General features: G+C 44.3%; 3 protein-coding genes across 3 annotated transcripts; all 3 read left to right on the top strand.

The window, feature by feature from the left end:
* Positions 1-11,600: 11,600 nt before the first annotated feature.
* On the top strand, positions 11,601-14,339 carry HOXA3 (homeobox A3). Its single transcript, XM_028119334.2, has 2 exons — positions 11,601-12,123; positions 13,540-14,339. Exons 1-2 carry the CDS (start codon positions 11,601-11,603, stop codon positions 14,337-14,339), a joined length of 1,323 nt encoding a protein of 440 aa, XP_027975135.1.
* Positions 14,340-19,879: 5,540 nt separating this feature from the next.
* On the top strand, positions 19,880-21,655 carry HOXA2 (homeobox A2). Its single transcript, XM_028119339.2, has 2 exons — positions 19,880-20,270; positions 20,916-21,655. The coding sequence occupies exons 1-2, from the start codon at positions 19,880-19,882 to the stop codon at positions 21,653-21,655; spliced, it is 1,131 nt and encodes a 376-aa protein (XP_027975140.1).
* Positions 21,656-26,372: 4,717 nt separating this feature from the next.
* Positions 26,373-27,904, top strand: HOXA1 (homeobox A1). Its single transcript, XM_028119348.2, has 2 exons — positions 26,373-27,015; positions 27,549-27,904. Exons 1-2 carry the CDS (start codon positions 26,373-26,375, stop codon positions 27,902-27,904), a joined length of 999 nt encoding a protein of 332 aa, XP_027975149.2.
* The last annotated feature ends 40,751 nt before the right edge of the window (positions 27,905-68,655 follow it).

Raw genomic sequence — 68,655 nt, 5'->3', positions numbered from 1 at the left:
GGGGGCCACCCCGGCGCCCGCGCCGGCCGCACTTCCAACTCCGGTTCTCCAACTCCCTTCCTTCGCAGCCACCGTTTACCCTCCGCTGTTTATTTGTCCGCAGAGCGCCAGGACACCGGAAAAGGCGATTCCCTGAGTGCCAGGGGTCGGAGACAATCACCGGAGCAGTCTTCAACATCTTTCGAGGTAAGCGCGGCGCTAACTCCTCACTCACTCCGCCGGGCTTTGCACGGGCCTTTGGAGGGAGTTTAGTCCTTCAGGGAGCTGCAGCCCTCTGAAAGAGGTTCTGGTCAATATTTAACTTCGGAGGCATTTTGGAGCTGGGTTCCCTTCAGCTGCACTCCCCGCGAATGCGGGGCTTCGGGCAGACAAAGAGTCGGCCGGCCGCGAAAGCCACCCCGAAAGCCGCCTGGCGTTGTGCAGGAGGGGAGATTGCCCAACCAAAGATGTGTGTGCGTGGGGGTGGGGGATGTCAACGGGGTGTGTTTCTTTCTTCGGGTAAGCTCCAAACAGACCACTACACCGAGCAGCAGGGCAGAAGCAAGTACAGGCCACGGGCGCGGCGGCCTCTGCGTGGGCCGCTCATCTTGTCGACTGCGGCGCCTGCGGAGACTTGTGAGTTCGGGAATGGTCGTCAGGCACGGATCTACGTGGAGGAAACTTGTCTCGCCGCCTTGCAGTTTTTCCTATCCTTCTGCCTTTCCTTGGCAAGAGGGAAGTTACTGCCTTTCAAATGTGTAGACCGTCGCAGGCAACGGGTCTTCCCCGTTCCTTGAGCCAGGCTGATCCTCTGTTCTTCCAACGGGAAAAGCACGGGTCTTCCAGGTCTCTGCGTTTTCTTTTCCTACGGGAAACAAGAGAAAACTCTTTAAAATTCTTTTCAAGTTCTGGCTTAATTTGTTCTCTTAGTTTGGGAATGCAGGGAGGTAATTACTGTGGTTTATTACCTTGTAAAAGATCCATAAATTTCGTGCCTGTTTGGGGGAGGGGCTGCTGGAATAGCTTTCGGAAGCTTGGTAGGAAGGAATGGGTTTGCTTTGTTCTTTCAGGAGTTATTTATTTTAAAAAGTTTTCTGAGTTTTTGTTTTCTATTCCCTAGGCCTCTGTCTTCCCCAAAATTTGCTCCCCGAATAGATATCAGGTTGTTAATTAATTGCGACATGCTCTTCAGCAACACTCTAAGGCTTATATGGTGTTCTGGATACAATTAGTGTTTTATCAGATGGAAAGTAAACAGGGTAATAGTAAAGCTATGTTACTTTCTCAGCGACTGTATGACCATTTATATCAAGTATAGGTGGAGTATTTCAGGAATTTGCAACTCAGGGTGTAGGTACGATTTGCATCTCTGTACACAACAGAACCATTGCATGTATACATAGTTGCAGGACTTTTAGACCATGTGTATAAAATGATATACACATCCATATGTAGCCAGAGAATTTGGAGCCCATTTGTACTGCAGTTGCACCCACAGGAAATATCTCATGTTAAATAATGATCTATAATCTCCACAAAAAAAAAAAAAGGTGGGCTAAGTGGGCCTTACCTGATGCTAAGTAGCAAAACCACTACAGTTAACTAAAGGGAGAAAAATGTTAAGTGTATTTTTGACAGAAATCAGATTGCAGTGTTTGAATACAGATATATCTAATCTGCCAACAGCCTTGCAAATATTGACTAAAGCTCTGTATCTTTGCTCACCTGCTCCTTCCAAGACAACTTTTCACCTATTTTGGCTCTGGTGAAATGGATCCAGGGCATGTGTACCCAGCACTGGTCAGGTTGGGGCCTGGAGGAGTAAGTGGAAAGGCACTGGTTCCCCAGCCTGGGCCTACATACTTGAGCATCTAAATTCTTGTTCTCTGGAAGGGAACTTTAAAAGGCCCATAGCCTTACTCAAGGAGAGTGGATTTCAGAGTGGTGAGGGAGGACTCTCAGCTGCTGGTTCCCTGGTGGCCTGCCCAGACCAAGGTCTCTCTTAGGGAAGCCGTTTTCACCTCAAAAAGTTAAATTTCCTTTGACTTCCTCGGATTTTTCCCTTCACATCCCACCGAATCACCCCACTCCAACCCAAGTCGTTAATGTTAATTGTTAAACAGCAGTTGGAGCATGAACTGAGCTGTTAATAGCGGCATGGAGGCTCCTGGCTAGAGCTGAGATGCCGCCTTGGCGTGGGGTTAAGGCATTTCTCTGAAGCAGTACCAAGTACTTCTCCCATTGATTTATGGCCTCAGAGTTTCGATTTGCTCCAGACTATTCTGAGAGTTCTGAAGGGGGCCTCTTCTCATCTTTGAGTTGAAGTCCCTGCAGAAACTTTGGTTGGGGGAGAGGGTAGTTTGCCAGCAATTTGGCAATACTTCCAGGTCCTTTTCTAGGCTATCAGGAGAGTTCAGTGTGAAATATTTGGCACTGGTGGGGTGGGAGGCTGTGCATAAGGGGAGCAGAGGATAATGTATTAGTGGTCTGAATCCTTGGGGGACTGTAGAGTGCTTTTTGGGTACCAGCTTTTGGTCCTATCTCCCACCCCCATACCTAAGAGAAGCAGGTTTTCACTTTGGGTTCTCACTTTCCAGCTTGTGGCTTAGGTCAGAGTTGGGACAGTTCACAGTGAGGTTCTCTCCCAGCTCTACCACAGACAGAACTTTGTTGGAATACTGCCACCAGCAAAGGCCAGGGCTCACTTCCAAGGGATTAGGTCTCCTCCTCTTTTATTGCCCTTCTGATTTGGATACCCCCTTGACCAGGCCCCCTTACTGAGGGCCTTACATTCTCACCAGGTCCCTGCAGGGGAGGAGGGGAGGGGCGGAATCATGCTCAGCCTCCTGCAGCTGCTATAAGTGAGTCCTCACACTTAGAGAGGCCTAGCCAGCTGAAGATCCACTCTAAAGAAAGAAAAGAATAAGGCATGAGGATCTCACCATTTCCAAGAGCACTCCCAAAGTTTGGAAACTAAGACCTGAAAAGAGGAACTTTTTAGGCAGCCCGTTAGAGGGTGAAGTGTTAAAATCAGTGGACAATGTCACCAAGCAGATCTCAGGAGTAGAACAGGGGGCTTATTTGTTTCAGCCAGATTCGTCCAGAGCAGAGTTGGTCCACTTCATTTTCTGCTGGCGGACAGACTTGTCTTAGGGGTAGGTGGACAGACCCATGTGCAAAGAAGGTCCCAGGTTATCTTGTAGGTTAATTCAAGTGATGCCAGTAAAGGTTGGTCGTATATATATATATTTCTTTTTTCTCTTGCAGAGACAAGTACATCATTTCCACTTATATTTTCCCTTGTTAGAAGCCTGTAATTTCATGTATCACTCCTGCTATGCACTCAGGAAATGCACAAGTGTAGGTTTAGCCAGGGCACTGAGTCCCTTCATATTTTGCAAAACCCTGACCCACCACTCTAGAGCTAAGCACCTCTTTCCTAGAGGGCTCCCACTGAACAAAATCAACTGGACTTGGAGGAGGTGCTTTAGCCTTTTGTCAGGTAATTTGGGGCCTTTTAGGTTTCTTCAGTGGTGTGGTGTATGGTGTGGGTGTTAGCAAACTCCATACAATGGCAGGCCATGAGGGAGTCCACCAACTAAGCCAGTCATTACTGGGTTTTCTTCTGGAAACAAGGCCTGGGCTTTGCCTTTTGATGCACTGGCTAGTGGGCCAGAGGAGACTAGAGTACTTGGGTGTGCAGGCTTCAGCTTGTCTGTGAGTGGAAGACTACAGAAAGTTACATGAACTCTAAGAATGGGGATAGCATTGCCGTTCCCTTCTGTTTGGATCATTTGTAAAGAAATGTAAGTGGAGATAAGTGGCCTAGTGTGGCACATGTTGAGGGGGGATGCCCCCATTGTCCTACTGCCCTAGATGGAAACTCTTCCCCACTGCTGGCCAAGGTTCTCCACTTCCCCTCCCCCAAAGCTGAATGTTCTCCTTGGAAACCTAGTCCCTTCAGTGATTCCCTATTTCAAATAAAAGGATTTAAGTTGACGTATGACCACGTGAGCACATAATACAGCGCATTATTGTGGCATTTGGAGCGGAGACCCGGGCGGGCTTCGCCTGTGATTACGTTTTCTAGATTCTCTACAGAGCGAGAGCTTTTTTCCCCCACCCCCACGCACCCACCTCCTCCTCCTTCCCCTTCTCCGGAGAGCGCTCTCCTAGCGGGTTGCAGTTTTCAGCGCTCATGGAGCAGTTCTGGGCGAGCTAGCCGATGGGACTCGAGGCCACACCAGGAGGATGGAATTTATTTTAAGGTATTTCCGCTGATTGTTCATATCTAGAGTGAGTTATGGCTGTGAGAGACAAAGGTCAGGCGAGGAGACCCTGGTTCACCGACAGGACCCTCAGCCCCTCTCTTCCTTTGTTTCTCTCGTAGAACCGAAACCATTTGAAAGATCCCCAGTAGCGCCTCAGACGGAGTTTAATTCCCTGGAAAGTGTTGGGGGGTGTAAAGGGAAGGGCACTTGGGGGCTACTAGGTAAGCCCGGTGGCCTTCAGCGCTTGGGCGGCTTTGTCCACTGCAGCGGGTTTGAGTCCCAGGAGCTGAGCCCCAGGCGGAGGGAAGGTCCCGAAGTGCTGGCTCAGGCCGAGGTGGCCCGCGCGGCGCTCGCTCGGCAAGACTGCCTGGTGGGGATGGGGGCTGGCTGGGTGGGAAGGGGAATCGCTCCCGGGTTGGTCGCGTTTGCGGGTGGCCGGGGATGGAGAGGTAGGGCTGACCTGGGCAGCCGGAGCAGCTGGGAGAGGGAAATCAATGAATGTGCAGATGCGCTGCCATTTTATTGATGATGCTTCGGGCCACTTTGTTCAGTGCTGGGTTGTAGGACGCGCTTTCCCACACTCGGGACCAAAGGTGCCAGACCCGGAGGACACGCCATTGTTTCCTCAGCACCCTCTCTACCCGGGTAGGGGTGAAGAAGGACAGCTCAGACTTAGGAGACGCTTAGGGTGGGGGTAAGCGTGCTGGACGCCCAGAAGCTCTGTTAGTCTAAATTTCAGAGAGAAGGAGGGGGCCAGACCTGGGTTTGGGCTTCATATTGTGCATGGCCTGGACACCCCATTGTAACACACCCAGCGGGCTTGCAGAGTTTTAAGGACTGGCTAGTGCACCCTGGGCTAGAGAGAATTCCAGAGGCAGAGTCTGCAGAAAGCAGAGGCAGACATGTCTTGGGCTTCAGACCTCAGAAACAGTGCTGTAGCCAGGATAGAGGCAGATGAGAGTTAAACTGTGCTTCCAGATTACTGGGAAAGCCCGCGGTAACTGCACTTTGGAGACCCAGCGCTCCTGGGAAGGATGAAAACTCCCTGAAAAGGTGAAGGAAACTCCGCTTTCCTCTGCTCTTGGAGATCTTGGAGTGGAGAAAAGGGGTGCCTACATGGAGTCAGGAATCAGATTTGCCCGTGACTTAAAAAAAAAAAAAACAACATTTCTTTCTGTACTTGGGGGGAAAAAAAATCAAATCAAGCTTCTACTTGAGTGGGATTTACATCCCCAGAACGGAAGGGCTGCTTCTATCCTCCCCCGCTGCCGGCCTCCGCGCTAACCGTGTTTAACTGAGGCCGTTTCAAGTGCTCTAAAACACCCCTTGGAAATAAAATGTAAGCTTTAATTGCTGTTCAATTACTTGTCAGCATTTCATATGATTTATGACCCAGTTCTGGCGCATTTTTGACCCAGTTAAAGACTCATAAATAATATAGTTTTGCTAGAAAGAATGAGAAAGGGAATAGAGGTTTGTTAAAAGCATCTTTTTATTGTCACTTCAGTGCCAGCAAGCAGAATAAATATCTAGGGATGGACTCTCAAACTGGTTCTGTATAAAAGTGTGCACAGTGCGAAGAAACCAATAGTCCAGTTTATAGAGCGCCAGTTGGGTTTTCCTTCGTGGAAAGAGCTGAAGGCATTCCGTTATAGCTAAACTATAGCTATTAAAAAAAGGTTTTTACCCTCAAAATGCCAGCCTCACCCTCACAGGCAAGTGTATTTCCTCATTAATTTTCCTCCCCATTCCTGGATTCCGATGCCTCTTTTTGCCTCACCTTTCTCCCTGGCTGCACAGACAGCCTCGGATCGACCCCAGGCCCTCCCAGGCGTGTTCTCAAGGAGGCCCCTGTCGAGGGTAGAGAGGCACAAACACACCTTCACTCTTCCAGATATTTTCATAGTGCCGAGAAAATGTTTCCTTCTAGTCCCCATGCGTAAGGCATCAGGGAGCACAGGGACTGGAGGAGGGTGGTTTGGGGGAGCCAAGGGGTCCTCTCCACAAAGAAAACCTCAGTGGTTTTGGCTGAGCAGGGTGAATGGCTGCGGGATCTGCTTAGAAAGGGCACCACCGAGGCAGCGATGGGTAATTTCTGGCAGTGGAAATCGACAGGCGGTATTTCTCTCTTAGAAAACAAGAACAAATAAAAAACCTTCAGCAATCATAGATTATTATTTTTAATCACCTCGCCTGCCATGCTCCAAAAGTCGGTCCTGTGGATTTCAGCAGAGAGGCCCAAACCCCGGAGGTCTACATGCCAGGGCGGCAGACCCTAGACTTGAGGTCAGAGCCCCATTTCTGCCTGCTGCAGCCAGCCACCCAGAAGCCACCTAATCTGGGACCGGCAGAGACCCTGTCCCGACCTCCGGCCCCAGCTTTCCCTTGGCTCCCAGGGCTCCTCGGGTCCAGTCCCGGCATTTTGCCCGGCCCCGGTCTTGGCGCTTCTGAAAAGGTACGCGCCCTGGATGCCCCGGCCCTCACCTCGGCGCCCTCGGCCCTCTTGGCCGAGGAGGTCCCCTCCCCTGGCAGGTTCTCACGGAAAGCTGGCCTTCCCTGCAGCTGGCTTAGCTGAGAAGGCGGTGAGAGTCGCGTCAGCAGTTTGGAGGAGAAAGTGCGGGTTGATTATTGACCCACGCCTTCTTTCTTCAAATGCCACATCCGACCCGGCCGGTTTGAAGAGAAAATGCAGCCGAGAGGATTTTTGCGGTGGCTCTCACCTCCTACGCTGCCCGGCTCCCCCTTTCAAGTTGCGCTGCTGCAGTATGCCATAAGGAGCAAGTGTTTGCTGTTTTGTGCTCTGTTTACAGCTTTGGGGCGCCGAGTCATAAATCTTGCCCAGCCATAAATGACAAAAACCATTGGTATGCATGAGGCCACCCTGGCCAGGAGTGCTTTTTGATTTCTCCCTTTTCCCTTGGCTTTGTTTTTGCTCTAAGGTGACACTTTGGCTCCCTGACAGTTTAAACATACTACTTATATTTTTAACACCTTCCTTTGAGAAGGACTGGCCGTTGACACCTTGGAATTGCATGAAAGCTCCATTTCTCTTTTTGCCACACACATACCCTTGCTGGGTTCACTTCTGAATCTGGAGAGTTGAGGGAGGCATTAGAAGGGAGGAAGAGCACCCTCCTTAAAGTTGTGGCAATACTACTGGGCACACTCGGGCCTTTCCTCTGCTTAGCGTCCCTGCAAACCACTAATAGCCGGGAAAACATAGACATTGTTGGTGTTGGGGTCAGAGTTTTATCTGTCGTTCCCTGTGAATGAGCTGCCTGTCCGTACTGGGAAGTGGGCACCGGAAAGCTGGAGACCCAGGTTTCTAGGCACTCTGGTGTGTACCTGAGCCCAGAGCATCCCATTTCACTGCCTGGACTTTGTCCATTTCCCCCAGGCTCCTTCCCTCCTGGCTGCCAGGATTGTAAGGGTTTCTGCCTAAAAATATAACCAAAGACAGCCCAGTTGGCTCTTGGGGAGGTCTCGTGAGAAAGGAAGCTCTACCTCTGCTCCCCAAAGATTGGCCTTGAGGTTCTCAGATTGGGGGTGACAGATGTGGTAAGGTGCCCAAAGTCTGGGGAACTCTCCTTCTGGTTCTCTTTCCCTTTGCACCCCAGCTGGAAGCGTCCAGGGCAGGGGTTACATGGTTTCTCAGATGGATTCCTAAGAAATAGAGCCCGGCTAGAGAGCCCCTTTGTGAGAGCCGTTTGTCCTCATTAACATAATTTTCCTGGACTTTAGTGACGCCGAGAAGCGAGGAGAGGGAGGGCGTTGGGGGTTGGGGGGAGGCTGCCCTCCTCCCGCCGCCGCCGCCGCCGCCGAGTTCCCCCTCTAGCTCCTGTCCCTCCCCTCGCCTCAGCCCCATCCCCCACGCCGCCCCGCGCTTCCCCAGCCGCCCCGGCCTCCCCTCCCGCCAGCCCCCAGCACCCCCCACCGCACCCCCCGACCAGACGCTGCTCCGCGTGTAATATTCATAAGAAACATACCCAAGTCGGTGCCACTAGCCCAGGCAGAGCCCTGCGCCGCGCTAGCGCCTATCTCCGGGCCGCGGCTGCTGCCCTCGGGAAGGGCAGGGGGCGGGGGTGTGGGGGAGGGGTGGGTGGGTGGGTGGGGTGGGTGGGAGGGGGGGTCCAAGCCACCCCAGTCCGCCCTGGGCGAGCCGTGCCGGAGCAGCGAAGCCACCGCGCTCTGCGCCGCGGCGTCCGGGCCTTGGGGTCTCCCTCCCGCCCGCCGTCTCGGCTGATGCTGAGGGTCGGTGCCCATCCTGCGCCTAGGGGACCCGGCCGGGCGGCCGGGAGCCGGGCCGGGGGCCGGGGGCCGGAGCCCGAGCCCGAGCCCGAGCCCGAGCCTGCGCTCGCGGCGCTCGTCAGAAGTTAAGGTAAGCAGGGCCACAACCGGCCGCTCTCAGCGCTGAATGGCGGAGTTTACGTCTCGGTGATTTATGGCTGCAGACTTAAATCTCGGTTCAAGAAGAGTTCACAAGCCGGAGCTTCCTTCCCGGCAGTGACTGATACCCTTACACTTCGAGTTCAGGCCGCTTTCCCATCCCCGCCCCCACCTCTTCCCTCTCCCCTAGCCCAGCCCCAACTTTTCTGGGTTTGGGGAGGGTGGGAGGGGTGGGTAAGGGGACACGGGGGCTCTTACCCGATATTCCCGCTTAAACTCGGGGTGAGGGCAGGCTGAGGAAGGGGCGGGAGTGGAAAGAGGGAGCGGTGTCTGAAGGAAGGAGGTTGAATTTGGGCAGATCTTCCAGAAAGACAATAGGGCTTGCTTTCTGCACTCAGTTTAGCCTCCTCAACTCTCTTTCAGCTCCTGCACCTGGGGGTTATTGTCCAGAAACAGATCTTTTCGGAGGAATCTCCTCCCATCCCCAAGCCCTTGGTTGGGGGGGTGGCGGGTGCAAAGCAAGTTTCCAGACTGGCAGATCTCCAACTTCTTTACTAGGTTGCAAACTTCGGGGGCTGGGGTGGGGGCGGGAGGGGGGAAATGTGTGGGCCCCACTGTGGTTGTCTGCTGACCTCAAACAATAGGAAGGACTTTGGTGGGATCTCCGAGGTGAATTCATATTTTAAGTTTATGGGGGCTGTTGTATGCTCTTTGGTTTTTCATGGTATTTTTGTTATTTGCAAGACAATGCACAACTTGATGAAAAGACTTAAGTAGCAGGCCAATATGGCTTGTGATAATGGATTAGCAAGTCGCTTGAAAGGTTGCACGTTCAAAATCACCTTAATTTTGTTGTATCTAATATCTTGCTGTTCAAGTGTCTGGAGTAATTTTCTTAACCTGGCATTTTATTTTACAATAGCCTAGTATCTTAAAAATGTATAATGGCAGACATTAACACTGCCAGATGTAATAGGACCTATTTTCAGTGAAAGAACAGGAAACTGAGACATTCAATTGCTATTCAGTTTTAAATTTTATTTTATTCTTCATTTATTTTCGATCATGGTATCTGTAGCTTCCTATCTATTTCCAAAATAGAAACAATACTCCAGGGCTCAAGATCACGCACAGTAACTTCGGATAAGGGAAGCTGTAATTTTTAATTGAGGTTCTGGAAAATTAACTGTGCTTGTTTTCCAGATGTTGGTCAGATTGTTGGTTTAATAATGAAATCCAAAGAAGCCCATTATTAAAAAAATTATAATCATCATTGGTGGATGGTGTTTTCTAGTTAACAAAGTGTCTGCTATTCCTAGAGAACGTGAATGACTCCAGGACTCAAATATACATAGTTGGGGCATGAACTAAACCATTTTCTTCATGAATTTATCATTGCATTTTTTTCTTAAATAGACTGTCATCCTGTGTGTGTGTGTGTGTGTGTGTGTGTGTGTGTATGAACTCACATGGAACTTTTCTCAGCTGAGAACCAGAGATTGACCATGCAAAGGTTGAAAACAAAAATAAAACATAGATTTCACTTCTGCAAACTGCTTTCTAAATAATAAATTTTAAAAAGGGGTTGAGAAGGCTTTCATTGCTTTTAAGATTTCCAGGGTTGACCTTTACTTGGTGTTTCTGAAGCAGGTAAATAGGCCAAGTAACAAATATCAACAACAGCAGCACACAAAGATCAGGGAACTCTGGCAGGATTTTATGGCTTGTGCTTCCATCCCTCGTCCGGAGCCAAATGACCCCCATACATCAAATTACATAGCAGTTTCTAAGACAGAACCTATTATCGTTAAGTTGGAAGGAGAGTTCAAGCCGTGGTCATGGAGATGAACGCTGGTTTTTCAGGTTCCTGGTGGGTTGTTTTTTTTCTCTAATCCATCATGTTTTAACAGGTAGAATTTGATAGTTGCCCTGAATAACAGCACCTCGGAAAGTCCAAGGCAGGAGGGTCTGGGGACCTTCTGTAACAGGGGAAAAGAGGTGGGAGTGGCTTGCTGGGTCATGCCTGAGAAATAAGGAGAGGAAAGGAGTAAAGAACTGTCCAGGATTTGAGTTTGACTTGCTGGAGCGAAGTGTTGTTGGTCCCTTCCCACACAGGATGTTTCTTAAGTTTTTTCTCTCCCCTTCTTGGCCACAAGGGGCCCATTTGGAAGAGGTAGGTCGTATCTCAGCACAAGGGTAGATTAACTGCCTAACAAGCTCAGCTTCTCAAATCCATCCGGGGTAGAGTAGGGCAATTGCCTGAAAATTTTTTGTGCATACCTCTGCTGGGTGCTGGAAGATCCAAGACGGGGCTGGATGGGAAGTCACCCCGCGTCAGGGCTCTTTTGCCAAATATCAGTCCTAAAGGGAGGACTGGAGAACAAATTGGCAACCTATGCTCCCCTTTGCCCCCTTGCCCCTTCCCCAAGATCCTCAGAGGCAGGGAGTCGCGGGTCTCGCTGGACGAGGCCAAAGAACGGAGATGAAGGGACACCCCCAGTTTCTCCTTCCCTGGAAACGAAGGATCCCAGCCCTGTTTCTTTCTAGCCCATCAGCCTTTCTTCTTTTGGACTCCAGCTCTGGAGACCCGGCTTCCAGCCCTCGCTTACTCTCCTCCTCTCTCCCCGGAAAACCCCCCAACTCCAGACGCAAGTTAAGCAAATATTTGTAGCTGCCAGTAAATTCCAGCGGCTTTTTATAGCGCGGCTCTCTGCGCCCGGGGCCAAGTCGTGCTGCTAAATATTGCTGACCACTTTTTCTTTTATGGCTTTCATGTCACTTAGCTATTGAGAGTAAGATGGATTTGCGCGGAGCCCTCACCGCGCTGCGATTCTCGCCCCCCAGGTCTGCGCGGGGCGGCCATTGGCGGCGGAGCGTCACGTGACCGCGGGGGCGTGCCAATGTGCGCCCTCACGGGTGTCAAGCCCCTGTCAGAGTGTGCGATCAAGATTGTGAAACAACGCGATGCAAAAAGCGACCTACTACGACAGCTCCGCGATCTACGGTGGCTACCCCTACCAGGCAGCCAACGGGTTCGCTTATAATGCCAGTCAGCAGCCGTACCCGGCGTCCGCCGCACTGGGCGCTGATGGCGAGTACCACCGACCCGCCTGTTCACTCCAGTCGCCTGCCAGCGCCGGGGGCCACCCCAAGGCGCACGAGCTGAGCGAGGCGTGTCTGCGCACCCTGAGCGGCCCGCCCAGCCAACCCCCAGGCCTGGGCGAGCCACCCCTGGCCCCGCCGCCCCAGGCTGCTCCCCCAGCTCCACAGCAGCCTCAAGCCCCGCCGCAGCCGCCAGCACCCGCTCCTGCCGCGCCCCCTCCCCCCTCTTCAGTTTCCCCACCTCAGAATGCCAGCAGCAACCCCACCCCCGCCAGCGCAGCCAAGAGCCCCCTACTCAACTCACCCACCGTGGCCAAACAAATCTTCCCCTGGATGAAAGAGTCTCGGCAAAACACAAAGCAGAAAACCAGCGGCTCCAGCTCAGGTAAAGCAGTGCCTTCTGGAGGAGGGTCCTCTGGCCTGGCTCCCCCCCCCACCCCCAAGTCATCTCCAGCCACAGCCAGCACGGTCTGCGAGCGCTGGAACATTTTCAAGAATTCACTGCGCCCCCCTCCCTTCAACTAGGGAGGTGACAGGACTCTGTGTGACCAGGAAACCCCAGAGAGAGACTTGATGGGAGTCTCTCTTGACTTCTCCAAGAGCAAGTGGGGCCTTAGTGAGTTTGGACTTCCTTCTTATTCCACTCTTGGAGTTAGGACCTTTGGGGACAACAAACCTGAACTCCCCCCTTTCTTTTTAGCACAGCTCCTCATTTCTAATGAAACCGTGACATCCACTCCACACTGAAATGTGGCAGAATAAAAGCAGGCCTAGTCACCATCCAAGTGAGAATCAACGCTTTGCTTATAAGCAGAGCCCATTTTTAAATTTTTGCTCCAGTAGATGGAGTGGCTGCCTTACCTCTGGGAAGGCCCTACCCAGAGTTAGTACAGTGAAGGCAGCCAGAGACCTCCTGGGGGAGGGGATTTGGACTTGTCATGCTAATAGGAACCACATGGGTCTCCAGGAACTAGACTGGAGGACAGGCCCTGGGTCTTGGGCTTCCCAGCATCTTCGTTACCTTTTCTCCTGCCTTCTCCAGTTGCCAGTACCCTGCTCTGAGTCTGAGCATCTGGGATCCTCCAGAGTCAAGATTTGGGAGGCGGGATGGATAGGGCACAAGATTAGTGGATGAAATTGGGGAGGCTGCTTGATTAAATGAAGAACGCTAATTAATAGGACCCAGCATCAGGGGCCTGGGTCACCCCACCAGAAATTGGTACTTTCATTGAGATCTCTTCCTTTGGGCACAGAAGGCCTTCCAGATTGGGGCTTCCAGTCCACCCTTCTCCACTGGGTAGACTAAATAAAGTGGCCAGTTGAGGCAACTGTCCAAACCTTCAGTCAGTGAAGAGGGAAAGGTTTATTGAGTGTATATTAGGTGCCCCACATTCCAGTTACTGCGAAGGGAATGAAGATGGGTGACCTGCCCACAGGGAGCTTGTAGTCTGATAGGCCTGAAGGAACAGTAAATGATTCAGAAAGTGAATAGTTCCGGGACGGAAGTACAGACCAGGAAGGCAAACTGGGGGTTCTGCTTTTCTGTCCTTACCTCTCCCCCCTTGGGGAAGCTTATGACTTGCAACTTGACTGAATGGAGGGGCTAGCTACCCAGCTACTGGCACTATTTCCAGGAGAGAGGGCAGCACCTGGTTCCTCAACCTCTTTTCTGGGCACTGACAGAGGGATCTTGGGGCCTGGAGCAAGGAGGGGCCTGGCGGGGTCAGGGGTTAGGCGGGGCTTGGGGCAGCCCCTGATGGCTCTCTTCCTCTCTGCTTTGCTCTCTCCTCTGTCCTCACAGGGGAGAGCTGCGCTGGCGACAAGAGCCCGCCTGGGCAGGCGTCGTCCAAACGGGCGCGCACCGCCTACACGAGCGCACAGCTGGTGGAGCTGGAGAAGGAATTCCACTTCAACCGCTACCTGTGCCGGCCGCGCCGGGTGGAGATGGCCAACCTACTGAACCTCACGGAGCGCCAGATCAAAATCTGGTTCCAGAATCGCCGCATGAAGTACAAGAAGGATCAGAAGGGCAAGGGCATGCTGACGTCATCAGGGGGCCAGTCCCCAAGTCGCAGCCCCGTGCCCCCCGGCGCGGGCGGCTATCTGAACTCTATGCATTCGCTGGTCAACAGCGTCCCATATGAGCCCCAGTCGCCCCCGCCTTTCTCCAAGCCTCCCCAGGGCGCCTATGGGCTGCCCCCCGCCTCCTACCCCGCACCCCTGCCAAGCTGCGCGCCCCCACCGCCCCCACAGAAGCGCTACACCGCGGCGGGGGCAGGGGGTACACCCGACTATGACCCGCACGCGCATGGCCTGCAGGGCAACGGCAGCTATGGGACCCCACACTTACAGGGAAGCCCCGTCTTCGTGGGGGGCAGCTATGTGGAGCCCATGAGCAACTCTGGGCCTGCCCTCTTTGGCCTAACTCACCTCCCCCACGCCGCCTCGGCAGCCATGGACTACGGGGGTGCTGGGCCGCTGGGCAGCGGCCACCATCACGGGCCCGGGCCAGGGGAGCCACACCCCACCTACACGGACCTTACCGCCCACCATCCTTCTCAGGGAAGAATTCAGGAAGCCCCCAAACTCACCCACCTGTGATGGTGGGCTCGGCTCGGGGCTGCGCGCCAGGAGAGTCCCCCCGCCCCCACCTTTCTTCTACGGTTTACTTTTTATTTTGTTTTGTTTTAAGGTTCTTCCTGCCCTCTCTTTTTTCTCCTCCGCCCCCTCTACCTTCCCCCCACCCCGTTTTGTTTTCTTTGGTAACGCGTTTTAATAGTCTATGTGACGTAGCAATCTTGGTTGCTGGAATGGCCGTCTATCCGTAGCGATGTTTATCTCCTCCCACCCCTCGCTCGGCCGCTGGCCCTGCATCCTTTACCTTCTCTACTCTTTGATCAGAAACAGGGTATATGAACAAATTTTCTAGCCGAGTTCTTCAATGTGAATTTGTTCGTACATTATGGCTCCCGAGGGGAAGCAATTACTTTTTTTTTTATTTTTAGGGTTTTTTTTTTCTTTTAAATTGCACTTCTTGTAAAGAGCGAGAAAAAAATCAAAGGCGCTTTGAAACAGGGGCTCCCTGTGCAAGGATGACTAAGTGTACGTCTTTCCGTGTGTGTATGCTGGTGAACAGTCAGATTTATTTATATTTTTTTTGCAAGCATTGAATAATCTAAGTTTTAAATATTATTTATCCCCATCCGTTCGTATTTATATTAAAGAAATTCTGTACCCTGATTGTTCAGAAGGTTTCTTGGGCCTTTTGTTCAATAGTGTATTGGCGTACATAGAAAAATTTTTATTTGAAAGGGAAATATAATTCCTTTATAAAAACGGTAATGATGCAATAATACCAGAGAGGATCCAGCTTTTGAAAACAGTGATTTGGGTTTGTAACATCCGGCGAAACTGAAAAAAAATCTGTAAACGTGAAAAATGCTAGATTTGTTTTGAGAGTTCTACATTCCTTGCTGCTCACATTCTGAGAAACTAAACAAAAAAATAAATAAAGTTTTTATTCTGAATAATATCCGTGTTCAGAAGGGGTTCTTTGGCCGAAGATGGGGGTCTGCGTGGAATTCAGGCAGAGGCGAACTGGCTGAGCAGGCCGCGGCAAGCCTTCCAGCTCCGGAGTGGGGCCTGGCCAGGCGGTTCGTCTGGGGGCACAGCGAATTCTTGGGAAGGCTGCAGGAGCTCCTGGAGGCGAGCAGCTCTGGAAACGCCGAGCGCCAGCCCGCTGGGCTGCCTGATTCCCAGCTGCCAAGGAGGGGCCTGCGCGGGCGCCGGGGCTGCGGACTGCTGAGTGCGGGAGAAACAAAAGGCAGCCAGCCCGAAGCGCGGCGGGCACTCACAGGTGCCCGAGAGGCCCCGCTGGGGAGTAAGGCAGGGCTGTCTTCTCCAAGATCTTCCTCCAGGTCAAAGCGGACCAGCCAGTGCTTTAACCTTGGGAATCATCAGCTGCGCGGAGGATGCCGAGCATTTTCTGGAGCAACCGGACTCTCTGTGGATGCTCTTCGGTCCCTGATCTCTCCAGGAGGAAAGAATGACTCCTAAAATCGCCCCTGGGATCAAAAGAAAGGCTGAACTCCCAGGAGCCTCCCCGCGCCCTTCCCTGGACTGCTGGAGTCCCAGCTTCGTCTTCATTCCGGAATTTAGGATTTGGCATCCCCTGGATTTATTTCCTCTCCTTCATCCCTCCTCACTCTCCTTTTATGGCCCCAGGGGGAGGAGAAGAGAGAAAGGAGATTGGTATCTTTCTAATAAAAATGCAATTTTATAAGTACTTCTTTCATTTGATGCTGCAGGAGCTAAACATTACATTTCTACCCCTGGATTTAAGATAGGGCTGCCTACTGACTGGCTGGCAGATGCAAAAGCAGGCACAGGAAAGGGAAATATTTTTGTTTTCAAATTAAAGAATTGCTTGGAGAAGGAACCAAATTCAGAAAGTGAAAACCTCAGAACTGTATCCCCATCAACATCCCCTTTCTAAACTGGAAGTGAGAAACCACCTGCGTCTCGGGATCAGAAGCATCTGATGTGAGAAATAAATCCTCCTTCTCCCTGGATTGTATCTTTCAGAGACGGAGGTGAAAAATGTCGCCATTTTGTTTGCGATCCCAAATATCCATCATCATGGCCTCTATCTTTCCCCTGAGAAGCTCCCTCAGATGATCTTTAGAAATTGGCACTGGAGCCATTTTGGGGTACTCCTGGGTTCACAGGAGCTGCTTTTAGGGAACCTTCTCACATTTTAAGAAAAAGAAAAAGGCTTAGAAGATGCAAAGCCAGGCAGCTGTAGAGATCTGGGTGTTTATCTCACAGCCAGAGATACTTCTCCCGCATCTGTTCTGGGGCTCTTGATACACACATATATATATTTTTTTATTTTTAAAGAGTTTGGGCTATGGAAGGAGTAGATTTGCTCCCCACCCCACTCCAACCTCCCTGCCGAAATATGGTGCACTTCAGAAATGCAGAGTCTGGAAAACCAGTCTTTGTGAGGAGTGGAGCTTCCGCTCTTTGGTTGTTCAGATCTGAACTGAACAGGCCAAACAACCACAGAAGTGTTCTTATGAGTAATAATTTTACAGAAGTATATAAAATTACCTTGTAAAATAAGGGAGACTGGAGAGAGAGTGCAAGAGAGAGAGCGAGAGCGAGCGAACGAGCGCTATTCGTTCACAGAGGAAAATCTTTCAGAGATACCACTATTTGAACCCGTTTCTAAAATCTGCTGTTTAGCTGAGAGGGGAGTGGTTTGGAGGCAACCTCCTTCCCTCAGGGCACAGATTTTTAAATGAGATTCCAATACAATTCCCCATATCTTGGCAGTCAAAACATTCATTTTAGGTTTCAAAGAGAAAATATTGGTCTCACCTCCAGCTTCAAAGATATTAAAAATAAGTCGTTATTAAAATATTCCTGAGTTAAAGTAATAGATTTGGGGAAGATTTCAATGTTGAATGGCCAAAGAAAAGGGTTTGCTTCCAGATGGTATTTGAATTAAGGCTGCTGAGGCGAGCAGAAAGCTCTCACCCACGCAGCCCCTGACAAAGCCTCAGCGATATGGGGGCAGCGCTTCTCCCTTGCCATAACTCCCCCTCCCCTTAACCCCTCAGTATTATTTCTGGTAAAAGCAAATGCCAAAAGCCACTATCCCAGAATATGCAAAAGCACCTTTCCTAAAAGCAGTTTATAACTCTTCCTGCTGCCAAAACGATATCTTTAAAAAGACTAGTTTTCCTTGTTTACTTGCGTTTCCTGCTCTCCTCTTTGCTCGGCCACATTTGATCTTGGAAAGAGCTCGAAGCTGAAATGTGTTCTTAAGGGCCAGAAGCTGTCAAGGCTTTTGGTGAGCAAGATTGATCGCACCCAGACTTCCTTCAGAGCTTTGTTTGGAATAAAAGCAAGAAAACTGAAAAACCTCACATTTTCCAAAATAGCATCCCTATCTGTAAGGCGATGCTCTGGGCTAGTCAATGATGGAGGCCACTTTATATCTAATTTCCACCCAAGCCCCCTTTGATGCTGGCCTCAGAAATGGAGCCCTAGCCTTGTGCTGTGGTCAGCCTTTCTTGTTTTCTACGTAGATTTTTCTCCCCCACCAACCTCTCTCTCCCTGGCCATCAGAATGATTTATTTTCCTGCCATGGATGCCTGCCGGCCTGGGGGAGTCTGATCACTTGGTCCATTTCAAAGGAAGCAAAAGCGAATCATCATCCTCAGGGTTTGAGGGAAAAGAGATACCTTCAGATTTTTCTCTCAGCCTCCTCCCCTCTTTCTGTCTTGGTGGATTTTTTAAAAGTTATTGTTTGGTACCTAAAGGTGTTATCTTTTTGAACCCTCCAGCACAGTCCAGTCCAAGATGCCCTCAGTCTCAAGTCTCCGAATTGGGAAAAAAAAAAAAAAAAGAGAGAGAGAGAGAGCGAGAAAAGAGAACCTTTACAATTCCTCCTGAGGTTGCCCTCTCTCACCTGCGGTGCTTGTTTCCCACAGCAGAACCTGAGTGCAAACATCCCTGGTGGCCAAGGAGCAGAAAGGTGCGGGAGCCAGTTGGGGCTGCCAGGGAGCACGCTTTGCCTCTGAACCCACAAGCCCCCAGTCGGAGCGACAAGGACCAGGAGAAGAAGGAGAGGAAAAGAAAAAGAAAAAGAGAGAGAGAGAGAGAGAGAGAGGAACAAGCACCTTCTCCCTCCCTGCTGCTAACTTCCAACAGACTTCCTGGAAATCGGAAATACTCACCGCACCCGAGCCCTACGGGTATGAAACCCAGAATGCCAGGAGCCGCAGGAGCCTGCTCGGGGTGGCATTGCTTTGGCTGGCCGCCGCCCTGGCTACAGGGATTTGGACACATGGACCTGGGGTTGTTGTCTTGCTTGGCACATGCATCTATCTTTCTCGAGCCCCTCTGGAAAAGTTGATGGCACAGGAAGGTTGGGAAGCTTTGAGAGCCGCCTCCCGTCTTCCGCTTCCTTCTGGAGCCAGATGCATAGCTGCCTTGGAAAAGCCGGCTAACAATGGGCCGGGGTCTGGGTCCGGGGGGCGCGCACTCCGAGCTGGGCTTTGGGAGGGGGGCGAGGGCATGCGGGAGGGGTTTGGCGAGGGAGAGGAGGATAGAAGTGAGCGGGAAGGGGAGAGGGGAGAAGAGGAAAAAAGGAAAAGAGGGAGAGACAGAGAGGAAGGAAAACAGGGATCACTTCTGAGATCCAGGAACTGGTTTTAGAAAAGGGGGAGGAGGAAAGGGGAATAAAAGAGGGGAGACCCCAAAATGAATCCTTTCTTTTCTGTGTCTCCCCTCTCTCCTTCTCCTTCTCTCTCTCTCTCTCTCTCTCTCTCTCCCTCTCTCTCTCTCTGCCCCTCTCCCTCCCTCCCTCCTTCCCTCTCTCTTTCTTCTCCCTGTCTCACCTCCCCTCTCCCTCTGCTCCTGCCTCCAGCCTCAGCAGAACTTATGTGGCTGGGATGCGGGGCTCTCGGGTGTCAAAACTTTGAAGATTAATGGATTACTTTGTTAATGACCGCAGGCGTCAGACTGAGGTGCTTAAATGATTTGTGAGGTGCGAGGCGTCTTCCCGACAGTCCCAAACAATGCGCGGAGTGTGCGGGGCAGGCAGAGGGCAGCCGCCGGCGGGCCCGGCAGCAGGGCTCACACTCGCACACCCTCGCGGGCGCACACACCAGATCTGTGCCGATCAGGAGGCAGGCAGGCACCCTCGCCCCCACGCACTCCCGGGCATCCCCACCCACACCCACACCCACATATATGTATTTTTGCCCTGAAAAAAGTGTAAATAAAGCCTCGCTGGCCCCCAATGAGGCGTTCCTTCCCGACTTTTTTGGATCAATCAAACAGACAGTGGCTTCTTTTGATTAAAGCCCAAATTGTCATTGGGCAGAAGCAATCATGTGACAGCCAATTCGGTCCAATTTCAACCTTGTCTCCATGAATTCAATAGTTTAATAGTAGCGCGGTCCCCATACGGCTGTAATCAGTGAATTAGAAAAAAAACACCCCAGCAGCGATCTTCTATGATAGATTTTTTTTTCCCTCTGCTCTCGCCTTTTTCCTGGGCCTTGCCCCCCCAAAACCCCTCCAGAAGAGGGAACTTTTTCTCCGAGGGGGCTCCAAGGAGAAGGCCATGAATTACGAATTTGAGCGAGAGATTGGTTTTATCAATAGCCAGCCGTCGCTCGCTGAGTGCCTGACATCTTTTCCCCCTGTCGCTGATACATTTCAAAGTTCATCAATCAAGACCTCGACGCTTTCACACTCGACACTGATTCCTCCTCCTTTTGAGCAGACCATTCCCAGCCTGAACCCGGGCAGTCACCCTCGCCACGGCGCTGGCGGCCGCCCCAAGCCGAGCCCCGCGGGCAGCCGCGGCAGCCCAGTGCCCGCCGGCGCCCTGCAGCCGCCCGAGTATCCCTGGATGAAGGAGAAGAAGGCGGCCAAGAAAACCGCGCTGCCGCCCGCCTCTGCCGCCGCCGCCGCCGCCGCCGCCACCGGCCCTGCTTGCCTCGGCCACAAAGGTCAGTCCGAAGACTTGGCCCCAGGTCCCCGGGACCCTTTTCCCCCTTCTGGGCTGCCCAGGGAGCGACTATGGGGGAGGGGAGCGTGGGCTGGGAGAGAAGGGGGAGAGAGGGAGAGATGCTTGGCTGCCTTCCCTTCCCCTGTGGGCTCAGAAGTGGGTCTGATGGAGAGAAAAGCGATCCTGCGCTGCACAATGAGACACATATATATTTTTAAGAAGAGGGGGGGAAAACTTTCCCTAACTTGTGTAATGTGGGATGATTTATTTGAGTTGGAACTGACCTCCTCTTGTCTAGTTGTCCTAGAGTTTGGCTTTTTGACAGTAATGAAGAGTGATAGATCGCTCTTGCTCAGCTAAGCAGCTGATGCATTAATTATAAATTGTGGTGTGGCTAATATAAAGTTTGCTCCCGGATGGAGAGGTTGGGGGGGAGCCACAGGCAGCAATTTGATGGAGGTGGAAGAGATGGGGTCTCCCCGGGCTGGGCTCCCAGGAAAGGCACAATAGCTCTGCTGCATCCAGGGGCGGCCATTTTGTTGCAGTTGATCTTTTCTGCTATATTTATTCTCCAGTGGAATAACCCCGCTCGGACCCCTCCACCTCCAACTGTGCGTGTGTCTCTTGTTGGTTTCCCTTTCCGCAGAATCCCTGGAAATCGCCGATGGCAGCGGCGGGGGCTCGCGGCGCCTGAGAACAGCTTACACCAACACGCAGCTTTTAGAGCTGGAAAAAGAATTTCATTTCAACAAGTACCTTTGCAGACCCCGAAGGGTGGAAATTGCAGCGCTGCTGGATTTGACTGAGAGACAAGTGAAAGTGTGGTTTCAGAACCGGAGGATGAAGCACAAGAGGCAGACCCAGTGCAAGGAGAACCAAAACAGTGAAGGGAAATTTAAAAGCCTCGAAGACTCTGAGAAAGCAGAGGAGGACGAGGAAGAGAAGTCGCTCTTCGAGCAAGCCCTCAGCGTCTCCGGGGCCCTTCTGGAGAGGGAAGGTTACACTTTTCAGCAAAATGCCCTCTCTCAGCAGCAGGCTCCCAATGGACACAATGGCGACTCCCAAAGTTTCCCAGTTTCGCCTTTAACCAGCAATGAGAAAAATCTGAAACATTTTCAGCACCAGTCACCCACTGTTTCTAACTGCTTGCCAACAATGGGCCAGAACTGTGGCTCTGGCCTAAACAATGACAGTCCCGAGGCCCTCGAGGTCCCCTCTTTGCAGGACTTTAATGTCTTTTGCACAGATTCCTGCCTGCAGCTTTCAGACGCAGTCTCGCCCAGTTTGCCAGGGTCCCTGGACAGCCCCGTAGATATTTCAGCTGACAGCTTTGACTTTTTTACAGACACACTCACCACAATCGACTTGCAGCATCTGAATTACTAAAAACATTAAAGCAAAACAAAGCATCACAAAACAAAAACCCCTTTGACCGGGTGGTTTGGCCTTCTTTTATTCCGAGAGTTGATTTTTCTTTTCTTTTCTTCTTGACCTACCCTGTCTCTCCTCTAAATGTGGAAGATTTTCTGTTTAGTGGTTCTCCTGATCCAGTTTCAGAGCCACCTTTTCCAGATTATTTTGGAGTTTTAGTTGTTCTGAATCGAATCCAACGACCCTCTATGTGATTTCCTGAAAGCAATATAGGAGGCCTGCAAGAAAGTGATCATATAATTGTATCTTCACTTTCTTTTTATTTTTGTATTACATTAGGATGCATTGTCATGAGTATTTTTGGTAGAATAAATTCTCCTTTGCTATAAGTAGCTTTCTTATTTTTTTCTCCCCCCTCTTTCTCAAAGATCATAACGGTTTCTTTTCCCTCTCTTAGTCTAATTTGGTAAATAAAATTCTGGTAACAATTCATCTTCTTTTTCAATTTTAATATATTTATTAAGGGGGCATGTTCAAAGTCTTCAAAAGACAACAACAAAAAAGAAAGCCAGAAAATGGTTAGGACTTCTGAGAAGTGTTCTTTTTTTTTCTCTTTTCTCTTTTCTTTCTTTCTTTTTAAAGGGAATGGATTTGGTTTTTCAGTGTAGAGGTTCAAGCCATAGATTTAAATTGGTAATAGAAACAGGATTGGGCAGCCTCAGAGTTGGGCCAAGCCCAAGCTTTTGAAAGTGGAGAAATAAAGTGCCTACAGAAACCCCCAACTCCAGGAAGGAGGAACATGGAGTTTCTTTAACAAGCTACCAGTCTTCAGGTCCATAACTAAGTTATCAACAATTCATTTATTTATACACATTTGTTTCAAACATCTACTTTCCAGCCCCTCCCCCACAATCCCGGAAACATTTTCAGTGTGGTCGATTAGTCTCCCAGCTGTTGATGGGTCCAGGCAAACAGACCTAAAAGGTAGAGAAAAACAAAAACAAAACAAAACAATGGTTACTAGCTGGAAAATGCACTTCAGAAAGGGTTCTTTCCAATCCTCTGGTTCAGTCATTCTACGATTCTTTTTTCAGGGTCAGAAAAATCAATATTTCATTCTTAAATCTGTTTACATGGCAAATAATGGATCATTAAAGCTGTGAAGTCAGGTTACCAAGTTGAGATTTAAATTGGAGAGTTTGTGCGCCCTAGGTTATAAATTAACCCAATTTCTAGAGAGAGAAAGAGAAAAAGCACTTTAAATGAAATACCAATAAAATGTGATCCAGGGCACGTTACTGGGTTGTTCTGTTTCCCCCCCCCTCTTTCATCTCCCCATGCTGATTTTTCCCTTACTGAGCTCTGCTACTTACCGTGAGAAAACGCAGCGTGTAAGCAACATGTGTGGGGGGCGGGTTGATTTAGGAACCCGGCTCTTAACAGCTAAGGCTTGGAAGTTACAATGAAATCGCGATCTTTCTCCATGGGTTTGCACCCTACCTTCCTCCACCCTTTTGCCCCCGAAATCCTGGCAGCGGCGGAGGCGTGTGAGGACCCCGGCGGGTCTCCAGCCCCAGGCGCGGAGCTGAGCAGGGCGGCCCGGCCGCAGCCAGGGCTGAGCCGCTGCTGTTTGCGATTCGTCCTACGCTCATAAATCAAACGCTTTCTATGAATGAGAATGTCATCAAAGAGATCAATTGCAGGAACACATGCACAAATAAAAATCCTCTTACGTATTTGCCGGGGATCCCCGTCCGAAAGCATTAAGTTAGAAGGCGTTTAGTCATAATTCATTTTTATTGCTCTTTTAAAACAACAGCTTGGCTGAGCCGCGGATGCCATGAACAGCTCCGGGCCTCCGCGGCGTTTTGTCTCCTCCTTGCTCCTTCCCTTTCTAGTAGAAGAGCCCTGAAAGAGGCGTTTTGAGCCCAGCAAGCCGCTTGCAGGCCATCATTTAACTAGTGACCAAGCTCTCCTTTCGCCCACTCTCCCAGGGCATTTAAAGAGACTTTAGCTCGAGTCCGGGGGCTCTGGCCTACACGCTCAGAAAACCAGGGTCTTCTACATCGCGGAACGAGCCCCAGGATTTCGTGGGGGTGGGGAAAGAACTGAGCTACGGAAGCCTTACGGGCTCGAGGCCAGAGGAGACTGCCTTTGTAAGCAACACCGGGAGAGCAGCGCTCTGGGCGGCCAGCCCGGGCGGAGCAGGCTCGGCTGCGAGCCGGGAGCCGGGAGCCGGGAGCACTGCGCTGAGGTGGGTCGGTCGCCGGCCCGAGTGCTTGCGGGCTTAAGTGCAAGTGCATCCATGTGGCCCCAAGAAAAACACCCCCACCCGTGCTGGCTCTGGAATGAGGTCCGGAGGGAGGAAGAGAAGTGGAAGGAGTGGAGCGCGGAGGCCGAGAACTAGCGGAGTAAGGAAAGCGGTTGATGCCCGGGATGGCTTTGTGGCTCAAGCCCTGCGGCCAAGGGGCTTGCGTAAACCCGGGCTGAAGAAGCCAACAAAGGGACAGGAATGAGACCAGGAGAAAGCAGACCGTCCGCAATGCCAGCTCGGACCTTCTCACGTTCTACCTCCTCCCCGACAGGAGCCCCTTCTCTTCCCATCGTTGGAAGCCTGGCGCTCTTAAGAAAGCCGCCTCCAGGAGGGCCGCCTTTCCTTTCCCCTTCTCGAAGATGAACGTCCCCAGGTGCTGAAATTGGGGCAGGAATGACTTTTCCTGTCTGTGCTCTCTCTTAACCGCGGTTGGGGATGGGTCAAAGGTCACAGAAAAATACCGTTTCAAAAGAAAATGTTTGGGGGAAAATGTTTCTTTGCTACTGAGGGAATCCGTAGTCAAATGTCTGCAAGAGTTTCCCCTCATGGAGGGGAGGGGGCAGGTTGGGGGGGAGGGAAACTTCTATATGTGGAGAACAGAATGCAGAAGCCTGAAAGGTTGACTAACACATTTGAAATGTGCCTGCCTCAAGCAAAACTTCCTTCTTCTAACTGGGGAGGGAAAGCTAGAGGGGAGTGGGAACCCCATCCTCAGATAAATTTTATCTGTCCGATTCTGGTGTGGTAAACAGGGTCAGGGAAAAATCTCTACTGCACTGGCTGCAAAAGCTTCTTGGATGATCCCTGGATTTCTTTTACCTAAGAACGTATCAATTCTCGGTCTCAGTTTGGCATTTTCTCTTTACAAGCCAAGGGTTGACACGAAACCTAATAGTAAACAGCAATTAACGACCCCGTCAGCATCAGGGTAGGATGAGGGTGATGGAGAACAGGACCCCTGGCCTGGGATGACGCTCAGATTTGCACGCGTCTCTCTAGGGAAAGACTTGAAGGTTCACACAAGGAACTACACAGTCAGTTACAAAGGGGAGGAGGTGTTGGGGAAGAAGAAAATATCCCGTCCACCATCAGCCATCTGTCCACCGCCCCTCCCACCTGCCAGCCCCTACCCACTTCAGACGTGCAGTAGAATGGCGGGGGGGGGGGCGGCTAGTGGATAAAGGAAGCTCTACCACTCCTAACATCCCCCTCCAGAAAACGAGCACCATTGCGGGGGGAGTTCAGCGTATTTTGCTGGCGCTGTGGTCTCGCCCTTTGAGGCCCCTGCCGGAGCGCGCAGACTCCTGGGTCCCGGGGAGCCGGCAGATGGCCTGCAGCGCACCGCCCGGCCCCCACGCTGGCCACGTCCGCTAGCGTCATCTTTCTCCCCCGCCTCCTACCCTTCAAAATCCAGCGGCAGAGCTGCTCGGGATCCCGTAGGGCTCCCGGAGCAAAGCTGAGTGGGGAGGAGGAAGGGGCGGAGAGCGAGGAGAGAGGGAGGGCGAAGAGCCCGGCCACCCCCGGCCTTTTCCGGCAAGCTTAACTACTACCAATCACCCGCTCCCGGGCGTCGAATTACAGAAGCTCCTCATTGCCTTGCTAATAATCAGTTGGGGTGGAGGGAGTAGGGTTCGGAGACCCTCCTTGGAGAAGGGAAGTTTTGTTTTGTTTTGTTTTTTCCTTGCTCTTGTCCCCTCCACGCCCACCCGGAGTCCTCCAGGCCAATCCTCTGCGCACTTCCCTCTCCCTTCCGAGCTTGGAGAGCTGGTGGCCTGGCCTCGTCCTACGCCACTGCCCCGGCACCACAGCAGGGACTGTGTAGGGAAAGCGCCCGGGGAGCTACCCTTCCTGCTCCGCGCACTGCGGGCTCGGCCCCTGAGCTAGTGGCAGGCCGGAGAGCTCTGGCCCCCTGATTCCCGACCCAAGAGAGACGGAGCCCACTTCCCTTCTCACCTCTTGCCAGTTCATCTTTCTGTGCACGGTGGGGAGGGGGCGGAGACGGGGATGCCTCCTAGCCCCCACCTCCCGGAGGGGGGGAGAGCGGAGTCGGCGCGCGCAGAGGGTGGCTTCTGCTCCCCTTCGGCCCAGCGCTCCGAATCTGCCCTTGCAGCCGCCGCAGCTGCTGCCGCCGCCTGGGCTGCCTGGGGGGGCGACTGCGCGTCACCTAGACTGAGGAGCGCCGGGGATTTAAATGCCACTGAAATGGTGATCCATCACCGCGGGAGCCGCAAACTTTCGCAGGAGGCTCCGCCATTGGCTGACATAGTCACGTGCCCCTCCCCCGGCGCCCTCCGCCCTCGCGCCCCCCCTCTTGCGCACTGTACATTCATATCATTTTTCTTCTCCGGCCCCATGGAGGAAGTGAGAAAGTTGGCACGGTCAACCAGGGCTTCGCAGGACCCGGTCCCTCAGTGACAGATGGACAATGCAAGAATGAGCTCCTTCCTGGAATACCCCATCCTCAGCGGTGGCGACTCAGGGACCTGCTCAGCTCGAGCCTACCCTTCCGACCATGGAATTACAACTTTCCAGTCGTGCGCGGTCAGTGCTAACAGCTGTGGCGGCGACGACCGCTTCCTAGTGGGCAGGGGGGTGCAGATCAGCCCACCCCACCACCACCACCATCACCACCCCCAACCGGCCACCTACCAGACTCCCGGGAACCTGGGGGTGTCCTACTCCCATTCGAGTTGTGGTCCAAGCTATGGCGCGCAGAACTTCGGCGCGCCTTACAGCCCTTACGCGTTAAATCAGGAAGCAGAAGTAAGTGGTGGGTACCCCTCGTGCGCTCCCGCAGTTTACTCTGGAAATCTCTCATCTCCCATGGTCCAGCATCACCACCACCACCAGGGTTATGCTGGGGGCGCGGTGGGCTCGCCTCAGTACATTCACCACTCATATGGACAAGAGCACCAGAGCCTGGCCCTGGCCACGTATAATAACTCCTTGTCCCCTCTCCACGCCAGCCACCAAGAAGCCTGTCGCTCCCCTACATCAGAGACGTCTTCTCCAGCGCAGACCTTTGACTGGATGAAAGTCAAAAGAAACCCTCCCAAAACAGGTCAGTCTTGCCATTCCTTGGATGTTCCTTGATGGTTCTGGAAGGAGCTTGTTTGCTTAGTTGCCAAGGAAAATTAATACTTTTTTTTTTTTTGAAAAGTTCTTGCTTCCCACCGGTGTTGTTGGGTATGGCGAGATTGCCCAGGTGTGTGGGGCAAAGGAGCATCTGGGACTGTTGTGTTTTCCAAAGGGCTGAGTTTTAGAGGTTCTGGAATAGGAAGTGGGTAGGGGTGTGTGTGTGTGTGTGTGTGTGTGTGTGTGTGTGTGTGTGTGTGTGTGTGTGTGTGTGTGTGTCGTGGGGGGGTTGGTTCTGTTAATATCTCCAGGCTCCATTAATCACGGGTCTGACCATGCTAATGGTTGACTTCAGATTAACACTTTACACCTCATCAGTCACCTTTCCCAGCCTAGTTTCTGTTGAGAAATTCTTGATCTCCCCTTTACCTGAATGTTGCTCTGAAGCGTGTAGGGGATCTCATATGGATTGTAAAAATTTTTATCTTTCTCTCTCATCGCTCCCCATCATGCCCCCAGGGAAAGTTGGAGAGTACGGCTACGTGGGTCAACCCAATGCAGTGCGCACCAACTTCACCACGAAGCAGCTCACTGAGCTGGAAAAGGAGTTCCACTTCAATAAGTATCTGACGCGCGCCCGCAGGGTGGAGATTGCTGCATCCCTGCAGCTCAATGAGACCCAGGTGAAGATCTGGTTCCAGAACCGCCGGATGAAGCAGAAGAAACGAGAGAAGGAGGGCCTCTTGCCCATCTCTCCTGCCACCCCGCCAGGAAGTGAGGAGAAGGCCGAGGAATCTTCAGAGAAGTCCAGCTCTTCGCCCTGCATTCCTTCCCCGGGGTCTTCTACCTCAGACACTCTGACTACCTCCCACTGAGGCCCACCCAGCCCCAAGACTCCGCAGCCCAGGCTCCTCTGAGGGCTGGGGACTTCCTACCCAAAGCACATTCTTAGCTTATCTTCCTTTCCATTTACAGTCTCTCTCTTCCTTTCTGATCCTATCTGGGGAGCTCCTGGCCAGGATAATGTGTTTCCAGAGAATTCTAGATTAGAGGCTTGATTGGTGTGTGTGTGTGTGTGTGTGTGTGTGTGTGTGTGTGTGCTAACTCCTTCATGTAGATTAGGTGCCATAATCAATGTTTTGATGGCCCCCAACACCCCTCCCTACTTTTAGGAGATTTCCACAGAATCTGTTCCTTTCAGATGTCCTTTGGCATATAGTCTCCTTTGCCAGCAGAAACATGTCAGAGGGAGGCCTATCCTTTACCTATCTGTGTATTTACAGTTCTCTCCTACTTTGCCCTTAAAGTGGGATAGAGAGAAAGGAGAGTCCAGGAGCTCATAAAGAAGAGATGCACTATGAGCGTGTTTACACAATTAAATCATCCCTTAATTTAATTCAATTTCATGTGTGTGTTTGCTGGTTGTAAATACTTTGTCCTGAGAGATTTATCTTTATACAGATTTTCTAGAAATGTTTAGATTAAGTGACTAAAACAGGGTGGGTAACTCAAACTGGTACTATTTTATATGTGATTTTGGGTTAAAGAATAAAATTGCTCACTTAAACTCAGATGCCTCAGAGGGTAGCCTGCATTTGTTCTTTCAGTGAGTTAAGAAGGCCTGTAGAACACAAGGTTCAAAAACCTTGCTTCCTGTGCTAAGTCTCTCCCCATCCCCACCCGTTTATTGTTTCTCTGGCCACACTGTATTTGAAATTTGTGCTGGATTATTCAGAACCTAAAGGTATTATTCAAACCAGCTTCTTCCTTCCACAGTTATCTTAGCTGGATATGATGTATTTTCAGCTCAATTGTTAATGTGATGGATGGCACAATGAATGTATATTTTGTGTGATTCGTGAATAGTCTTTTGCATGTCGCACAATGTTTTGATGTCCCTGAAGTACCATACTGAGTTATATCAGTTATTCTTTGTGAGCCTATGATATTCCCCCTTTCCTGTACAATCATGAACAGCTCTGAGATCCTGGAGTAATGTGATCCAGAGCAGAGTTTACGGGTCTTCAGATGTCTGTAATAAATATATTCAAGTTTCACATTAGCTTAAGCATCCCTGTATTTGGCTTGGCTACAATTTGTTGGCTTATTTCACGTGGGGAGGGGGGAAGGGTGATGTGTACTTTCAGAGGTGGGCCTTTTCTTGAAAAAAATAAATGCTTTCCATTATGTAGCTGAAACTTCCCCTATGAGTGTCATAGCACCTAGCTGATGCCTATTTAATAGGTTGATTTTCTTTAAAATAACAATAGTTCCTTTATTATAACCCAAGTTCATAATGGAAAAAAATGAATGGTGAAGAAATTTATGAAGCAGATCTATTTTTGAAACAAACATGGATACTTCCTGGGTCAAGTGCTAACCTTTTCACCTCCAACTGAATGTTGACGTATATATAAACAGAACCCCCTTCAAAAGCCCAAACTCTTCAGTCCGTCTTTCCTCACATCAGTGAACCAAGAGCTAAGAGATTCACATTTAATGAGCTCCAGTATAAAGCTGTTTGAGGACGAGACCTCCACCTCACCCCTCTTCTTTTCCGGCTTGTCAGGCAGTGTTCCAGTATAGTCCAGCCTTTAAACTGAGTATGGTCTATCTTCAGTAAACCCACTGCATCTGTCTTCCCATCCGTCCTGTCAGTGTCTGTCCCTGCCACTCTCTCCACGTCCTCCTGCCCACCCCCTCTGGGTTACACATCTCATTCCCATCAGATTCAGCTTTGATTTCATAGCCAGCATGGCTGTCAGGGGTCTACTCTAATCCATAACCCAGTTCTAATTCCCTAACCCAGGAAAAAAGTTTTCATTTTCTTCCCTGGGCTCAACAGATTCTTCCAGGAGACCTTTTGAAAGCTGCCCTGAAGTGTTTCGATATTCAAGTTGCTTCCAACCGAGGCAAGTGTCTGCTCTGGAACAGAGGAAGCCAGCAAATCAAATTGTTCAAAATGGCTCTCCCCCCAGACCTCTTACCACTTTTCCTTTACCTTCGCACATTTTCAGAGGCTTTAATTTAGCCCCAAGGGTAGAGGAGAAATACAGCATCACAAATAGAGGCATATGACTTCCTTCCTCTCCCAAGCGTGTTTTACAAAGGATGGGCTGGCAGTGGGAGGAGAAATCCTACAAAAACTTGGAATTTGCAGGCCTCCTAGAGCACCCAGGAGATTTCCTGTACTTCCCTGTCAAAGGGGGCAAGCCTGGACTTTGCAGGCACAGTTGCTGCGGCCACATCAAGGGCACCCGCTGCCCTCCCCTTGGCTCTGGGATCCTGGGCTCCGGGATTGCCTCTAAAAGACTCAAGTGGATGGAGGAGAACTTCAAAGTAGGCCAACTCTTTCTTTCATTTCCCACCCTGACCTTATACAGTACCTTTTGTTTATTAGTGTAAGGCCACACAGCAAAACAGATGGCTGGTTTCCAAATTCTTTAATGTGTTAAAGTGTCATTTGCATGCCACTGCCGTAATTTCAATATCTAAAAGCAGGGCCGGACCCGCTGGAATCCTGGAGATTCCAGTCTTCAAGGTGCTGGTTTTAATGTAGCTGAGAGAGAGGAGAACAATTAATTATGGCTAAACATCCAAAGCCTTCTCTAGATCGTGGAATAAATCAGTTAACAAACAATGCATTTAGGAAACATTAATATACCTTTCAACAAGGAAAACATTTGTATCTTTTTAGTTGCCCCAATCGATTAAATCAGAGGCACTTAACCACATCCCATTTCTAGGTCTCTTTTTCCGTTTTGGTCTCTTGAGGAGCATGGTTAGCTCCCTGAAAATGACAGCAATGGTGACTGAAACAACAAAAGATGGAAAACAGAAAATAGCATTTTATTGATAAATTTCAAAAGGACAAGAGCCTCAATTAGGGACTTGGGATAATTACAATACAAAATTCCAGTTTTCAAACGCTTTCTCCTCACTTCCTTCACACTCATTCAAAGTACTCCTGAAATTCAGGGTGTACCCAACCTAGGGCTGAGTTGAGATCTTGCTCTGAAGTCTGCTCCTGGCTTCACCTTTGAAAGTTTACTTTTGGAGGCTATTCAGATGCCATGGTGTTTTCCTCTGGGGCAATCAGATTCAAACCGATCAATATTTACTCAGTCTGAAAGGGTTGTTGAAAAGGCTGCTAACAACAAACTGCTTAGCTGCTCACCCCTGTTTAATCTCAGGTTCACTGAAAGTTCAAGAAGAGATGAATGCAGTGATGGGTCACTTTAGAATGAGTCCCAGCGGTTTATCTGAGCTCTCTGCTAAAGGCAACAATTATAGTTCCATCCCTCTTTGGGAAAGGGGCAACTTTCCTATTATTCTTTTGCTAAACTGTGTTTACTAGAAACTTAAAACACTTTCCTCTCCCTTCCTGGCTTTTTTTTTTTTTTTTTTTTTTTTGGAGGTGGGGAGGGAGCTTCCAGCCGCCCTTCCCCAGCCTCTCTCCTTCTCTAGCTTTCTGCCAATCCACTAGGTTTCATTTGAGTTAAAATAAATTACAATGAAGATTTTTAAAATGTTAAATTAGCCTGACAGAAGAGATCCGATTTATTTCAGATGCCAAGAGCTATGAAATGAGGCTCTTCGGGCTGTTAGAGCTTATCTTCCTTGCGAGAAAGTACAGGGCAAGATTGAATTGAAATCCATTTGCGTTTGAGTAATACCGACAATCAGAGCCCCAATATCCATCTGAGATGACTTTTTAGACAGGAGGTGAGAGGAGGAAGGGGTAATTTGCTTGTGCAAAAGCAAGTACCTCAGGTAGAAAGTCAACTTTAAAATTTTATACTCTCCTAGTGCATAGACTATTGAGATGAGAAAGGAAGACCCAAGGAAGCCAGTTGGGAATGATGGGAGAAGATGCTGACCACTGAAGCTAATTGCTACAGCTCTTCAGAGGTCAAAGTTCATGTAATCACTGCATAAATGCATACTAAATAGGGATTTATTAAGCTTTTCTGATGGCTGAGCACGTCTGTGGAAAAAAAAAAAAAACAACAACGGTCGCTGCTGTTTGTGCTCCTTCCCGAAGAATAATCATTCTAGCAGTAGAAGCTCTTGGAGTCTGTGTCTTTAATTTACTGTTTTGAATGACAGGATACCCTTCTGTTTTTAAAATTTTGAAATCAATGCATGGACAACATCTTTATTTTGGATGGGATTGTAAAATAACTCTCACTCTTAGAAATGCTATGGTTTTTTTCAATACACACAAGAATACAAGTTAGCTCGTCCTTATCAGAGAAGCTACTCATTAGATGGCTAACTTTGGTGACCTTCTCCTCTAGACAAGCCTACTTTTGCCTGCATTTTTGATAGCACACAAAAGTTCGGTCTTAGGACCTCTTGTGCCTAGATGATCAAAACTGAAAGGGACCCATTTACCCAGCCTCTCATTTTATGAATCAGAAAGATAAGGCGCCCAGAGGTGGACTGATTTGACTTAGTATTATTACCCTTACTTCCTAAATAAAAACCAGGGTAGTTTATATTCTGAGGCCCGTGTACTTCTTGATTCAAAATTCCTGATTTGATTTTGCCCCTTCCCATTTATTCTATGTGATTTTTTTCAGTCTGGATATAGTTTCACAGTTTTCCACTTCTGGTTTACTAGCCATCCACTAAGTCCTTGATTTGGAAGCCATCAAGATTACTTGAATCTTTGAAATGACCTTCCAGTTGAATGTTTCTGCCATCTTGCTTGAAGGTTAAAATATTGGGCTGCTTGCCGTTAAAGACGTACGTCCTTAAAATATAAAAATACAACAGGTAAAATTCAACACACATATATATTTGTTGTTGTTGTTTTTGAACCTAGACTAGGGAAGAATAGATGAAAGAGGAGTTGCCTGTGCCCAAGTTCAAGCTCCATTAAATTGTCAGTATCAGCTAGAAAGGGCTTAGAGACTAGCTAAAAAGGGCTTAGAGATGCAAGGAACAGTCCAGGAGGTGTCTTAACCCTAAATTTTCTGTGTTTGTTTCTGTTTGGTTTATGGCATAGCATAGCCTCCGGAACTGTTCTGGTCCATATTTCTTAGTTTTCTTCACGACTCACTCATGTACCAAATACACATACAATTTAACAAAATTTCCTTGCAACACAACTTTCCACATTTTCCTTCCTTGGTGGGGTCCTGCTGATCTCAGCAGAACCTGCTGCCCAAAGGGACACCTATGGCTGTCAGTGGAATCCCCAGCGTTTTAGCGCCTTCAAATATAGCTAAACTTCAATTGCAGAACAGCAAAGCAAACAACAATCAAGCAATTCTAGTAGAGCCTAGCCTATGAACCTCCCCCCACCCAATCTCAAACCCCAATTAAGCCCTGTAAAATAGTCTGGAAAGACTGCATTTGGGTTTATTGGAAACAAATGAAAAGACCGACGTTTCTTTTTCTCAACATTTCCAGACACAACTAAAATATGAGTCTCCACTTTTTTAAACAGCCCATTAAATTTTTTTCCTATCAAAAAAATGTGGTGGAAAACGTCCAGTCACAAGCCTAATCTATAGAAATCAGATTGTTTTGCGTTTTCATTTTAGGCGTGGGCGTTCAGGGGAAAAATACGCGACGGCTTGCAACGAAAAAAAAGCGCAAAAATTTATTGATTTTGTTTTGTTTTCTTTTTGAACTGGGATACTTTTTAGCCGCCCTGGACATTTTAGACTGCTTCCTTTTAAAAGAAAAATCGCCACAGAACCACAGCGAGAATGCAGAAAGCCACGATTCAAACGAGCAGGGACCCTCCTCCCTCCCCGCCAAATATCGGCAATACGGTTCCGGGAATCTGCCCATTCTGAGGAACAAACGAGGTCCTTTCCTCCGGACGCGCCGGGGCAGCTGCCAGAGGCTCGGCTCCGGCGATCGCTCGCGGGGCAGCGCTGCGTGGTCCCGGCCGCCCGCGGAGGCTGCTGCCGCGGGGAGAGGCCGCCGGGTCCTCGGCGCCCCGCAGCGCTGGAGCGGGGCCTCGCCACCAAGGAGAAGAAGGCTTTTGCCTTCCTTAGCTTCCCCGCCTCCTCTCTCCGAATTCTTCGGCAAACGCCGCCGCACCCTTCCAGTCCCGCGCGGGCCCCACGCAGAGCCGGGCGGAAGCAGCATCCGGGCCCTTCGCGGGTGTGCGGGCGGCGCAGCCCGGCAGGCCTGGGGCCTGCGCGCTTCCCGGCCGCGGCTGGGGGCGGGCTGGCTGGGAACCGAACGTGGGTCGGGGCACCTCCCGGGAGGCTGCGAAGAGCCCCGCTTTGTCTCAGGGGGCCACTGGGCCTCCAGTTCCCTCGTTCTTTCCCCGCCAGCATCGCCTTGCTTCCAGGTGCTTCGGGACGCGGCCGGAGCTGAGAGGTGCGGCCTCAGATGCCTCAGGCGGCGGCCTGACTCCTCCTGGTGGGGGGCTCCGGGCTTCCATTCCCAGAGCCCTGGATGAGGGACGGAGCATCTCTTCCCCAGGAGGAGAAACCCAGGTCGGAAGCCTAGTCCCCTAGTTCATCTTCTAAGATGTGAAAGGGGGAGGGAGATTTTACATCCTGCTTGCTTCCTCCTCCCAGCTATTTCCAAAATATATTTAATTGAGTAACATACTCATTCTCCTTCTAGTTCAAGTTAGATGTTTTGATGGGTCGAGGTGAGGATTGCAGGGGTGATGAGAAGTTTCTAAACACTGGATGTTCCTCGAGCGACTAGTGCTTCTCTAGTCAAGCGAACTCGTTGCTTCTCAAATGTCCTCTCTTTTCAGTTGCAGAATCAAACGGCGCCTTGCCGCCTCAAGTCTCACTTCTTTCTAGAAAGTTTCCTGTCCTGCTTCCCACTCTTTGAGCTGAGCCCCTCGTCAAAACACCTTTTACACAGCGAGCTTTGTTCCACAGCACCCAACTGGGAGGGTGAACTAGACTATCCATTTGTGTTGGTCTTGGCTCCCCAAATGGATCTTAAGCTTCCTGAGGGCAGGGCTCTCGACGACTTCCGGTGACCTGAAGAGACGGCCCCTTCAGAAAGAGCTCTGGACAGGAATTCAGGACACCTGTGTTCAGTCTTTCCTCTTTCACAGTATGGGTTTGGGCAGAACTCTCAACCTTTCTATACTTTCAGATCCTTAAGTTATAAAATAAGGTGATTGTTCTTACTGGCTTTTAAGTAAGTCTCTAAAATTTATATGGTTTTTCAGTATCCTGAAAATCTGGTATTTATTTAGAATTGCTCTGAGCCAAACCTTATGTCAAATACTATACATACACTAACTCATTTAATTCTTACTCAGCCCCAAGAAAGAGATATTTTTATTATTTTGATTTTACAGCTAAGGAAATGGAGGGGTCCAAGATGTTAAGTAACTTGTCCACTGAGTCCAGAGCCCAGACTCTTATCCACTGAATTGTAGGGCTTCTCCACAGGGCCAACCACATACATCCTTTACAGAGAGTTATCAGGCTATCTCTGTTTGACCCAGGCACTATAGTGGGTAATTGCTCATTGGTAAAGAATTAGAGAGCTGGAGAAACTGATTTTAATATCAGACATCTATGCAAACTGTAGCTACACATTTTTGGGAAAATAAGCAAATGACAAATCCTTGAATGAAAACAAAGCTAAAGAGAGAGATCAAATTTCACAATAAAGTCAATGAGAAGACTAATTTAACAATAAGAGACTTTTCATATCTGACACTGATTAAGAGAACAATTTGCAGGGAGAAGAAAGATACCTTTTATATTCAGAAGTTATGTCTGTGACATGCCTAACATGTGGACGGAAATGGAAATATTCAACATGAAATACAGATGTTTTGTCTCTATGAAAGCTAGTATCCGCAAGACTGGAAACATTTCAATACACGATATTCCATCTCCCAGTTTTCATTTGGTCTTTTTATATACTGCAAATCCAGTCACAATTCACATTTGGAGAAAAAGAGAAAAACTTACCTTCACTCATAGTTTACAACTTAGCACCTCTTGGGGCACCTGGCTGGCTCAGTTGGAGGAGCATGTGACCCTTGATCTCGGGGTGGTGAGCTCAAGCCCCTCGTTGGGTATAGAGATTATTTAAGTAAATAAAACTTAAAAACAACAACTTAGCATTTCTTGACTGAGAATAACCAGAGGAATCAGGTTCAACAACTTGAAGGAATATATTATGAAGCCTAAAGAGAGCCAGTTTTTAAAAGCTGATTATTCCTAGTACTCTATTACAGGAAGTGAGATTGAGTTGTATGGAGAAGAACATACTTTTCTCCTTCCTACTTTTCTGACTTTCATAAGTGAACAAGGACTTGCCATTATTACAAACATTATAATGTTACTAATATTATGTAGTTATAGAATCACAGATCATCTAATCTGGCCTTTCTATTATAGGTGAAGAAACTGAGGCCCAGAGAGGTGCTAGCAGCAATAGTGGTAAGAAAAAATATTTGCTTATATCTTTAATATGCACTTAAGTGGATATTAAAAATGGCAGGCAAAATTAATCTCAGGATAGATATATTAATAACATCAATAATTAATTACTATATTAAGTATAGTAATTACAGTAATTAATTACACTAATAATTAAATACTGAAGATCTAAATGTTACTAAGAATAGGCAGATTTGAATAACTAGATATATGGCCAGAGGGTTTCTTCCTTCTTACTTACCTACATGACTCCTACAGAAAAGGTGGTTGTACACATCCCTCTTATCCCATGGTTAAAGAGAAACAGGATGATCCATTTTATTTCTTCCATTTCAGAAATTCTCTGTGTGGTTTGACAGATGAGGCAGAGACAAAATCAAGAAGAAAACCAAGCTTCTTAATTGTCCTGACCAAGCCACTCAGGTAGCATGTTAGCTCCCTGGTTGCTGCCTGATTCAGGCACCTTGGAACTTGAGGGCATCCTGGCTACACTGATATGTTCCCTATGGACCCTAAGGACTTAATTTGCAATTCATTATGTATATAAAAAATAATACCTCTACTAGAGAGATTCAGACTTTACCAAGTTGTGACAACTTATTTTTTATGTTAACATTTATTGACAGCTTTCTTTGTACCAGATGTTGAGCTAGGAGTCTTAGTGAATGATCTCAGTTTTTCTTCACGGTAGCCTTATGATGTGGATTTTATTATCCCTATTTACAGATGGAGAAACTGAGGCTTAGGGAAGTTCTATAAGTTTCTCACCATTACATAATGAGTGCTTAATAAAGTTAAATTTGCAGCCTATTAGAGTTAATCCTCACATGCTGGAGCCTCATATCTTAAGGATGTGAGATAAAATATGTTTTCCTTCTCAAGCTAAAAAATAAAATGGGAGAGTAACCTTAAATTTAACTTCAGACGAATCTTAAATTTAACTTCAGCTTTAAAATGTTTGTATTTTAGGTGTAGGGAATTTCTCACTGTGAGTCAGAGAAGGCCACATCATTGCTTTCTTGGAAGAGCCATCTGTTTTAGCACAGCCCTAGTGAAGGTGCTAGAGATGGCCGTATCAGGTCTAGTGCTTTGGCAGTGTAGTTGGCACCATCAGGGTTCAGGGCAGAGGCAGGTGTCTCGCCAGACATGCTAAGTTTTCCATTTCTCTAGCCTGACTTTCAGTCTTCCTAGCAATTTTCTGAGCTACCTGTATGTTCTTTTTCCAGTTAAATCACCAATAGTCAGTTTCTGTTGCTTACAACTAAGAATCCTGATTCATGTACCATGTGGTATACCAAATGACGGTGCTTTGAAATCTCTTTTCTTAAGAGACTTTATTTTTAAGTAGTCTCCACTTCCAGTGTGGGGCTCGAACTCACAGCCCTGAGATCAAGAGTCACATACTGTACCGACTGAGGCAGCCAGGTGCCCCAAGGTGCTTTGAAATTTTTTAAGGCCAGTGGGCTGTGGCAGGGAATCGTAGGAGGGAAGTTGGACTCTGTAATGTGGGAAGTATCTGTATATATAAGATGGGCCAGATAGCAGCTTCTTCAAATTCTATTTTCTCTTCTTCCCCAACTCTGGGCTCTTTTTTTTTTTTTAAGTTTTATTTATTTAAGTAATCTCTACACCCAAGGTGGGGCTCGAACTCCAACCCCAAGATCAGAAGTCACATACTCCTCTGACTAAGCCAGGCAGGCACCCCTAGGCTCTTTTAATGCACATCCTTTTTGCTTTGTTAAACCTAAACAAATATATTGGGGTGCCTGGGTGGATCAGGCGGTTAAGTGCCCAACTCTTGGTTTTGGCTCAGGTCATGATCTCAGGGTTGTGAGATGGGGCCCCACATCTGGCTCCTGACTCAGCACTCCAGCGGGAGTCTGCTTGAGAGTCTCTGCCCCTCCCCTCTTGAAATAAATAAATAAATCTTTAAAAAATAAAAACCCTGAACAAATGTATTTAAAAAGCCAAAGATGGCCCTGTGCCCAATAAGAAAATGCAAATTATCTAATTGAGCTGTGGAACACAGCTTATTTTCTGTTTTATTTCACAGCTTTCCTATCTTATCATCTTGAGTAGTTATTCTTCTGAAGCTGATGCTTTATGTACAACAGTGGCTGACACTTGTTGATAACTTACATAGTGTGAGGCACTATGCTAAGCACTTTTGTGGATTGGCTCCTTCCAATCCTCTACACTATGAAGTGTAGGCAGGTACTATTATAATCCCTATTTTAAAGAAGAGGAAACTAAGAAGAGAGATCACTCAGAAAATGGCAAGGCTCACTCTTAAACCAAGCAGTCTGGCTTCTGAGCACTCATTCTTCAAAACATTGCATATACTCTTCCCCCAAAGTCATTTGACTGATCCAACTTTTCTTTTTCTTACCTTTCCTCTTTCTCATTCTCTCTCTCTCCCTACTTTTTTCTTTCTTAATTGAGGATAACTTGAAAGCATCCAGTCCAGTCCTTAATTGAGCATCTGTAACTGTGTGAGGGGACTGATTCCCTATCTATCAGCAGCAGATGCCCTTGAGAGGCACCTACAGGTTTACTCTTCTGGCCCTACGAATTCCTTCTGGCTTCACCTTTTCCTGACCTCCACTATCCCTCTTCCCCCTCCCCCCGCATGGAACTTCTGTCTCATGACTTTGCTCCTTCCTTAGTTAAGACATTTATTCAGGGATGATGTAAAATTTTGCAGAGAGAAGGTACCACCCCTTTCCAAGGAGTTTATAAAGCATTATGAAGCATATAACCTATTACCTAATTTATGTTATATTACATTATGTATTAATATTTTTATTAGAATTTAGTTAGGCATTTAAGCTTTTAGGATTTTATTATGAAAGTCCTATAGAATGGGGGCACCTGGATGGCTCAGTCAGAAGAGCATGGGACTCTGGATCTCAGGGTCGTGAGTTTGAGCCCCACATTGGGTGTAGAGATTACTTAAAATAAATAAATAATTTTTTTAAAAAAATCCTACAGAACAATTGGAGGTGACACTTCTTTGCCTCCAAAATGTATAACTTGAGAATAAGTCTTTAGTTCTGGTTGGGGCAGTGATGAACGTGTGATTTGGGTCCAATGCTAAGGTTTTATGATGACATTTGCTGGAGAAGACTGGGGGTCTGGTAAATCTTAACATAAACTACATGCCCTCAGTTTGACTGTGAAAGGCAAGGGAATGGAAAGAGAAGAGAATAAGAATTATAGGAACTTGGGGCTTTTCAAGTATTTGTGAGTCAAAAAGGCTGAAAAAGGATGATAAGATAGATGGAAATGACCCTGGGGAGATCGTATGTTCAGGACAAAAGGAATCTAATTTTGGGTAAATTCTGCAGATGGAGTCTAAGGATGCTACCAAGTCAGACAGAGTTCTTATGGTTTCAAGGTGATCAGTTTTTCTAGATCCAGTGCTGGAATATGTGAAAGGTGAAGAAATTAAAAAAAAACAAAAACAAAAACAGACAGACAAACAAAACCCCCAACTATGGTTTAGTTTTAGAAAGGAAAACAAAGTTAGGAACCACTGTAAAAGCAAAGATCACTTACCCATAATTTAATATGTCTGTGCAATTATACATGTACATGCATATATATCTCTTTAGGAAGAGCCTTTCCTCCTGATGCCACACTGCTCAGCTTGTTCACCTGCCTTTTTGAAATCCCTCCAAAGAACCATACTCTTTCTTCCCCAGGGAGTTTGAGACCTGGGATGAATCCCCCCTTTCCATTTTTTCCTAAGACCTTGAGGCCTTAGCTAAATACTGCTTCCTCAAAGAGGCCTTAACTTCGTACCCTCTTTGTTTTCTTTACACACTTAGCACAGTTTGCAAATGTAGTTTTATGTTTTTTGTCTCTCCTTCTCAACCTATATCCGAGAGCTTTTCTGTCTATTCAATACTTTTTGTCCCTCCCCCTCCCATACAGTTCCTGTTAGTAACTGCTAAATAGACATTGAAAGAATGTTTATATTAACGAGGCTCTGGCTAGGCTGCTATAACAAAGAAGTCTAAAAAATACAGTGGCTTAGGGGCACCTATTTGGCTCAGTCACTTAAGCATCCAACTCTTGATTTCGGTTCAGGTCATGATCTCAGGGTCGTGAGATCCACCTGGGGCTCCACGCTGGGCATGGAACCTGCTTAAGAGTCTCTCTCCCTCTCCCACCCGCCCCTGCTCACTCTCTCTCCCTCTCTAAAAAAAAAAAAAAATAATAAAATATATACAATAACTTAAATATGGCTGAAGGTTAATTCTCTTGTATGTAAAATTTCAGAGGAAGGTGAGAGCCCAGACTGGTGGGGTGCCTTAGCATCACGAGGTCATTCCCGATCTGAGTTTCTTCTACTGTGCTGCTCTAGTATTCCTTAGGTCTTGTCTGCATGGTCAAATCTGGGCCACCTCCACATTCCCATTCCATTTGTAGGAAGAGTATAGAATGAAAGTGGAGGGCAAGCAAGCAATTTCCTATAAAGCAAGTGACTTGTAAGTAGCACACCTCACTTCCATTCACGTTTTGTTGTGATAACCTTAGTCAGATGGACACACCTACTTGTAAATAATACCAGCAAATGCAGTCTCTGGGTGGGTAGCCATGAGCTGTCTAAAACGGAAGAAGGAGAGAATGAGAATTGGGGATTAACTAACCATCTGCCCTATTGTTGGGTCAATGCTTGTTGAAAGAATGAATATTCATTCTTACATTACAGAGGTTGGAAAAATATAGGGGTTTGAGGGCTCTGTTTTAGAACTTCAAAAAATAGGGATGTGATAAAAAAATATTAGACACTGACTAAGATAGCATCAAATATGCTCAATGATACAACCTGTTCACCTGCAAGTTTGGGGGCAAGGAAGGGTTAAGGATCAAGAAATTGAGCAAAGCAGGTGCAGGGCAGCTCTGCGTATTGTGACTACATACCTGGCTTTGTTGGAATTTGGATATAAAATCTCTGCCTTCAGCAAGCTTCCAGAAATAAGCCCTTAGCTAATAAGACTAGCTTCCCTCCAATCCTCCCCTGGCAGGGAAGAAGCTATTTTGAGGCAAAGACATTACTTGACTACTTACCTGTTTCTCTTTGTTATCCTAAATTTGACACTAACAAAGGTTTTAAAATTTTAGGCCAAAAACAGAGCGAAACCAAATAGTAACTATTTTAAAGGATGTGGATAAAGTTTACTTTTCCACTGGTATATCCTGTACAAAAATACCATTTTAATGAGTGTAGGCTGAGTATGGAATTGTACGACAATGCTTTGCACCCGCCCTCCCCTCTGAGGAGCTGAGGGCATCTTGGCAAAGCTTATCGTCAGCTGGCCCAGCCGCATCAGGGCAGATGAGAGCTGGTGGCCCAGCTGCTGCCACAGCCCGAGTTGTCGTCAGGTCGGTGGTTGCAGGAGACACTGGGCTTGGCATTAGTCCTTCCTTCCTTAAATTCCCTCCCATCTCCCCTTATATTTGGCCAAAAGATGAGGAAACCCGTTTTGCACCTCTCTCTGCCTTGTGCCCTGTCAAACTCCGTGAGCTGAGCTCATGGGTCTGTCCTCTGTGAAACCTGCTCCAGGGAAAGTGAATTCCTGCTCTGCTGTCCTCCCTTAGCCTTTTCTACTCGTCAGAGCACTTAGCACTTTGGGAGCTGAAATTCTTCTGTTGGTGCCTCTTCTTTGTAAATTTCTCCAGGATGGACACCATATCTTATTAATCATTGATTCTCTCTGCCTTCTATAATACCTGGCACATGGTAGGCAGTTGATAAATGTTTGTTGAATGCATGAGTGAGTGAGTGAGTGAGGGGACAATTCTTTGGGTTCTTTTAGCTTCTCAGCTATTCTAATATGCCCATGATTCCCAAGTCTTAGGAACATAAAGTGTGATTCCAAGTACTTCCAAAATGTTGTGGGGTTTTTTTTGTTTTTTTTTTTTTTGTTTTTGTTTTACTTGCTTACTCATGTTAAATCGAAGTTCAAAATTCTTTAATGGAGACTTGATCTTTCATTATGGAATGAGGTGTAAAATGGTTTAAATGTAAATGTTCGAATTATCTACTGACTAAAGCTCAATGAAACTAAAGGGTAACCAGGCAGTCAATCAGAAAGTGTAAATAACTGATACTTAGAGTCTTTTTTGTTTTGACAGGGGGGTGGAGGTCAGAAAAAAGGTTGGCGCTTGGGTCTTAGTGGGGGTGGAAGAGGATGGGAGGTCAAAGGGTCGTGTAGGTAGAAACAGAGAATAGAAAGGGGACCTAGGGGCCGTTGATTTAGCACTTCCTGGATGTCTCCATTTTAGGGAGAAGTATGGTACAATGTGCTCATGCTTGCAGTTTTGTGAGAACGGTGTTGGGAACTTTATGGCGCACAAACACTGCTGTACAGGATTTGTTATGATTTGGTGTTTATGCGTGTGTGCACTTAAAAAAAGTTGACTTTGTTGCAGAGGATCTACATTTTCAGAAGAGTTAATTAAAGCTTATATAACCCAGACTGTACCCTAAAATATCTCTGCTGGTAGTAGAACAGTTTGGGTACATTGCATGACTGACTAGTTGATATTGGAGATGGACCTGGACAGGACAGGTTAGAAGTTATGCCAAGATTTGATTTTGAGTTGGAGCCTGGAACAGGGGGCACTGCCCTAATCTATGTTTCATGTTATCGGAGGATCCCTGATACCTCAGATTTTACAGATAGAGCTGCTTAAATAGCTCAAGGCACTTTTCAAACTTCCAGTTAGTTCTCTCAGTACCTTTGGAAGCGGAGAGCAAATATGTGCAAACAGAGGTCCAGTGCTACACAATTGGTTTCAAGTTTGCTGTTGATGCAATGCCAAATTATCAGTTTGACTTTTTAAAAAAAATCTTCCTTGAACTGGAATTGAGCTAGAGTGCTAGAGTATTAGTTTGTGAGTCAGATGCCCTAGGTTTGTTTCTGGCTCCACTTTGAGTAGCTATGTACCATATCACAGATCACTTCTCCTCTCTGGGTGGAGATGAGACTCTGTATACCTTAGGGTTCATTCCAGACCTAAGGCATTCTGTGTTAGTACTCCACTGCAAAAAATTAGAGCATTTGGCATAGCAAACCAGTAGCACAGTTTGGACTGGAACACATGTCTTAAAACCCATTTAACCTCTACTTTTGTTTTACTTTTTAAACTTTTTTAATTGAAATATAGCATATACATGGTAAGTGCATAAAGTGCACTAATCTTAAGTATACAGATTGCTGAGTATTTTTAAAGTAGGTATCAAGTTGTAATTTAGCTATCACAGGATTCAGCCTCTTTAAATATATAGTTCAACGAGTTTTGGTAACTGTATATTATCATGTAACACCACCAAAATCAAGTTACAGATGATTTCTATCATCCCAGAAAATTCTAATGTGGCCCTTTACAGTCAATCCCCTCCTACCCCAAGCTCCTGGCAACCACTGATCTGTTTTCTATCCCTATAGTTTTGCCTTTTCCAAAGTGTCATGTAAATGATAACGTACCATATGTAGACTTTTAAGTCTGACTTTTTCCCCATAATCTTCTAAAGATTCATCACATACGCATATAATTGCTACCTAGATCAAGATATAGTGCTTTTCTGGCACCCAGAATGTTCTCTCATGTCCTTTTCCAGTCAGTAAACTCCTCCCACTCTTCAGACCTCCACCATTGTATTAGTCTTATCTATTTTGTGTTTCAGTTAAATAGAATCATACAGTAGGTACTATATGGCTTTTCCCTTTTCATGTAATATCTGTAAGATTCCTTCATGTAATAGCTAGTAATAATAGTTTGTTCTTTTAAAAAAATCATTGTGTGGCATTCCATTGTATGAATATACCACATTTCATTTATCCATTCTACTGATAGAATTTGGGCTGTTTCTAATATTTGACTATTTTGAGTAAAGCTGTTATGAACATTCTTATTCATGTCTTTTGACAACATTCTTTTGAAAATTTGCATTCATATGTCTTGGATATATTCCTAAGAGTGGAATTGCTGGATTATAGACAAGGCATATGTGTGGTTGTACCAATTTATCCTCTCACCATCAATGTATGAGAGTTCTAGTTACCCCACAGCCTTGTCAATACTTGGTATTACCAATCATGTTTTAACCCCTCTGGACAGTTGTAGAGTTACCACTAATTTTTCCCCCACTTTCTTTTTATTGTGGTAAAATACACATACATATAAAATTTATTATCATACCAATTTATACGTGTACAGTTCAGTGGTATTAAATACATTCATAACATTGTGCAACCATCACTACCATCCATCTCTAGAATTCTTCATTTTGTAAAACTGAAACTCTATACCTATTAAACAATAAGTCCCCTTTCCCCTCTTTCTTCCAGCCTCTGGCAACTACCATTCTACTTTCTGTGTCTATGAATTTGACTATCCTAAGTACCTCATATAAGTGGAATCATACAGTAGTTGTCTTTTTGTGATTGGCTTATTTCACTTAGTTAGCATAATGCCCTCAAGGTTTATCCATGTTGTAGCATGGTTGCAGAATTTCCTTCCTTTTTAAGGCTAAATAATATTCACATCCTCCTTATCTACTCATTCAATAGCAGACACCTGGGTTCCTTCCTTGTTTCAACTATTATCAATAATGTTGCTATGAACATGGGTGTACAACTATCTCTTTGAGACCCTACTTTCAATTCTTTTGGGTAAATACTCAGAAGTGGATTTGCTGGATCATATGGTAATTCTATTTTTAATTTTTTGAGGAACCACCATACTGTTTTTCACGATGGCTGTACCATTTTATATTCCTACCAATAGCATACAAAGGTTCCAATTTCTCCATATCCTGCCAACATTTGTTATTTTCTGGGTTTTTTTTTGTTTTTTTTTTGATAGTAGCCACCCTAATGGGTATGCGGTGGTATCCCATTGTAGTTTTGATTTGCATTTCCCTGATGCTTCCTGATATTGAGCATCTTTTCATGTGCTTATTGGCCATTTGTATATCTTTTTTGGAGAAATGTCTATTCAAGTCCTTTGCCTATTTTTAAACTGGGCTATTTGTTTTTTTTGTTGTCTTTGAGTGTTAAGAGTTCTCTCTATATTCTGGATATTAATAAACCCTACTTTTATTTATTTATTTATTTATTTATTTTAAAGATTTTATTTATTTATTTGACAGAGAGAGACACAGTGAGAGAGGGAACACAAGCAGGGGGAGTGGGAGAGGGAGAAGCAGGCTTCCTGCCGAGCAGGGAGCCTGATGCGGGGCTTGATCCTAGGACCCTGGGATCATGACTTGAGCCGAAGGCGGATGCTTAACTGATTGAGCCACCCAGGTGCCCCTAAACACTACTTTTAAATAGAGTAAAATTGCATGTGCAACACCAATAGTGCAATTCAGAGGTGTGGAAAATCAGGAGTGATTAGTGACAAGACAACCAACAGGGGCAAACAATGGTAGAGCCACCTTTTGTTACCCAAAAGACCAAGTTAAAAAAAAAAATGTAACATATCTATCTCACTAAGAAGTAGTGGTGGTGGTGGTAGGGAGCCTTTCCTCCCTGATTCGGTTATCTCACCTCCCCTTTAATATTTATTTAATTCCAGTTTCCCTGGAAGGAATATCTAGGGGATTCGTTGGTAAGGAACTCCTACTTTGGCCTTATCAAAAGAAATAAGTGAGTTTATCCCTCTTCGTTTGAGATGGACTTTGGAAGCCAGTATCAAACCTCCACTGAAATCTGGGTAATAAATATTCAAGAATTGCAAGGTGGTTAGTTGCAGAGAATCCGTGAATGCGGTGTGGGTCTGTGTGTGTGTCTAGAGCAAAAATAGGCTTTATATTTGCAAAGAGAGTAGTTTCCAAGAAATACAGTGAGGCTAAAGCATTCATTTAGGATTCAGCTGTTATTCTTGATGTTGATAGCACCAGGCAGGTTTGAGTTGGTGGGCTATGGGTGGGCCTTGCAATGTGGTTGTTCATCTGATAGGATGCCTGTGAAAGTACAGCTAAAACTGTCAGAGTTTTTTGTACTCTATACCTAATGTAGACTGTATAATGGAGTTTTATGTGTATCTAAGAATCACTATGCATTTTAGAATATTTCTGGCCACTCTACAAATACATGAATCAGATTAAAGAATAGTCAGTCAGACTTGAATTAAATATATATTCCCATAATGGTGATTATCTTTTTTTCTTGGCTTGACATTATTATAGCAAGCTAAAATAATAGGAGATAAGTAGCTATTATAAATGAACCATTAAAAGCAACAGTGAGCCAAAGTTATCATTGATCTCTCCCTGTCTCTTACTTTATAAAAACTAATGTAGTGAATTGCCTTGGAGTTACCTACTTTAATAATAAATCTGTTGTGTCAGGGCAGTGACCTGATGTTTTCTTTTACTCATAATTTATAGTCTATTGATTTAATCCTCTGAATATCTCACCCTATTTGTATAGCATAAAACCATTTCTTAATTGAAAGACAAAGGAAGCTTGGATGAAACCACATGGCAGAATATTTTTATTTAAGATTTCTACTTGATCAATAGCCAAATAAATATGAACTTCTTTTCAGTGACAGTTTCAAGTTTAAAAGACGAAAAAAGGAGATGCTTTGATTCATCATCTATGTGGGTAATCGATTTATAGATGTATTTAGAAATTTAGATTTTTTTTCCAGGGGCAGGAGAGTGAGGCTTCTGGAAACATTTTAAGGAGATACTAGCTTTTTTTATTGAGTCATAAACAAGAAGGTAGAAAATGAACTCAAGTAGCAGACAGTTTAATGTGACTACATAAAACATTGATGTTGTGTTGCTAAAGCTCTTCCCTCAACTTGTAGAAGAGAAAGCCAGCACTTTATGGTCGTCCAGCCAATAACTGGCCCCTTTCCATTTCACTCCACACACCGGGATGCCGGCTGCCACACCACCACTCTCTCCCTTGAATGGAACTAGCTGCCGACTTCCTCTTACTGACAGTTTTAGATTTCTGGCAGTGAGTATTACCATAACCCTGCCATACCCCCTGGCCATCTGCACAGAGCTTGAGCTTACTGTCCTGTACCTGAGCTTTTTTTCCCACTTGTCTCAAGCAAAAGTGTAATGAGTACCATCGAATATCACTGAGAAAAGGTGAAGAAATAGCAAATATAATAGAGATGAAACACAGGATTAATTTGGCAGAAGGCTTTTCTCTATTTTTGTCCACTTGCCTACTTATATATTTGCTTATTTTTCTTTAGATGTCATAGATCTTACCCAGGTAAGCTAAAAAAAAAAAAAAAAATGACCATGCATCATTGTCATGTCACCAGCATAACTCAGCTTAGAAGAAAGCAATTTGAGGATTGCTATCCTATTACCATGCTTTATTTTTTCTTCACCTAATGCAGATAGCTATAGAGAATATGGAAGACTACCTTAACACTCACCCCTTAAAGAGAAAGCAGTGATTTTTTATGGTGCTTGTAATTCATGCCATCAATTTTATCTGTGGTAGGTCCATGTCAAAATCAGAGTAATTAAATGGAATGGCAGTCCTGTTAAATGTGTTCATGCCATTGCATTGGCAATAAAGCATGTGCAAATTTACAATTAAGGCTTGTCTTTCTCCTTAGCCATAGAGAATTGTGACAAACATTAAGTTGCACAGGCATAGGGATCCAAAAGGGTATTCATCAGAATAAAAACACCAGGTGGATAGTCTCAGAATTGTAATATCTCTTATGCAATTACTCTTTTTCACTGCATATTTTTTGACTGAATAATAATTACTTTTGCACTTAGAAAAGGCAGGATCAGCTAGTTTCAACTTGTTTTATTACAACCCCCCTTTTCAAAATTTTCAAGGCAGCATAGAGCCATAACTGTTTATTCAGATAAAAGTGTATTTGTTCCAGTTCTTAGCTTTCAAAGGGTGACAGACTGTTTCAAATACAGCACACTGAGCTTTTAATACAGGCAGTTTGGTGCTACACAACACACCATTAAGATGCTTATGGATGGTGTGGTTAATTTCCTAACCTATCACTAGGAATCATCAATATAACAGAGATAAAGGAGTTTTGAAACCCAGGGCAAGTAGTGAATTGACAGCCATCTTTAACCACCATGACCTAAGAATGACCCTGAGCTCTGCTGGGTGCAGGAGTTAGATATGTTGCAGAGTGCAGGAATCAGATATCTAACAGGCCTAGAGGCCTTCACTGTGTGGCAACTGCAGAATCACTTGCAAGTTCTGATATACAGATAGGTGACAAGCAATGATGCCAACTCCATGCTCTTTCTCCAACATAGACAGAATTATGCATGTTTAATGTTCATTACAGCTGCTCCCTCCTTTGTAGACTTGTTAAGATTCATAAAAGAACAGTTATCAAGTTTTTATATTATTTAAAATATTCTAATTTGACCATGCAGGTCTACACATATTGGTACTATGTGTATACACATTTTGCACATACACTTATCAAGAATTAATTTTATAGCAATGGAACAATATATTCTAAAGTGCTTAAAATCGCCCATGACGTTTTATGATAAAATGTACCTTTTTGTTTTGTTTTGTTTTTGGTAGCTTTTTATCCCTAAGTCTTGCTTACATTTTAAATTTCTTGCTTAAATCTTTATAACTTGGTCAGTAATGATAGTTTTGGGAGAATCACACATGCAGAGCTGCAGAATATGGATTTAGGCTCCATTGCCATGCTCCCTTGTTGCAGAAATGCTATGTGAAACAGTTATTGTAATAAAGCCCAGTTGTTAATAGGGGGATAGACATTTGGAGGAGCTAAGGAATAGGAATGCAGGCTACCTCACTAGCTTTCGGTGACTACAGTGGAGAGTTTCTCTTTCATAACACTTCTTTTCCTAGGATTCTCATGAATGAAAAGTAGATACATTCACCTTTTAAAAAAGATGTAAATTAAATTATTTGTATTATTAGCATATGCAGAATGACTAAAATGTTTGCCTATCAATCAGGGAAAATGCAGCTGGGATGATATCTATACAGTTTCCTCCACCTGTAAAATGCATTTAAAAAATTATTCACAAACAATAAATAAACGTAATAATCCTCTGTTTCTCTGAACTCTCTCCGATTTTCAGTTTTTCAAAGACCACTGCAGCTTGCAAGTAAATCCTGCATTTGGAATTTGCCAGAATCACTTTGGAAGTTCCACAGGCAGCACCACAGGAACTGCACTCACAGGTCTTTGTGGGGTCTATGACCCTGAGGCAGTGCCAAACACAAGAGTAGAGCTGGAGCTCCCATCCTGACCTCTATTGCCTGGGAGTGAGGTGGGAGTGGGGAGCCCTCCGCCTCCTAATTGCAGTGCTGAAAAATAGTAGAAGTTTTGAATCAAATCTTCACAAATACCAAATTTTAGCCGAATCACCACCTCCCCTCCAGGGTCATTACAAGATGCCAAATTCAACTGCTGCATTTACTCTCAGGCCCATGCTTTTCCCAGGATGGCATTTCGTGGTTATTATTCCTTGCTGTGTTTTTAATGAGAGAAACAGGTAGTGATGTGCATACTCTAATTGGTAATGCTTTCTAATAGTATTGTAATCTGGGTTTATATAATAGTTCTGTGAAAAGTGTGGAGGGATCTGTGGCTCAGGGAAGAGTATTACTTCCCTGGCTCTGTGACAAATGAGGATTTTAATCTGATTCATAACCTTTTACAAACAGCTCCATCTTGACCAGAGCACTGTATTTGGTGACCTATGCAATTTATTAATGTTCACATTGGGCCTAAGTGCCTACAATGGAGAAATGACAACAAGTGAGTACTGGTGACCTCATTAACTTGGCTAATACCGCTAAACGGATGGCTTGGCATTATGGAAGTTTGCCCCGTGGAAACCCTTCTACCTGAGGACAAAGATAGTCAAACGCCATCTTGCTGTTGGCTGCTGCAGAGATTTATATGTTTCAGCCGCTCTGTTCATTTGCATACACCCCAATGCTGTTTATTTTCTAAGGACTATCTTTTGTGCCCAGATGACACCTCTCTGTAAATGGGATCCATCTTTGGCTTGGCTTTTTTTTTTTTTTTTAAGATTTTATTTATTTATTTGAGAGAGAGTGAGAGAGCGAGAGAGCGAAACAGAGCATGAGTAGGGAGGAGAGGGAGAAGCAGGCTCCCTGCTGAGCAAGGAGCCCGATGCAGGGCTCGGTCCCAGGATCCTGGGATCATGACCTAGGCCAAAGGCAGCAACTTAACCGACGGAGCCACCCAGGCGCCCCTGGCTTGACTTGTTTATCATCACAAATCTTTAATGCTTTAGGAAGTAGAATGTTTCATGGTTCAGTTTCAGGAAGCAGAGACCATCCTAGCTCTTTTAAGAAGAGACTTAAATATAGAGAATTTTGTCCTTATACAATCGGAGTTGTGAACTCAGTGTTGGTCTACAAAAGTGACTCCTAGAACTGTACTGCTGAACTAGCCTGAAATTTTAAGTTGCTATTTGATCAGGAAGGTGGGAAATTAGGAGGCTGTCATGGAACAGCAGAATTCAAAAGCTCACCTCAATAGCCTCACAAAATTGCTGACTGGACGCTGGAACTTCACTGCAGAAAAATCTACTATCTCACTTCCCAGCCCTACTTGCCAGCAGCAAGAGAAAGAACAACAGGGCGATTGCTCCCACCTCCTTTGCACCTTCCAGATCTCATGTGATTGCATCTACTTGGTGGGTCCTAATTCCAGAACTCTTGCTGCAAGGGAATATAGGGAATTATGTTTTTCTTTGTTTGTTTGTTTGTTTTTAGCTTTCTAGTCTCTGCAATACTGGAAGGCACACTCGGGAAGTTGCAATGGATGCTGATTGCTGATTTACCATTTCCATCTCATAGCCTAAACAAGCAAAAACGTGTCACAGCAAAGGAAATCCTTGGGTTCTCTTTCTCTTCCAGATACCCTTTGGTTTTCATTTAGACAAGTGAATTTTTTCCACAAAAGTAATAAAAATAATGATGATTCCACATTTTTTTTTTTTTATGGTTTGTCTGAAATAGCTTGGCAACTTCATAGCCCTTTCCCAGGTTTTGATTGAAGATGTACTAACCTGGGTCTCAGAGATTCCCCGTCTTCTTCTATCTTGTGTTCCAACCAGTTGCTCCTGATCTCTCCTTTGGCTCCCGCTTGTTTTTGTCTCACTCTGTGCCCATTCCCCTCACATTATTGCTTTGGTGGGATGGGGTTTTTTGGCCTCAGCTTTCTTTCTGGAAGTTGTTGTTGGGATCTTCTGTGTTCTAGGCTCAGGGGCCAGAGGAAGCCTTAAACAAATGCCCATCTCTTACCCCAGCTTGGGTGTGTCATTTGGACCCCCAATCATCCAGGAGGGAGTTAGGCCAATAATAGTTATGTACTGAAATGCTCTTAAATTTTCGTGTTATAAAAATCTCAAACAGAGCCAAATATGTCACTGAGTAAATAGAAACATTTAGGGACTGTATTTATTTCCTATTGCTGAGCTACCCTGACCTTGCTGGAATTGGCACCTAGCACAGTCACAGAGTAGGTATGCAATATTGGTTGAATTAATCATGGAATTTGATGGCCATGATGCCACATTTTTAGAATTCATTTGTATATTTTGATAAGTAAGAATTATGCCTTAAGTTCACGCATCTTTCTTTGGAGTGTAGACTTTACAAAGTGCTATGCTGTCAAGCCATCTGGTTATATAGTGTGGCTTAATTATAAAAGGGGGCAATTACACTATGTGTTAGAGCTCTTCAGGTAACTTCTTGGCTCACAACTGAAAGGCCAGGGGCATCTGGTCAGAGCTCACAAAGTGTCATTAGAACCTGTCTTTCTTTCTTTCTTTTTTTTTTAATTTTTAAGAAGTTTTTAGAAAGATTATATTCATTTATTTGAGAGAGCGAGCACATGCACTAGCAGGGGCAGCGACAGACAAAAGGAGAGGGAGAAGCAGGCTTCCCACTGAATATGGAACCAGTCGTGGGACTCGATCCCAGGACCCTGGGATCCTGATCTGAGCCAAAGGCAGGCGCTTGACCGACTGAGCCACCCAGGCACCTCGAACCTGTCTTCCTTTCACCTCCAGTGGATATATGGCTACTTTCTGCTGTATTCAATTCATTGTCAAGCTATAGAAGACGGCTTCAAGCAACTACAAGAACACATCAACCCAATTACAAAACCAGTGGCAAAAAGAGTTCACTTTCCCAAAGCACAAAGAGAGTCTAAGACCTGAATCTCCTTAGCCAGGATTGGCCTGATTTAGGTCATGTGCCTATTTAGGAACCAATCAGTGGCTGGGGGAATGGGGTGGTCTGATTGATTTAGTCTTGGGCTTAAACTCTATCCTCAAATCCAGAGATAGAATCTGCTTCTTCAGAATGGGGCTGGCGTGGATCCCTACATGGGAATTCAGGAGTTGTTATTCCTGGAAGCAGAGTAGATGTCAGATAGCAGAAAGCAACACATGTCTACCACAAGCAGAAAGCAAGCTACCTGTATCAAGAAGATACTATGTCCCCAGAAGCTTAAGAGAGACGAAATCAAGAGCCATCCTGAAATTTCTGGCTTTTTGTCAGTTTTGTGGGCCACAGGCCCATTTGATAATCTGAAAGCATTTTTTTTCCATAGAACATATGAAATAAAAGCTGAGAGCCAGCTTTAAGGATGTAAGTCTAGAGTTGAACTGAGATGGATGGACCATGATGGAATGCATCCTGCAGTTCTCAAGAATGATTCAGGACTCTGGGCACTATTTGTCTGGATTTCTGTTTTTAATTTGAAATTGTTTTTGCAATAATATAACACTTAAAAAGAAAAAAAACCCTCAAGCATACACAAATATAGACAGATGGTATAATGACCCCCCCATTTACTCACTACCAGAATTAAATTGCTAGATAGATTTTTGTCATTTTCTTCATCTATCATCTTTTGCCTCCTTTGCCGAAATATTCTAAGGCATATCTCAAATATCATGCCATGTTACCCCTACATTTCTCAGTATGAAATGTTTTTTAGAAAATAGCCTTTATTTACTACAACTGGGAATGATTCAGCCAGAAACCCAAATATTTTGGAGCATTGGGAGCTTAAACTCCTTTCTCCTAAAACATATAGATGCCAAATTCACCTGTGACTCAGTACGAGGCCTACTAAGTATTCACCATACTGAAAAGATTGCAGCATTCCAGACAATATGAAAGGAATTAAAAAGATAGGTGTGTTCTATGCCTACATGGACAGAACTTTGGCTGGTTTCCTACTGTAGCAGTTCAGACATTTGTAAGGTACCATGGCTGCCAGGTGGGTGGATCTGATCATCTTTAACAGTTGTCCTTTTATTAGGGACTTAAGGTTTTCTTCTTTGAGATTTCAACATGATTGTTTTCTGGAAATTGGTCTCTTTAAAAAACTACTATAAAATGAGTGTGAAGCTCAAAGTTTATTTTAATGTTATTAATACTATCTTAGGTTTCAATATAGGCACCCCAATCTGGCTAGCTTGAGGCACTTTTTTTTTTTTTTAAAGATTTTACTCATTCATTTGAAAGAGAGAGAGAGAGTGAGTGAGAGGGAGAGGGAACGAGAATCTGAAGCAGACTCCACACTGAGTGCAGAGCCCAACATGGGGCTCGATCCACAACCCCGAGACCATGACCTGAACTGAAACCAAGAGTTGGGTGCTTAAATGACTGAGCTGCTTGGGCGCCCCTTGAGACTTTTTTTTTTTAAGATTTTATTTATTTATTTGACAGAGAGAGAGAGAGAGCGCGCGAGCACATAAGCAGGGGGAGTGGCAGGCAGAGGGAGGGGGAGAAGCAGGCTCCCTGCTGAGCAGAGTCCGACATTGGGCTTGATCCCAGGACCCTGGAATCATGACCTGGGCTGAAGGCAGACGCTTAACCGACTGAGCCACCCAGGTGCCCTGAGACATTTTCTTATATAAAGTTTGATATACAGGGATAATTGAGTTCTAAAAGAAACTCATGGTTAGAATTTTTACATTAAAAAATTCGATTGGGATTGTTGTCAGGGAGATTATGAATCAAAGTTTAGATATGTGGTTTAGCAGTATCTCTTTAAGTAAAATATCTGGTATGTTTTTACAAAGTTTCCTGTGAACCTTGTTCCCTGAACCTATAATCCAGAAGGTCTCCTGAGCCTTTGATCTCTGGCAGCATTGCCATTGCTATTGATCTAGGTGAAACAAGGCAGGGGTGGAAAGAGTATCCGGAAATAGCTGTTGATTTATTTATTTGACACATATTTATGGAGTTTCCGTTATGTGCTGGGCACTGTGTGAGGTACTGTGGTTAAATTGAAGAAATGACAAGGACCTTGGTTACAAGGTGTTTATAGTCTACTGGAGGTAAGACCTTTACACAAAGTAGAATATGAAGTATCATAAAATGAATATGGGAATTCTAACGAGGAAAAGAGTTGTTCTTTTTAAATTCTGGGATCTGAGACAGCTGCATGGAGAGATGGCAGATGAAATGAGCTGGAGAGTATATTTTGAATTTGGACATGCAGACATGGTCAGGAAAGAAAATAATGGCTCCGCAGACTATTCCAAATCATTGTATCTTGTACAGAAGAGCCTTAGAGACTGCTGCCATTGTCCTTTAGGTGTGCAAACAAACGGTATCGCTGTTTGTCACTGTATGTCTCATGTATTACTTATGTATTTTGTACAAATATTTATTACTAATTGTAAAAGGGACACTTGTCAAATATGCCAATGCTATACCTTATCAGTATTCTGTGAATCTGTTGTAGCTTTGCTTCTGTAACCCCTCCAGGATTTGGGGATGAATAGGGAGCAAGCTGTTGCTTCCATCAGTCTTAATGTGAAATAACTTTAATTCATAAACCTTGAACCCCATCCCCATATGTAAAATCACAAAAAGTATAAATAAAAGGGGATAAAATGTAATAAATAGCAATGATTACGTTCTGTTTTACCTCCTTAAGTCTCTCTTGAATCTATTTTTCCTCATGTTCACTATCCAATTCCTAGGTTGATAGTTCTCACTTAGGACTCCCTGCCTTTACCTCTGTGCTCTTCCATTCCAGTTTCCATCCTGCAGAGTGAAATTTCCACAGCTCCAATATGAGAATATTTCCTCTTGCTCAGGAACCCTTCAATGACACTGCATTGCTCCTAGGGTAAAATTTGAATATCATTGCATCAACCAAGGCCCTCCATAATCATTTGATCAGAATTGAGGTGTGTGATCCAAGAGTATCTAAATGTAATATAAGCAACTGAAAAAAAAATAGTTGAATATTATGTTACAGATAGTAAAATAGATATCACATTTACTCTTGAATATATCTCGTTTGATATTTTTCTTATCCTGTGTCTTACATGAGCCATTTAACTGAACCTTTATGGCATAGATAGAATCTTTTCTCTATAAAATTTATTTCTGAATTTTCAGTCTTTTCCACACTGAATTTCTTTACAGAATTAGAAATTGATCCTTCCATAAGGTCTATTGACCTTAAAATAAAAAAAATTTAAACTTTCAAACATCTTATGTTGAAAGGAAATGAAATTAACTTAAAGTTTTAATATGTAAGTTTATTGTATATTTAATATATAATAAATGTTATATATTATATATAAATTATAAATATATGGTTATATATCATATGTAATATATATTTAATACATAAATTTACAGCAGTTAGGGTTTTTTCTAGTCTTAAGACAATGAAATAAAGGTCATTTTAGAAAGATGCCAATGACTTGATTGAATATAATGCAACAGAATGAATAATCATAGTTTATCAATCCCAAATCTCAATAAGCTACATCAAGGTGGTGTGTGATTTTCACATTCTGTTTCTTGGTACCTTTAAAAATTGCTGATTTAGGAAACACAGGCTGATCTGGACAAAAGAAGGAGTAAGTTACAGAAAAAAAGCCAGTGCAATGATTTAAAATCAACAATGGGGCTGCCTGGGTGACTCAGTCGGTTAAGAGCCTGCCTTTGGCTCAGGTCATGATCCCAGGGTCCTGGGATCGAGCCCCGCATCGGGCTCCTTGCTCAGTGGGGAGTCTGCTTCTCCCTCTCCCTCTGCCCCTTGCTGTCTCTCAAATCTCTCTCTCTCTAATCAAGAAAATCTTAAAAAAAAAAAAAAAAACCAACAATGACTTTAAAAATGGGACAGTGCAGGGGCGCCTAGGTGGCCCAGTTTGTTGAGCGTCTGACTTTTGGTTTCAGTTCAGGTTGTGATCTTGAGGTCACGAATTCGAGCCCCACATCAGGCTCCGTGCTCTCTTGGAGTGGAGTCTGCTTGGGATTCTCTTTCCTTCTTCTTTTGTCCCTCCCCACCACTCTCTCTCTCTCTAAAAAATAAATAAACAAATCTTTAAAAAAAATGGGACAGTGCATTTATTGACACTCAAAGGGAAATTAAGTGATAAGAAAATGACATCAAAAAGATGTTACTAGGGGCGCCTGGGTGGCTCAGATGGTGAAGTGTCTGCTTTTGGCTCAGGTAATGATCCCAGAGTCCTGGGATCGAGCCTCACGTTGGGCTTCCTGCTCAGTGGGAAGCCTGCTTCTCCCTCTCTTTCTGCCTCTCCCCCTGCTCATGCCCTCTGTCTCTCTCTCTGTATCTCTGTGTCTTGAATGAATAAATAAAATCTTTAAAAAAAAAAGATGTTACTAAAACATAGGCCAGGGGGTCTTGACCTGTTGAACAGTTTGCTAGGATGATGCTTTCATTCATTCATTCATTCATTCATTCATTCATCCATTCATTCAAATGCTTATTCTATATTCATTCAAAAATATGAGGCACACTAAGTAAGCCCTGGCAATGTAATGGCAAAGACTTCAAAGTTCTGACTCCCTTAGAATTTTCAATCTAGTGTGAAGGTTTGGGGAAAGGTTGGGTGGAAACAGACAATAAATAAGTATATAATAAGTAAGAAAGTTAACTTTTGGGGCATGTGGGTGGCTCAGTTGGTTGAGCTTCTGACTCTTGATTTCAGCTCAGTTTATGATCTCAGGGTCGTGGGCTCTGCACTCAGCACAGAGTCTGCTTGTCCCTCCCCGTCTGCTTTTCCCTGTGCTCACACTCTCTATCAAGCAAATAAATAAATAAAATCTTAAAAAAATAAAAATAATAAAAAAATTAACTTTTGATAGAGGTAAATTCCATGAAGGAAATAAGACAATGGGTGTTGATAGGAATTACAGAGGAAGTGGTCATTTTATCTGGGCTGGTCAGGAAAGAATTTCTAAGAACAAAGAATAGAGGGTCACCTGGGTGGCTCAGTCAGTTAAGCGTCTGCCTTCAGCTCAGGTCATGATCCTGGGGTCCTGGGATCGAGCCCTGTGTAGGGCTCCCTGCTCAGCAGGGAGCCTGCTTCTCCCTCTCTCTCTGCCCTTACCACCCCCCACCCTATGCTCTCGCATTCTCTCTCAAATAAATAATAAATTCTTAAAAAAAAAAAGAACACAGAGAATAGATTTCTATGATGGGAAAGAGACAGAGAAATAAAGGACTGATTCTAGTGGAGGGCACAGTAAATGTAAAGGCCTGTAGGTAGTAATAAATTTGGCATGTTTGCCAGAAATTCAGGAGCAAGAGGAAATGTTGAGGTGGACAGGCAGGGAAAAGATCATACCAGGCCATTGAAGCCATGGTAAGGAGTTTGGATTTTAATTTTATTTATTTATTTTTTAAAGATTTTTATTTATTTATTTGACAGAGAGAGAGAGAGAGAGACAGAGAGAGAGAACACAAGCAGGGGGAGTAGGAGAGGGAGAAACAGGCTTCCTGCTGAGCAGGGAGCCTGATGCGGGACTCGATCCCAGGACCCTGGGATCGTGACCTGAGCAGAAGGCAGACGCTTAACAACTGAGCCACCCAGGCGCCCTGGACTTTAATTTTAAATAAAATTATTGAAAACTTGGTTTGCCAAATGCTGTCTTCAAGGAGTTCACAGTCTAGTAGAGGAGACAGACATATAAAAAAATAGTGACAAGTCAACAAGAAATAGTTGATTTCCATCTCCTATCAGTGGTTCTCAGATCTGGTTGCAAAGTGGAGAAAGTTAAAAACTACATATGCCTGGGTACCATCCCCCAAATTTCTGATTTTAATTGATCTGGGCTGAGATTGGGCCTCCATATGTTTATGAAGCTGATTAAGAAGGTGATTCTAATGCCATCAAGGTTCTGAACTACTAGAGAGAACAAAGGCTTAGTTCCAGAGGACAGATGTTGGTAGTTTCCAGGCAGGTTCACTCAAGAAACCACAAGTACAACACTGGAAAGTTTCCTTGAAGATCAAGGCTGGAATCAAATAGCTTATGTCATGTCCAGAAGTTCATATTGCAAAGAAATGTGTTCAAGGGATAATCACAAAGCCCTGAGCAGGTAGCTTGATGAGTCTTGTAGAAAGAAAAAAAATTAAAAGAGCAGCTTTTCAGGAGAAAATTGATACAAGAAGAAAATCAGAGGTAACATACATATTTTAGAAGAGAAATAAAAATGAAGCTATCAATTTGACACTCAAATTACTGAGTCCTGATAGTTAGCCACTATTTGATGTTCTAAACTGTGTGAGACATCTGCCCTACAGCAAGGGAGGAACAAAGGGAGCTATATAAATGCTGGGCTTTTAAAAATGCTTGGCAGATGCTGTCTTCCTCAATCCAGTGATTCATTCCATGATTTGTAGAACTGTTCTTGGTACACACACAATATATAACAGGGTTTATTGGTCTTTACTTTTTCTCTTATTGTATACTTTGGGAAAGCCAAGGTAGTGACAAGTTATATTCAGGTCAGTGTCATGATCCAGAATTAAAACTGGGATACTACTAACTCCGTTTACAAATATATTAAATAAATAATAATACATCTTAGTGACTTGGAAAAATTAGAGGCAACACTTCAAAACTTACTTTTTCCTTAAGTTTTGTGAAAAATAGAGTTGAACAGGATGTGCATAAATGTGTTGTTAATTCTGGTATCTCAGTTTAGTGCACGTACACTGACCTTATAGTTGCTGAGTTGTATGGATGTGTGTGTGTGTGTGTGTGTGTGTGTGTGTGTGTGTGTTTGGAAATAGTTTGGACCATTTTAACTCATATCCTGCTCATTCTATTTGTACTTACAGTTTCTGTATTAAATTACTCTATGTAATAGTTTCTCTTTTTTATATATTTTGAATTTTTTACATTTTACTAAATTACTTTTGTTAAAATCTATCAAGGAGATGTCAACAAATAATGAGCCTCTAATCTGTCACCATTAAACTGCTCCACTCCTACCATTCTACTACTTAGAGACCATTCAATTGCCTATGGAATTAAACATATACTTTTTTCTAGATGACCTCTAGGACAATGATTTCTAGACTTTTGGATCTCATGTACTTGTAAAATCTTAAAATGAAGTAGGGAAATTCATATGTGGTTGCAAATGTTTTATTTTCCCAAGTAAGGCCATTAAGGAAAATAAATACTATCTAATAGAATTATCAGTTCATTAAAAAATGTTAAATCCAAAAAAGTAAGAAATGACTGCTATGATATTCTTTCTAATTCTAAAGTTCAATTTTAAATGCTGATTGTTTAGAGGTGATAATTACCTCTCTACGTTCCTTTATAATAATCGCCACCATTCTTAGCACAGTGCTAAATATGTAAGTGGTGCTCAGGAAATATATATTTTTTCCAGGAAATATTTTATTTTTTGAAAGATTTTATTTTTAATCTCTACACCTAATGTGGGGCTCAGACTTATAACCCCAAGATCAAGAGTCACAGGCTCCATCGACTAAGCCAGCCAGGCAACCCCATGAAGTATTTTAAAATTGATATTCTGGTTGTTTTATTCATTTATTTATTTTTAAATTTTTAAAAAAGATTTTATTTTTAGGTAATCTCTACATCCATTGTGGGGCTTGAACTCAAGATCGAGTTCAAGAGTCTCATGCTCTACCAATTGAGCCAGCCAGGTGTCCCATTCTGGTTGTTTTAGACTCATGTGTTATCTGGCACAGCAGTAGCTGCTTAGTAAATGTTTGTTGAAGGAATGAGTGAATAAATGAATGAATGCTTTTTGTTAGTATATCCAGAGTTCAGACAGTGATTTTTGTCATTTTGAGCAGGTAGGTGTATGATCACCAAGCCTGATGCATGGATTCTTCTCTACATCTGTCAATGTGCAACTATAAATAAAACAGCCATACTCAATGGAAATATACATTTTGATTACAAATGGTTATATTTCTGCTACTGATTAATTAGTTCATTTTATGTAGGTAATTTTAATAAGTACTTAACATATTTCCAATTTAGCTTTATTCTTTTTCAAAAAGATTTATTTATTTATTTTAGAGAGAGAATGTGGGGAAGGGCTGAGGGAGAGAATCTTCAAGCAGACTCTACACTGAGCACAGAGCCTGACCTAAGACTCGATCTCAGGACCCATGAAATCATGACGTGAGACGAAACCAAGAGTTGGGTGCTCAACCGACTGAGCTACCCAGGCACCCCTAATTTTTATTCTTGAATGTGAACTGATCAATAACTTTGTAAGCAGTTTTGATATCTTTCATTTGTTCCATTCTAGCCCTTAAGTACAATAATCTTTTCTTTAACTACCTAACATATTGACATTGAAAAGGTGATGTGAAAGTTCAGGTAACTTCTTAGGGAAATGATACATGTGTTTAAATGTTTTTCAATCTTGCTTTGATCAGCAGCTTGCATGCTTCTATTGACTGCTGAATTGGATACAAGTGACTTGGCTCATTACTCTTTCATTGAAAATTATAGCAATTAGGATCAAGAAACCACAAATGGATCTAGGTCCCACCACAAAATTAAAAAAAAAGGTAAAAGTAATATTAGCTCACTGAAAATATTCAAATGATACAGAAGTATTTAAAGTAAAAAAAGTCCCCTCCGGACCATCCCCTTTCCGTACTTCTAAGAAGACTCTTGTTAACAATGTGGTATTTTATTCTGATACACACCCATATACATACAAATTTTTACATAATTATATATTTTTAAAAATTATGGTAAAAAACATAACATAAAACTTACCATTTAAACTACTTTTAAGTGTACAGTTTAGTAGTATTAAGTATATTCACATTGTTATGCAGCACATCCCCAGACCTTTTCATCTTGCAAAACAGAAACTCTATATACCATTAAACAACTCATTTGTCCCTCCCCTCCGCCCCTAGTAACTACCATTCTACTTTCTCTTTCTATGAATTTGACTACTTCATACACTTCAAAAAAAATAGGATCAATCTACATCTACTTTTTAAGTAACGTGCTTTTAGAAATTTTACCATGTATGAAGAATTTTATTCCATGTCCCCATTTTTTAAAAAAGTAAAATTTGTTTACTTTCAGTTCCTAACCCATTAATTTATTATGATTATAAAAATACCACATTCTCGGGGAGCCTGGGTGGCTCAGTTGGTTGAGCATCTGACTTGAGCTCAGGTCATGATCTCAAGGTCCTAGGATTGAGCCCCGCTTCGGGTCTGTGATCAGTGGGGAGTCTGCTTGTCCCTCTCCCTCTGCCCCTCCCCCTGCTTGTGCTCCTCTCTCTCTCTCAAATAAATAAATAAAATCTTAAAAAATATTTTTATACATAATTTTTAATAGCTGTAAAATATTCCATTCTTTCTATTACCATGATTTGCTTTAAGCATTCCCTTTGTTGGGCTTTTAGATTGTTTCCAGAATTTTGCTATTATAAACAATTTTGGCACATCTTTGGGGATAGTCAACATTTTGCATTACTTCCTAAGGATGGACTCCTAGAAGTATTAGTACTGGGTCAAAGGGTGAGATGATTTATAAGGTTTTTGATTCATATAGCCAAGCTGATTTCCAGAAAGGACCAATTTATTTCCCAAAATGAAGTGAACGTAAATGTTCATTTCATTGCACTCTGACCAGTACTGGGAATGAAAATAAATTACAGTACTTTCCTATTTGTTTTTGGAGATGGTATTTCATCATTTCCAATATTTTAAAATATAGAGGTTATTCTCTTCTCCTTACTTGTTCTTTTTATATTGGCACATTTTATGTTTTAACAAATTCCCTGCATAGAATCTAGCATACATGGGAAGAAAGCTAACAAATTTAGGATCTATGATTCTTGAATGTAAATAATTTGTCAAAACTTGAAGTAAGTAGCTAATAGTGCTATATGAGGAGTAATAATGTTTGTAGCTGGAATAGAGTCCTCATGTATCAGATTGCAAACATTGTTAAATTATACTAATACCTCTTTACCACTATCTCTATAGAAAAGAAATCTGAAATGGCACTACCAGGAAAATTCTGCATAAATTCCTACAATAAAGAAGCTAGCAAAAGCAAGTTTTATTGTGAGGTAAAGAACAAGAGTTTTATTTAAATGAGTGAAACATTTCCATTTAATTTTAATGTCTTTAAATGATAGATTTCCCACTGTTAATAGCAGTAATCCCCATGGAGAGTAACGTTCTTGTTAAAGTCATAATAGATCTCTGTTCACTCATTTAACAGCTTGAAGGTATACTTTTTAGACAGTAGAATGGTAATTAATCTTTGATGCAATATTTCTTCAATGACTTGTGAAAAAGCAGGGGTTTTGTTAGAGTATTGTTACAACTGGTGAACTTGTGGAATTACTACTATACATTTTAAAGGGACTTTAAAAATTTTTATTTATTTTTTAAAGATTTTATTTATTCTTGACAGAGAGAGAGTGTGTACAAGCAGGGGAAGCAGCAGGCAGAGGGAGAGGGAGAGGGAGAAGCGGGCTCTCTGGGATCATGATCTGAGCCAAACGCAGATGCTCAATCGTCTGAACCACCCAGGTGCCCCTAAAATTTTTTTTTAAAGATTTTATTTATTTATTTGACAGAGAGAGACACAATGAGAGAGGGAACACAAGCAGGGGCAGTGGGAGAGGGAGAAGCAGGCTTGCTGCCGAGCAGGGAGCCCGATGCAGGGCTCGATCCCAGGACCCTGGGATCATGAGCCGAAGGCAGATGCTTAACAACTGAGCCACCCAGGCTCCCCAGGAACTTTAAAATTTTTCATTAGAGATTACCATTTACAAATTAACAGTCATGTTTACAAATTAACAATTTTTTTCTTTACAATTATAAATCCTAATTTGTGGCTACAGAAAGAATTACGTGCCTTTGCATGTCCACACTATGCTTCTCATTGAAAATGTACGTCAAACTGTTATTTGATATTTAGCAAAGTGTTTTAATATACTAATAGTCTAATTTATATTCCATGACCAATAATCTTAGTTATAATCCAAGAATATATTTCTATTAAATTAAAATTTCACGTATTATATTAGAAAAGTAGGCTAGTTGAACTGGGTCTTTATATTAGTTTACATTCATTTTCCATTTTCGCTAAGTCTCTTAATATATTTTATAGATATTTTCCTAATTCAACACTTATTATTATTCGTTTTGAAAGAGAAACCAAGATGATATATGTTAAGTGGCTTTCCAGGGTCATAGAGCTAAGAGGAAGATATTAAGATTGCTGACTCAGTCCTTATCCATTAGACCAAACTGTTAGTATATAATGATGTATACCAGTTGTTAACCTTTTGGGGCCTCTGGAAAACACATATGTGCATATGAAAGGGGGCGTGTTCTAAATCAATGCACAGCTAAACCAAGACTTGATTGAGGAAGAACTCATTAAAAAGGAAGCATTGATAACTATAGTAGTTTTCATTGACTTATCTCAGCATACTTGGAAAGTATTATGATAAATACTGTAATTTCCTTTTCCTTATCAAAATGCAAGAATGGATATATTTTTAAAAAGAAAACAACTCCATAATTATATTACTCTGACATTACATTACTCTCACTTGTATATAAAGTGCATTACTGTTTGTGGATTGTTTTTCAGGCTTTGCTCACATCCATGATTTTTTTAAACATAAGTTCAATAATATACATACAAGTTACTATTTTTATAATTTATATTACATTGAAGTTTAGGTAATTTCCTAAGGACTCATATGAATTGAAAATTCATAAACTGACAAACAAGTCTAAGCATTCTTACTCATAAGTTTAAGGCATACAAGTCTAAGCATTCTAATAATCTGTTGCATACTGAAACTATTTTGCAATACAGACTATTTTGTGAAACATGTTTGACTTCATACTGATAAACTGCTGGAATCATGTAATTAATTCTTTAGGTATAGTTGTGAAAGGAGAACAGCAATACAGAAATTCTTAATGATATATATATATCATTAAGAATTATATATATACATATATATATGCATATATATAATATATGTATATATATATATATATATATATGTATTTTTAAGAGAAGTAGAGTGGGAGGAAGGAGGGACAGAGGGCAGGGGAGAGAAAGAATCTTAAGCAGGCTCCATGCCCAGCACGGAGCCCGACATGGGACTTGATCTCACAACCCTGAGATCATGACCTGAGTCAAAACTGGACATTTAACCAACTGAGCCACCCAGGTGTCCCTCAGTGATGTTTCAGAATAGTCAGGCATGAACCAGCCACCTGGGGCAAAAATGGCAGGGTGAGAAGCAATACGACTGATCAAACTGAAGTTTTTGAAATGGTCATTATTGTGAGACTCTGGGTGGGTCTAGAGAGGAAGTCCAGGCTGGTGGGCACTCCATGGCAAATGAAGTTGAAGACACGCCAGTAAACTTATATGTACCTTGAAAATCCCATGTGGGGATATTGTTCTTCAACAGCCATGCAAAGCCCAGGTACAGAGAATCTAGGAGCTTGTGGTATTTGAAAACTGGCGTGGTCAGTTTGGTATGACAAAACCCTTGCCTCAGCATTTAGGATCTGCTGCAAGATCCTCTTCCCTGAGAGGGGCCTGACAAGAGCCTGGTAGGGTTACAATCCCCAGGAACTGATATACCAACTCAGATTCAGAGAATGAGACCATCAAAGATTCACTTACCACAAATGGAGATCTGGATAGACACTGACCTATGGAATAAGACCAAAGTGCCCTTGACAAAAGTGGGCCAGTTGGGCCCGTCAGAAGAGGTAAATTGAACTTGGTTCTATACTATTGAGTTAAAACTTGTTAAATCATTATTGTCTAAGGTTAGGATTGACTGTAGAGACGAGGGTCAGAATTGAGCGCAAGAACGGGAGAGTAGGGGAAGGGGGTGAGGATGAGAGTGGATTGAAGTCAGTTTAAGCTATCTGGGAGCGGGAGAGCGGATGGGGAACCTGTCAGGGGTGGATTGAGTGGATGCAGCTGAAGCACACTGGATGTTTTCAATATTCTTTACAACTCAAAATAGGAAGTCAAAAACTTATTTCTTAGTTTTGGGGATACTTGGGGTAAAAATTACCTGAGATTTTTCCATAAAGATGCACAAGTATTTAGGCAAAATAATATAGTTTTTATGCCAGCTATGTGAAAGGCTGCAGTTGCCATTTTTTAATGGCTTGTCTCTACACCCAATGTGGGGCTCAAACTCACCACCCTGAGACCAAGAGTTGCACCTTCTTCCGACTGAGCCAGCCAGCCACCCCTTTTAATGGTTTGTCTTAATGATCAAATCAGCTTATTAAAAGCTGATTTGATCATTAATTATTTCCTGAGATAATCTCTTTTTCTGGATAAGTACCTGAAGTTGCTTTTATTTAGTGAGTATTATAATGATGTCCATGATTTGACTTTCCCCTTTTCGTCTTCCATTCTTTTTTTTTTAACTGAGGTATATAATTGATGTATAACATTATATTAGTTTTGGGTGTACAATGTAATGATTTGATATTTGTGTATATTGTGAGACGATCACCACAATAACTCCAGTTAACTTCCATCCAAAAGAATAGTTAGAAAATGTTTTTGGTTGTGATGAGAACTTTTAAGATTTACTCTCTTAGCAACTTTCAAATATACATAGAGTATTATTAATTATAGTCACCATGCTGTGCGTTACATCCCCAGGACTTATTTTATAGCTGGAAGTTTGTACTTTTTGACCCCCTTTGCCCATTTATCCTATCTCCCACCCCCCACCTCTGGCAACCACCAATTTGTTTTCAGTATATATGAATTTTTTTTTTTTTGTAAGTGAGATGATAGGGTATTTGTCTTTGTCTGTTTGCCTTATTTTGTTTAGCAGAATGCCCTTAAGGTCCATCCATGTTGTCACAAATGGCAAGATTTTCTTCTTTATGGCTGAGTAATATTCCATTATATAGATATATATCAATATATATAGATTTATATATCTTTTTTAAAAAACTCTCATCTTTTTTTAATGTTATTTAAAATCAATTAATTAACATCTAGTGTATTATTCGTTTCAGAGGTAGTTTAGTGATTCATCAGTTGCGTATAACACCCCGTGCTCATCACATCCCGTGCCCTCCTTGATGCCCATCGCCCAGTTACCCCATCTCTGCCCCCTCCTCTCCTCCAGCAACCCTCAGTTTTTTCCCTATGGTTAGGAGTCTCTTATGGTTTGTCTCCTTCTCTGATTTTGTCTTATTTTATTTTTCCCTCTCTTCCCTTATGTTCATCTGTTTTTGTATCATATCTTCTTTATCCATATGTCTATCAGTGGACACTTGGGCTGCTTCCATAATTTGGCTATTGTAAATAATGCTGCTATAAACATAGGGGTACATGTATCCTTTTGAATTTGTGTTTTTGTATTTTTTGGGTAAATATCCAGTAGCACAATTAATTACTAGATTGTAGGGTGTTCTATTTTTAATTTTTTGAGGAACCTCCATACTGTTTTCCACAGTGGCTGCACCAGTTTGCATTCCCACCAACAGTGCGTGAGGGTTCCTTTTTCTCCACATCCTTGCCAGCACTTGTTTGTGTTTTTGCTTTTAGCCATTCTGACAGGTGTGAGGTGATATCTCATTGCCGTTTTGGTTTGCATTTCCCCGATGATGAGTGATGTTGAGTGTTTTTAATTTTTTGAGGAAGCATCATACTTTTTTCTGTATTGATGGCATCACTTCACATCCCCACAAATAGTGCACAGGGGTTCCCTTTTCCCTCCACATCCTCACCAACTCTTGTTATTTCTTATCTTTTTTTTATTAACTAGCCATTCTAACAAGTGTGAGGTGATATTTCCTTGTGGTTTTGATTTGCACTTCCCTGATGATTAATGATGCTGAGCACCTTTCTGTGTACCTATTGGCCATTAGTGTGTCTTCTTTGGAAAAATGTCTATTCAGATCCTCTGTCCATTTTTAATTGGATTGCTTGTTTTACTGTTATTGAGGACTATTTTTTCAAGAATGTTGGTATAGCAAACAGCCTCAGAGGAGGGTATCTCTCTCTGGAGCAGAAAGAAAAGATTGAGGCTTTCTAAACTTAGAGTTCCTCTTCTTTAACACAACCCACTCTGTGTGCAGGTGTCTCCTGGCCCCTCTTGTGTCACCCTGTGGGAATTGGGACTTGAAGACCTGGCACAAGAAAACGATCCTCTTGCTACTGCTATTCTGTGGGTCATAAACTGTCCTTTGTCTCTAATCCAGGAGCCTTGTGTCTTCTGCTAACATCCAAGAAATTGTGGCATGCTGACTTGTTTGTTTGCAAACAGGGTAAGTCTCAAACCCTTCATATTTATTGCCATCTGATGACAGTTATAAGTAACTATACAAACGTGTCACTACTAAACAACAACAACAACAACAACAACAACAAAAACCGGACATGTCACTACTATAACTACCACTACTAGTACTATTATGAATTCAGTTGAGATTTAATTTGTGCATTTGAGAATTTTTCTCCCAAAGAATATTCTAAGATTAAAATCAGCAAAAGCAAAAGTAGGCATCACTGGATCTGGTCTCATTGATTTCAAGGTAGACTGTTTTAATCTTTAATTAAAAGTAAATTATAATTTTATCTCAATGTACCATTTAATTGTTTAGTTCTATTGTAAACTGATTTCTTAAAACTATGTAGCCTATTTTGAACTCAAAATGTATGCGCATAGAATTCTTTCTTCTAGCATAATGATCCACACTTTCAGGGAGTATATAAGTTTTTTTTCTGGTGTGATGATGAGGTTGGATTTATTACTATTTTTATAATAGCTTTATTGAGATTTAATTCACATACTATGCAATTCACCCATTTAAAATATAAAAGTTCAGTGGTGTTTAGTCTAAGAATCACGTAACCTGGTGTAACA

Source organism: Eumetopias jubatus, unplaced genomic scaffold (assembly GCF_037043125.1).
Source record: "Eumetopias jubatus isolate StellerSeaLion01/CBP00866 unplaced genomic scaffold, mEumJub1_p1.0 scaffold_14, whole genome shotgun sequence".
Classification (NCBI taxonomy): domain Eukaryota; kingdom Metazoa; phylum Chordata; class Mammalia; order Carnivora; family Otariidae; genus Eumetopias; species Eumetopias jubatus.
Note: the sequence above shows the minus strand (reverse complement) of the source record. Positions and strands in the feature narration are given on the sequence as shown.

What these genes read in the sequence shown, in the direction of transcription:
- HOXA3 (XM_028119334.2), top strand. Translation starts at nt 11,601, where the DNA reads ATGCAAAAAGCGACCTACTACGACAGCTCCGCGATCTACGGTGGCTAC. An exon ending in AACCAGCGGCTCCAGCTCAG is followed by an intron (nt 12,124 to 13,539) that starts GTAAAGCAGTGC and finishes CTGTCCTCACAG; the next exon opens with GGGAGAGCTGCGCTGGCGAC.
- HOXA2 (XM_028119339.2), top strand. Translation starts at nt 19,880, where the DNA reads ATGAATTACGAATTTGAGCGAGAGATTGGTTTTATCAATAGCCAGCCG. An exon ending in TGCTTGCCTCGGCCACAAAG is followed by an intron (nt 20,271 to 20,915) that starts GTCAGTCCGAAG and finishes CCCTTTCCGCAG; the next exon opens with AATCCCTGGAAATCGCCGAT.
- HOXA1 (XM_028119348.2), top strand. Translation starts at nt 26,373, where the DNA reads ATGGACAATGCAAGAATGAGCTCCTTCCTGGAATACCCCATCCTCAGC. An exon ending in AAGAAACCCTCCCAAAACAG is followed by an intron (nt 27,016 to 27,548) that starts GTCAGTCTTGCC and finishes TCATGCCCCCAG; the next exon opens with GGAAAGTTGGAGAGTACGGC.